General features: G+C 34.3%; 1 protein-coding gene across 1 annotated transcript; it reads left to right on the forward strand.

The window, feature by feature from the left end:
- Positions 1-16,876: 16,876 nt before the first annotated feature.
- On the forward strand, positions 16,877-36,411 carry LOC124358860 (homeobox protein zampogna-like). The gene is made up of 4 exons (XM_046811093.1): positions 16,877-17,060; positions 32,314-32,473; positions 33,241-33,441; positions 34,242-36,411. Exons 1-4 carry the CDS (start codon positions 16,877-16,879, stop codon positions 34,429-34,431), a joined length of 735 nt encoding a protein of 244 aa, XP_046667049.1. The 3' UTR covers positions 34,432-36,411.
- The last annotated feature ends 35,678 nt before the right edge of the window (positions 36,412-72,089 follow it).

A 72,089-nucleotide genomic window follows, 5' to 3' on the forward strand; every position in this document is an offset into this window, starting at 1 on the left:
ATCACCTCATACATCAATATTCAGAGTAAACACCATTAACCAATTAAAAATCAAGTACCTTGACTAGCGCTCCTTTAGGTGAAGTAACTAACTAGCGCCCATAGCAGGAACAAATCTTGGCGTGAGGCTTGGTTTAAATCAAAGCGTATGTATATTAATGCTCATATTATGTCAGAATAGCTCCATTGCTACCAACACGAGAGATATATGCTACGAAAGTGAGAAGGGAAATGGGCTTAATCAGCGACCAAAGAAGAACATAGACTGGCAATCGGGGCGCGCGGCTGAAGCCGGTAATCACCAGAGTGGTGGGGATGGCAGTGGATGAGTCACCCACTACCGAGCGTCCGTGTGGCAGGAAGGGCTCGCTTTCGTTGTTTGCTTTTGCTTGCCACCGATTATAGAATTTATATTATTGGAAGTTGGATGTTTTTTTAAGAATGATCAACTAAAATATACTTCGCTGGAATTTGTGTACATTTTATTTCATTGTAAGTAAGGAATATAATACTGTAAAAACTATACTGTAACCTGTATTGAATGTTAGAAATCATTCATTGGATACATACTGTAACACCAAATAAACAGTAACATTGTAAACTGTAACATCACATAAAAAGTAAACTTACTATTTAAGTTAGACATTTAAATTATTCCGTATAGTAAAAGGTTGAATTTGTAGGCTTTAAATCGTACATATAATATTTCATTTTATTATGTACTTGTGGTTTTTGAAACCCGCTACAACGATTAGTTGATTTAATCAAATTTAGATATATTCCCATAATAAGTTATTAATGTTTATAGATTTGAGTATAAAAAAAGGTTGAGCATTTAAACATTTAACCTATTTGCAGCGTATGGAGGCGAGGCGGCGGGTACGTGTTTGCGCCGCATGAAATTTGTATCTGCTTTATACCTCGTTTCTCGACAAACTGTTCACTCCAAAAATTTATAAAAAATACTACGGTAAAATTTGGTTTATTATCTCAAACTTTCTCGCAGACGAAACTCGCCTGACCAATAAATAAAAAAAGTAGCAGCCGACTCATTATTTCATGTTCATCGCCAAAGCTCAATTTGGTTTTTAATTAATAATATTTATTTTATAATACTTGTAATAAACTTTTAAAATGTTTATCTACTACATCATCATTGCCATAGTATTGACTACAAAATTGTGAAATTTCAAGTTTTTATCCCAACTCTAACTGTATAATCCAACGGTGTTAATGAAACGCGGCGAATTAAAATGTATACTCGCCGCGAGCTGGTGCCCGGCCGGTTTGTCACCAGAGTGGGTGTGGGTTGGCTTCAACTGCCGTAATGTATTAGGTATAGGGATTTCCAGTCTATGTTCTTCTTTGGTCGCTGGGCTTAATACACTTCTCTACGTGACTAAATATAACATTTAAAGCCACGTCACTAGATGTAGTGAATTTCGAGTAGAACGAAAATGAAGAACATTCACTTTTCACTTCTAGAATCCACCTCTGAAAACGATATAATGCATGATATGAAATTGGTTCCTCTCTGTCGCTACAAGATAATTTTATATTTGGTCATAAAAGGTTACATGGTGTAATAAATAGCCTAGTATTGTTATCGATCTGCCAGTTGCTGTTTCCTTCAGTTCCCGCAAGGAGCGTTGGTGTAGCCAAATTGCTTAGTAGCGCTGTGGTGAAAATCGTCTCGTACACTGTAGCCAGGTAGCAGCACATATCAGTACATTGGATTATGTAACTTGGGAAATTTTACAATTTAATGATCGTTTCACAGTTTTGCACTATCTGAACAGTTATAGAGCAACTATTAATTTGCGATTGCAACAAACTGTCAGCTGATTGCAAGTTAAGTTTTTTTGTAAAACCTGAAAACTTTGCGACAAGAACATGTACAACTCGGTGCAATGTGAGTGTTGAACACAACTAGGTAGTGTTGAAAATATATTCATAAGATACCTGTGCCAATTGATACAATACAGTATAAATGCTATAAAATTTAATAACTAATTTGAATTTCTGGAAGTCACTAGTCAAGGTCAGATGAACTGGCCAGTCTAGTGACTGACAAACTTGGATAAATAAGATGATTTACACGAGCTCCACGTGGGCCACCTGCATGGACTGATCATACACCTCAGAGAGAAAGAGTGGGGGCAAAGCCGAGCAGTTCCGACAAACCCCGAACATTTGGCTGATCAGTGATCTCAGTTCGGAACGGTTATGATATCTATTATTTATTACGAATTAATAAGTCGTTTTATATCTGAAAAACATAGAAATGATATAGAACGTATACTTACAATAATGTTTATTCAATTAATTATATTAATATTTAACTTTCTTTATACCTCCAAAGACACAAAACGTGAGATGGTGCACAACTAATAATTTTCTTAATTTGCATATAAGCTTAACACGACGGTACATACATTTTTTAAGGAAATGTATTAAAATTAATAGGGCAAAGCAACACATTCATAAGCATAACTGCAACATATTTTAATATAGAGTCCTTAATTGCTGGACATAAATTAATAATTACGCTACAAAAGCTGTAATAAAAAGTTATCACAGTAGATGTGTTAAGGAACTAGAAACTAAGAGGATTAAAAAAGAAACTTGTGAGCAAATGTTCAACAAAAACATAAATATAGAAATATGACAAAATCAATTACAACTACCTAACTTAAATACCTAACATAGCACGTGACATCGTAAAATTCAAGCTCAGATCACGTGAGAAAGGCTAAACCGAAATGCCCCTGGCCATCGATGCCGGCTTTGGTGGCGCCCTCACACATCTGCAAAAAAAAAAAAAAAAAAAAAAAAAAAAAAAACATCTTCGAGATAGTGTATGTATCTAAATTTGAGCTTATCAGGGTCTCCTATACAATCTGAACCATGACAGGGATATTCTCCTCACACTACTACCTTCCAGCTTGTTGCAGAGAATATTATGATCCATCCTGTCAAATGCATTTGATAAGTCACGAGAAACTCCTAGAGCATGTTCACGATTTTCCAACAGTTTCAGTAACTCCTAAACAAAATTACTCATTGCCTGCGTTGTAGATCGATTCGGTCTAAACTCATATTGATGGGAAATTAAGATGTTATACCTATTCAAATGGTCAAGCAGTGATAAACTGTTTTTCCAAATACTTTTGACAAAGTAGTTACATAAGAGAGAAACAGGTCGGTAGTTTTGAACATTACTTCTATCACCTTTTTTGAAAAGAGGAACAATGTTTGCAGTTTTGAAGGTATCCGAAAATATACCTGCAGACGTGGATCATTATTATTTTCAACCGCCAAATATCATTAAACTTTTAGCTGTTGAAAAATTTGCAAGTGTTTAAAAAGGTATAATTTATTTGTGTTTATTTATGCTTATGTTTATAATTTGTTAATCATTTAAACATTTAAACACAAAATAGTAAATGTAGAGACATACTTTCATGAAAGTTACTAACTAAATGTTTAGGATGAAAGAAGAAACGATTTTGTTTGATCAAATTCTAATTACTGTACAACTTTTTTCACCCACCCTATGTTCTGACAAACTAAGCTGTAGTTTTTAATAATTCAGAACATTATAAAAAATGTTACAACATTTTTCGTTATACAGTTACTAGCGTTTAATTGGTATTTTGTCTTTTATATCGCTGTTTGATATTCCTTTCCGGGAAAAAAATAAAGAATAATAGTTTAATTATAATTTTAATTGAGTTATTGGCTGTCGACTAGTTAAAGTGGTGAAATCGAATTTGGAAATGAAGACTTGTGTTAAATTCGTAGCTCTTTAAGATAACTTCCCTGAATGCAGAAAAAGTAGAAATTCTTGTTCTATCATTCTACGTGAAATTTACATACCTTTAAAGTAGGCATTTTAGGAAATTTTGTAACCAGATCCAAATCAAAAAGGCTAAAGATAAAACATGTGAAATCTTTTCAGTATGTAGGGTCTACATGATTTATAGCTTTATAGAATGACATGCTTTTTATTTATAAAAATGTTTAGTTTTTATAAGAAAAATCATTAATAAACATGCAATGTTTTAAAATTACACATGAAAATATGTAAATTTCATCAGTTATGAATGTAAACGTTTTCCAGTTTTATCTTCACCCTTTTTTATTTTGACCTGATTACAAACATGCCGCTTTAAATTCCTGTAACTACACGAGGAGTGGTAGTAAAAGTTTTCTTTCTACATTTTCTTTATTAAGGAAATTTATATTAAACATCAAATTTTACGTGAAGACATGAGGTTCCAAACCTAAAATCTTTTGCACCACCTTAAACCTCTATGAAACAAGTGATTAGCCACTTTAAAATGTTTCAAGCGAAACCAGACCAAGATGTTGAGGACAGAAGCCCAGTACTTCTCCTATGTTCGACTAAAAGGAACCCTCTCCTCCTGAGGGCAGAAGAAGTAAAGATAAGAGACTCTTGAAATGTTTATCAACAAGGTGCATTATTCTAATAACAGCCAACCTGCCCCTGGGGTAGACACCACTTAACTCTTCGCTCTGCTGATAACCTGAGAGTCCTAAGTAGCTCTTGTGAGTCGTCTGCCCCAGTGACGGAGCTAGGGTTTGTGACATCCTGAGTCACGCGGTCCCCCAGAAAAACTGATGATATTATTGCAGTGTACGCTACTGCTCCCCATTCATAATGAAGCTACGGTGCGCAGGATCGATTCAATGTGAATGTTGAATCGATCTAGTTCACCTTCCTCTTACGTGCTTCACATTGAATCAACTTTTCCCACCATTTCAACTTAGCCACGTTTTGGGTAGACAATTTGGTTGTTCCATCGTGCTTAGAGATCGTTTCTAAAACACAGTAGTACTTGATGAGATAATGAGAATACCTCTTCACCTAGATTACACTACATTGTGTAGTGAGGTGTGTCTGATGACGAAACTATGTCCATTTTGAGCTTCTTCATCGTCGACATTTTTATCTCTCCAGGCGAACATGACTCCAGATTCCAGGGGTCAAGTCTGTGACAGCGTCAGATTCCAGACGCTGCACAAATAGGAAGTTGCACTGGAGTCAAACTCAACATTCTTACTACTCTCTGATGAAATAATTTGCACTCAAAGTCTGAATATATTTCGGACGTGTGTGGCTTATTATAAATAAAGGGAGTTAATTTAGTAAAATAGATTCCTCAAAGCCAATAGTATTAGTATTGAAGATTGTTACTAAAGCACGATAATTAAATTTAGGAAAGGTTTTAACACAAGTTATTCATTATTATCAAAGTTTAAATTTAGGCCTATCCTTACTTTTTTTAATTAGCCTAATCGATGCTATGATTATCGTGATTGGACCGCTATCGTGGTCTGAGCTTGAGTTTACAATTGATCTTATCGCTTACACCCAACTATTGTTTATGTGGAAGGTTAATTTACAAAACGTAAAGCCCAACCGCTTACATATTTCTAATCACATCTCACAAACCAGATTGGATTTAATTTTTGTATTTTCGGAGACATTCCGGGAAAGAACCTCCATACAGACGCTCCAGAAAAATATGGCAAACTTTATTGGGCAATTCAAGGCAGAAATGCTATTTTTCAAATTTCTGTTCGTTTACACACATTCATAGCTACTCAAGCGAATGTTATGGCGGAGAATTTACTGTCACAACTTTGTCCAAAAACCAATTTGGAATTTACCTTTTCCATTACTTGAGTCTAATCTACTGCTAAAATGTGGCATTACTTGTTTATGACTTGTGTGTGTATTTATGGGTTTTGGTGTAAGGTTTCCGAAAACAGACAAGTCCTTGGCAACAAACGATGCAATAAAACATACATAGAATGTCAAAAACTTAAAAAAATATACTATGATTGTTGAGTGTAGGTTTATGTATGATTAAAACTCATTTTTGTTGGCAAAATACATATATAGATTCAAATAAAATCGAAATGCTTTTATTTTATAGCGCTTCTCTGATATATCAGTTTTCCAGAACAAGTTGTTGCCATATATTCTGAACTCTATTTTACTACATTCTTGAAGCTCTCTCCTTATTGGAAATTAGTTAATAATATAAAACAAACACTCCAATAATGTAGGTTTTTATTTCTGTGAGGCCTTTCGTACTCAATGAGCACATCATCAGACCCACATAACTGAATAAAAGTGGTTAAAATAATAACATAAATAATTTTCTACTAAATAAAAACGTATGTCATTACGAAAGTCCTCACAGTAATAAACACCTGCATTATTGGAGTATTTGTTTTACGGTAATACCTAAATTACTAATTTACTTTGACGCAATTGGGTATTTAATGCAGTAACGTTTTTTTAACCTTAACTTTAAATGTATTGTATGGCAATGTTTTGAGGTCATCGGAAAGCTCATTTTAAAGTATGATAACCCCTTCTTCCCCGATTCTAAGCTTACTTTTAGGAAAGTGAAGCCTCTCACCCCGCGCTGAGGCACCTCACAAATTCTATAGGTACAACATCTTCATGTGGTTGGAATTAACAAATTGAAGTCAAAATGAACTTATCTATTATTTTTTTTACTGAAACGTAGACAAGTAAGAAAATGCAGAGACGAAGAAGGTGCGAAATGGCCAGGGAACGATACTGAAGTAACTCTTGTGAGTGAAGATGTACAATATTGATTCTTGTAAATCCACCTGTCTCCATAGCGTGGTGAAGGTGTCAGAAATATTAGTGTAGCATCCACACCACTGTTAACCATCTTGTTTACTAAACTGTATCATTCACTGGGTTGAAAAAAAGAAAAAGAAAATGTTGCAATCTAAATACAGGGTGTTTCAGACCACCTGTCTCAAATGTTTAGTAGTGAAACGGCTTACTGTTTAGTTTAAACGGATTCCTCCCCACTTAATCAACCCCAAAGAATGTTTTTTTAAATAATGTAAACTTTTAAAAATTCCAATTTTTAATCTCAAAGATTTTAAGTGCAAACACACGTCATGCTGTACATAATTTTAAACGTCTTTGCATCCCTAACATTTTGTCGAATAAAAAATCTCTGTTTGTTTTAAAAAAACTGTTTTTATTGCCACTTCTGTGACACGAACCCACACCAAAATAACTGTTTCGACGCTCCATGTCACGAGCTTTCAAATGATACCATGCATGTCCATATTTTTACAAATATTCCTACAACTGTAAAATTAATATTTTTGGAAAATATAAAAATTCCCATAACCCGAATAGTAAAGGGGGTCTTCCGCTACATCAAATTGAAGGTTGTACAAAACTGAAGCATCTCTGCTAATGTTCCCGCGACGGCGCTGAACTGTAATTATGTCTACTGAGTGGCATTGACTCTTTAGAGGTTGCTAGATAATTAAGAGGGGAAAAAAATTAATATTAAATTTTTTTTTAACTTTTAACCTCTAGACATTGGGACGAGTGGTCTGAAACACCCTGTATACATCAGTAGGTATGATTAAATAATAAAGAATAAAGTTATGGGCCACATAATTCAGCCAAAAGAATACATTAGTAGTGTGAATTTAAGGGAGAGTGACGTCACCAAGTAGGTTATGGGGACTGAATCTCTACTGAAACTAGTAATTTTCTTAAAAACATAATTAATAATTGTGATATATAATTGAAATAATGTTTACCACCGTTCAAATAAAAAAAGTTTCCGTACTTTTTGGACCTTTTTGAGTTTTATTTTTTAAACATGTTATTTTAAATTTCCATGTGTTTAACTACTGAATATATTTTAGTGCTCGATATCTCGTTTTGAAGTGAATAAAAAGAACTAACGTTTACAAGTTATGGGTTTGCAAAAAAGTTGTAAAAATCCTTTGAAATTACTTTTTAATTTAAAAAAAGTATATTTGTATTTAACTTTGTGCACTTACACGTTCAAAAAGTTACATTATATTATAAATAATGTGTGGTAAAAGTTTCATTGCTGTAGCTGTAATAGTCAAAAAGTTATTTAAGAACTTTTGAGTGAAAAACGTCAAAATTTAAAAATTGCGGGAATCAGCGTTTGAAGTTTACACGTAATTTAGTAGCTATAAAGGAAAATAACACCCTACAGGTACCTATAATCAAAGAATGGTATATTTATATATTGAAGACATATCTAGGCCTAGTAAATAACTAACAATAAACGGAAAAGGCCGTAATTGTTATGTAACCACTTTAGAACATAGGTATATGATAAAGTAATACAGGCCTACCATTTTACTCCACCTTCTGATACCTGTCTCTTTGTTTCTTTGAGATTGTAGGGTTTAAATTTCTTTGCATGCACCATTTTACTCTCTACAATACTGAGTAACTTCTATAACCTCGACGTTCAAAATGAAATCTTTACACAGTTTCTACATCAGAGACACATAGACTACAAGATAGAGTGTTGTCTAAATGAAGAGTATTGCCATTGTCTTATCAGGTACTCAATTGAGCGCACTATGCTGTTTTAGAAGGATCTCTAAGCGCAGTGGAACAATTGAGTTCTCTGCTCATAACGTAATTATCGTGAGAAGAAACAATTCAATGAGTGTGTTGAATTCAGCTTTCTATATACTTATGACACATCTAATATTGTCACCCACGACCCATTTATGGTAGCCTGGTTTATTTTATCGATGTAAAATGAGGCACAATCGTAATATTGTATTGAATAGGTTGGCAATAATGCCTTCGACCTCTCTAACAATATAATTAAGTTTAAAACGAGACTAAGCTACTTTTGTTAATATAGTTATGGTAAATACAATCAGCAGAAAGCGTCTCTTAAGTAAGAAGGTAGTGTAGTATTTTGTTTTTAAATCGTGTATTTACGATTTAGTTAGTTAAAAATAAAACAATAAGTGGAAAAGGACAGCATTACTTTTGTTTAAACTATCAACCTTTTACTGTTTAAAACAACCGGGTGTCTTAAAAGTCCTCCCCCCCCCCTCTATTAACTTTCTTATGAACAGAGATATGACCACTTGCTAGGAGATCGTATTTTAAAATTTTGACTTACCCCAAAAATACCCCATTGGGGGGGGGGATGGTAAAACATTTTCTCCTCAGTTGGTCATATAAACATCTTCCAAAGTAAATCACTCCATCTTTATTCATAAGAAAGTTAATAGGGGAGGGGTAATTTTTAAGACATCCTTGTAACTTATTTTTAATTAGTAGATAATTGTAATGATTAGTGTATTTTCTTTTATTTATTAGTAAGTAAGCGTTAGCATCTTTATTTTTGGACGGATTTTAATGCTGATTACTCTAACAAGATTGCAATAGAATATAAATTTCTCTAAAGAAATCAGTCTTAGAAATTCCAAGCTTAAATACAAGCGGTCGTATACATCAAACCATTTAAAGAGTGCGATTTTAGGGGTCAAAGTATTTAATTCGACTACGTACGAATTATCAGTACAGTCTGTGAAGGATCAATGTAACAAGGAGGGTATCGCGGGAAAGGGCGGCAACAATGGGCAAGTCACGTGACTAACAATGGCTCAGCTGACGAGGTCACGTGGCCTTGTAGTGCCTCCGGCCGCAACGACAACAATGACAACCTACCCGAGTGTAAATATGTGGTCCAACCCTCTTTAGTTAATAGTCACATTGTACCACCAAGAAGGGCGTTGGGCCGAATCAAGAGGTGAAGAGGATTTGTCATGGGATGATGTCTAGATAAAATTGGATCTTAAAACAATTATTTTTCATTCACAACTCAATCAGTTACATACCTTCCAAGGACATACATGCTTTGAAACTGTGTAAATACGACAGTAGCATGCCTTTGTGTTATTAGGTTCTTACGCAAGGATAGGATCGGTGGGATTTCTGGATTGTAAAATTACGTTGAGTTTTTGCCCATACAGGCAATGTTAAACCTTGTGCAATTTTACGCCCTTATTTTCGATCGTAGCGCTATAGGTGTCTCATTTTAAAGATAAAGTTAATTCGCAACCAAACATGTTATTGTTTTCCTTTTTTTTAATATTTAAACGATAATATACAACAAAGTTAGGGATGTTTTATGAGTAGCCCATCAAATATAAAGAAAAACTAAAAATAGTTTGGATGCGTAATAATTTCATCATTAAAGTAAGATCGTGCATAACTCTACGACTAAAGGCTAAGGGTATAGAACTGCATGAGTTATAACAAACTTCTATTCCTAAAACGTCAAGAAACTTCTAGAACATTCAGGATAGGAATATCCTTTATACAACCTCGCCAGCATTCTGTGTAGTTCTGTTTTTTTTTTCAGATAACAATTTCAATATATTAGCGAAGCATCGGATCAATCAGACAAGAATCTTTAATGTTAAAAACCTATCGATCAACCGTCTCACTTCCTTCCAGATTTTGAGGTTAAGGCTGCCCTGGTGTCCAGAGTAAATACGTATAATTGGGGAAAGAACATCAGGACCAACATATCATCCACGATATGCTCTCTCGTGATTACGCATTCGTTAATCCATTACAATGAAACATGTTTACAGTATCGGAATATAAAAATCATGTTTCAGTTTATCTATGGTGTGTGTTTGGGTCGTGTTTGTATTTGCTGTGGTTGCTTTGCACACAGTGTTGCTGAAGTCTAGAGGTACGATTGACTTTGGTACACCTCTATCTATGGTTTCTGAATCTGATTTAGGGATCTTAATAACGTCAGGATGAAACCGGACGCTGTTCGCATAAATGGTACAGCTTTAATGAACTGCAAGAAAAAGAAAGCTCCCAAACTTGAGCCTTGAAACACACCTGAGGAAATAAATAACTATGGGGAAAATTCCTGCAGTAAATGTTTTAATCGGTTCATAACATTAATGAAAATCCGATGAGAAATAGGCTACGGTCTTTGTCTTTCCGTAGGACAGATTTCAATCCTCGAAACGTTGTGTTATACGGTCGTACGAGGAAGTTTAATAAAACATGTAATTACCAATCTTTGGTGTGGTTTGTATGGTGATATTCGTGGAAGCAACCAAATGAATATTCAGTTAAATTGAATGGACTTTAATACATTTGAATGTTTTTTTTTTTCTATTTGTCGTGTATACAAGTAACTAATAAAAATATTTAATAATATGCATGAGCATATATAAAGGGGGCTTAGGGGGATTAATCCCCTGACATTTTTAAAGACAAAATTAAAATTGGATCTATTGTTTCTTTTAAGATAGATCACATGTATGAGGTCTTAAAGCTCAAAAGTTCCTCTGAGAAAGATCCCTGAGTCCCTATTTTAGGAGAATATTTTATACCTGCCGGCCAGTACCGAGATAATGTTTTCTATACCGCCACAGGTAATATGTAGAAAATATAAATAGGATAAGATTGAACGCACGTGGTCAATATCAAAACCTAAATACATTTAACACAAACTTGAATGTATATAGGCCTACAACCGATGCTTGTAAAGCAATAGTATGAACTCTGTGACAATAAAAAAACGAGTAACCTGGGGATTCGTTTCGATGCAGTATCTAATTACTGCTCATAGCCGAAGAAGAAAGAAATCGTTTGGTACAGGCACTATCTAATGGCGCAGTGTAGCGGGTACGGCGGTTATCGCGCGATAACCGGATCAAGCAACGTCGAGCGTCGCTGCTACTTGGATGGGTGACCACTGAGCGATCCTGTCCATGCAAGCAGCCCGCCTGCCCGGCTATTGGGGTAAACGGACTGTAGGTCCACGTCATAAAACTGCCGGAAGCATTTCTTACCTACTTCTTAAGGGGTGGACAGTAGGTCCACGGTCCCGGCCTGGGACCCACTGTCCGACTCACGGGTTTCTTTTGACGAGGGGTTGATAAGGGATCGTCGTACTCACACTGCAGCACTTGAATGGATGTTTCGAGATTTAAACTCTATATCTGCTAAATAGTTTTCAGTACACTACATAAGACAGCTGCAAAAAGAATGAAACAAAATTATATACATTAAATAAATTCAGGTTGGTTACGCCATTTCTAACTCAAGAATGTCTGTAACGATTATAGTGGTCTTTGCTTTATTGGATACGTTTTAGCTCCGACTAGGAGAACAACGATTAAAATATCGTAAGAATGCACAGAAAAATCAGGAAAAGAGAACAAGACATTTATATAATAGTATAAGAGCCTGTTAACTATAGTCATTTTTTTCTGTGTAAACATTGTTTATAGTAGCACAATCATAAATTACCTTACATTTAGTTGTGAAAGCATAGAGTAAGCTTGATAATAACAACACTTCTTATTTCAAACTTTTTTGCGACCACTGTTGAGCACAAGTAAGACGAATATTTAGATAAAAAAAGTTTTATTAATAGTCTACTTTAACTGTACACTTTAGTAAATATTGAGTATGCATGATGAGTACTGTATGCAGACATCAATGGAATGTATTGTATAACTTTTATATGGTTATAAAACGCATAGTTTATTTGACTTTTGACAGAAGTAGGATTCTCAGAAGTTTGTATGTAGGCTACCTTGTTCGAGAAAACAAAGCAATATTAACTAGGGCTTTTTTATTAATTAAACACCAAATTTTAAAACTTTTAACGGTTAACGGTTTATTTTAAAGGGGAATAAAACTAATAGGGTTTAAGAATAAATTTAAGAATTTGGAGCGTTTGAATTCCTTATAACTGCTAGTAATTAAACATGTTATCTCCTGTCGTTCCGGGATCACTATTTTGAAATAACGTTAAATTTTTTCGCAGCGGGATATAGCGATGAATAGCAATCGGAAGTTTGAATGAAACTAGACAAATTTTTTAGCTGTTCATCGAATTTATGTTTGAGTGATATTTACAACGTATCGCTAGCTGCATAAGGTCACTATTGTGTAAGTTAGTATGTCTGTGTAGGTAGATGTTTTGTTTACTGTTTGGATTGTATGCCAAGAGCTACTATTTGAGGTAATAAACTATTTTTTCTTCGTATCTATTTAACTTAATTTCGTACAACTTTAAAAATGATATACTAGATATGAACTAAATGGTTATTTTAACTTAACTAATTTTAACAATGTTAATAAAACAATAAACCATCCATTTCAATTAACGTGTACTACGAGTAACGTGTCTACTGGTATATACAGTATTATACAAACAATGGTCCAATATAAGGAATAACAAATACAAACTTACTGTAGATGTTTATGATTCATTAGGACAATGCCAAATTAATCAGATAGTAATATAATGCATTATGGAATTCGTTAAGATATAATCCCTATTAGTAATCCACTTCATATGTCACAGCTTGAGTAAACTGTTGTTAATATTTAGTGCTTTACCAGTACACTGTGCGAATGTAGTGGAAGCATCACTGACCAGAATAAAGAATAAGTGCAGGTAGAAAAACGAATGCACGGCCAGGTCAGTTTTGAAAAGTAGGACAGTTAGTCCACAGGTGTCGGCGTGGACTAACTGTCCTACCCTGCAGAAAAGTGACGTCAGCCACCCTCGTCAAACTAGGCGTGGACCTACAGTCCTACAATCGGCTATTGGTGATGGTTCGAAAGTCACCTTTAGGCCGTTGGTCCCCTAGGTTAAGTGTTACGTAGTGCTTCTTAGCCCTAACTTCAACTGGTAATATTAGACACTTTGGGTCTTTTTCGTTTAAGGGCCAGCACCTTACAAACATACTATACCTGACTGACAGTGCATTTAATCGTTTTTTTTGTGTTATTAGTTCGTAGGGCAGTAGTCCAGGTACTACTTCTAGTATAAACTCGTCTTATCTTATCAGTGATAAACGCGCGCCGCTTATCTTTTGCCTGTAATGAACCTGCGTTAGTTCTGTCTGACGTTGATTTGTGTGATGCCATTTGGAGGGATATCAATTTGTACTGGCCTCCAGAACAATAAGTTTTGCTCTTAATTACTTCCATTTTCTCATGAGTGAGTTATACTTAGTTTTTCTTGTTCAATAAAGCGTGGTGAGTTGATCTGGGCTTGGACTTTGCAAGCCGAGATCTGAGTTTTGAATAGGCAAGCTAGGGTCTTTTGTGCTGGCCCTTAAACGAAAAAGACCCGACACTTTTTACTTTACTAAATGTAGTTGGTCCAATCTTTATTGTAGAGTAGGCCGTGGTTGGCGAAAGTACAAAAACAACTAGGAATTCCGTCATAATGTTGATGATTGAAAAAAAAACGTAGCCTATTTAAAGCGAGTTAACTTGACTGGTAGAAAATGAACCCCCTTGACTACACACATTGTTACCATCTACAGTACATGAGTGTGGTATCGACGAGTCTGAAGTTTGTTTATGTATTGCTACTTAAAAAAGGATGCATTGTTTTGATACAAGGCTATAATTGCATTATAATCATGGTTTAGTAGTCTAGTGCTGGTTTCCTATATACTTCAGGGCTAATCATTCCATTAATCGTTGCTTATTTAGAAACACAAAACAGTTGAGTGTCTTCAGATCTCTAAACATTATATTTTTACAATTAATATTACATTGAAAACCAAATAGGTGTCACAGTTGTAAATCCGTTGAAGCCCAGCAATGTCATTAAGAATAAACTATTTTCTTAATATGAAATATACAGAGAAATAAATTTCCACTTTACCATTTTGGAAGACACTGGTTAGTGGAAGACAATATAGAATACAGAAGAAAGAAAGAGGTTCTTTATTCAGATAGCTACATAATAGCGTCACATGCCTTCTAAATTACACAATTATATTACTTTGGACATATAAGTCTACTTAAACGTAGTGATAAGAAATGAAAACCTTCTTTCAAGAACGTAGCCAGGAAATAATTGGGGGGGGGGGGTTCAGACAACTTATATTTTCCCATAGTGGACAGAGAGTAAGGCCCCATTTTGTTCCTTAAAAAGTTCTTGACCCGTTTCTGTGTTGAGAACGATATTTCAGTAGTACACGTCAGTAATAATGAATTTTTTAAAAAAGTAATCTACTAAAAAGTAATTGAAAAAATGAAAAGTTGGGGTCCCCTTAGACTCCCTGGCTAGCTACTTCCTTGCCTTCTTTTACAAATAGCCATAAACTTAACATTGTTGGGACAAAAAAATCCTAAACGCTGTAGTGGCAACCTTGCAACAACTCTTTTAGCTGCGCCCAAACATACGTCTTACTACCTGGAATCTTTAGCGGATCCGGCAGAAAGTTTAGGGGCCTCTACACATTAAATACACTAACACTAAATACCTCTCATAGAAATATTTAGATCCAAGAAAGAGAACTGATCTCTGTGTATAGATTGAAGGGAATGTCATTAAGTCGTTTTCTTGGAAATATGACTTACAAGAGCGCCTACGCGCAAGAATGTAGCAAGAAAATAATTTTTGGGGCTCAAGACAACAGATATCTTTTCGGAGTGGGCAGGAAGTAAGACAAGTGCAGTAAGCCGCTCATTACACATTTTGTTCCTTAACCTTTTCTTGGCACGTTTCAATGTTGAAAACGTTTTTTCGACAGTACATGTCAGTAATACTGAATTATTTAAATAGTAATAATAGTTTGCTAAAAGAGTAATTGGAAAAAAATTACATTTGGAGGGGTCTGGACCCCTTTTAACCCCCTCGCTGGCTCTGTCCTTGAATTAAGTTTAAGGCAAGGTCTGTTCTCACATTTCGTATCCCCAGATTTCTACACCGTAGCTAAGATATGGGTAAATCAGTATATAATAATACGCTGGCATCAAACACTTGGTTTCCAGAGTTGAAGAAAAGAAAATGTAAGACAAAAATTCCGGACTTTGCTTTTTACAGTCTGATTCAATGTGATCTGTAACTCTTAAATTAAAAACGATGTAAATTCCAAGAAAATTTGTGAAAGAAAACGGATTGATCAATGAATCACCAACGAAACAAGAAAAGAGTCGAGCACGATCTGTATTATTTATATGAAACTCAATTAAATTCGTTTTGCTGTTGTTTACAGCAACTGTTGTGTTGTTTACAGAAAACAGTTCTGAAAAAAAAAACAACTTTTAAATGAGCAACCATCAATAAGTTATTATTTTACATAGACTATTATTATTGTGTTTGAAAGAGGACTAAATTGTGTGTTATGAAAATAGTGTGTGTGAAATTTGAATATGACCTCATTATCCAATACAGTGGCTAAAATACACGAAGAATGCAGAAACTATAATTGTTAATAGTTAATTCAACCAACAACTCTTTCTCCCACGATTTCAGTAAATTGTTAACATATGAAGGTTTTAGAAATCGTCGGTTTTTTAATGCTTTGTGTTAAAAAAGTCCTGAAGGATGGTCGTCACCAATAAATGTGCACAATTTAAAACGTTTCAACCCGTCAACATCCGTTTGTCGTAAAACAATTCGGAGAAATATATCAGAAACAGATGCCGCGGACCGATAATAAACATCGAGTATCAATAAAGTTAGCTTTCCTTCAAAGACATTTTCACGTGATTAAAGTAACGGCTCCCTGATTGGCCGATGGGACTGCGCGCGGGCCAATAGGCGTGGAGAGGAATGAAGCTCTCTGATTGGCCACCTCTCTAACAGAGTGGTCGTAGCTGTCACTTCAACAGCTGATCCATTTAGTGCTTGTTAGCCGGTCATCTGGTGCACCTAACCTAAAACTCGCGTGCGTTGCTAGACGCTGATTTACGCGATACCGTGTTATCGTTATTTTGGTGATCCAGTGATTAGGAATATTCACCAACTGACATTAAGTGATTTTTAGACAACGATTTCGATTTTTACTAGTACGTTTGTTTTTGGTGCCAAATAATTAAATAGCCTACATAAAGAAGTGCTCTTCCAGACAATTTGATGGACAAATTTGTGCTTTAGTGTAATTAAGAAACAGTCGCACTTGAAAAGTGAACGTTATGCAATTGCTGCAAGGATGATGTGACATTTCTCTATTTTCCATCGGCGATCATGTATAAAACTGAAGACTCTATGGACCACCGAGATCATGGAAGCCCTCAAAAGAGGCCAAATTTGTCTCTAACCCCATTCTCGATCTCGGACATCCTGAAGGGTAGGACAACAGCAACCATCAGAGCCCAGGAGGATCAAGCCCTGGACATGACAAGGAAGTCAGAAGGAATGCCTTACCAAGGTGGCTATTTATGATTAAAGTGTTTTATTATTTAAAGATAACCGCAGTTATATTAACAGTCCGGTCAATATAAGTTGTTATTAAAGATACTTTTCATAAAAATGCAGTTAGAATAATGTGTATTCCATAAGATTAGTGTTTAATATTAAATAATAAAAGTTCACCCGTCTCTGCACGCAATTTCATGGTGGGATATTAAGGTTTTTTAAATATCCTTTTTAAATGACATCTCAAACCTTTCTATGATAATTGATAGTCTAAGTTACTGGAAGAAATTCCAATCTCCTGATCCATTTTCGAATTGGTATTCATGTTTTAAGAGCAGTATTTTGAGGCACTAAATACGAAGAGTGAAACAGCTTTTATAGGTACTATGAAGTAAAAATAGAATTTCTCTGCAACATTCTATGATATAAAATGGCTCCAATGATTTTATCAACATTAGAAATACTTTAGGTCAATGTGCTATAATAATAAAATTGAAGTTCGTAGACTTTTTAGTGAAATTTGTAGATGTCAGATAACGGTGTATGGCACACTACAACTCATGGTATTTTGTTCACGCAACTACAGATTTCAGGAATAAGTGTTTTATAATGATCATTATTCTGGGATAAAATTATGTCTACATATTATTCTGATATACTAGCAATAATAAATCCAAATGTCGTCTAAATCAGTTTGTATTTTTCTGTTTGAGTATTAGTCTAAACATCTAAACACACAAACATACAAATATTCAAACATCCATACGCTGTTATTTACAAAACTCCCTCCGCATTTATAATATTAATATGATTTTACTCCAATAAATAGATTAAGATGTGCGCTGTATAGGTTTTTTGCATGTGTGATACAAAACCTACATCCTTTTGTAACGCATTTTTATTGTTATACTATATTCGCATTTATAGATCAAGGAGAAACGTATCATGAAAATAACTACGGTACATTTAATTTATCTATGACTCTGTTTGGCAAAATATTCGCATACTGTAATTGGTAATAGATTTATGGAAAATTGCAATTCAACAACTGCTCAAAACATATATTTTCAATGTTTGAATTTCGAAAACAAAATTTGTTGTAGTATCTGATCTGGATCTTGAAGAAATTGTTTTAGAGCAGGCAGTACATTGACGAAAGTAACAAATACACGAAGATCTTGCAGCTAAAATTTGTTCCTCTCATTTCAAATGTCCACGTTTATACATTATTAGTCAGACGAATTAGTCATGCTATTGAACAAAATTGGCTACGTTGACAAAAGATGCGATATGTTGAAAAAATCATTTGACGAGAAAAAACGTATTCAGATTTGTGTTAAAAAAGAATATTCACCGTGTATATTCACTTTAAGTTACCTAACGTCACTATTTAACTATAGGAAATTATATCATCACTCCAGTAACAATAATCTTAATTCCATGCTTTTGGTGAAAGCAATTTAGTTATACAATTTTACATCTTTTCAAGTATATCGGGTTTGATTAGTTTAAAGTTTATAGGTTATACTTATTTAAAAAATGAAAAAATTGGTTGGTCAAAGAACTTAAAACTGTAAATTTGCCAATTATTTGGCCAATGGTCAATTTCTTTAGAAAACATAATTTTATAAATAACATTCCAACTTAACGACTATCGGATAAAATGAGCAAAAAAACTAATAACTTTAAAAATTGCAAATTTTAATTTCTTATAGTTTTTCATTGTACGAGTACTAGAATGTGAACTGGAAGACAATTTTAGAATTTGGTTAGTTAAAATTAATCGCTTTGTATAATTAGTCTATTTATTAATGTAGGAGAAATGACTACTATACGCTAATTAGCCTATATGAATGTTTTGGATCCAAATAATTCATTGTATTGTCATCCGTTTTATAGAATTTGTTAGAACATGTTTTTTTTTACACTTTATAAAAAGTATGAAAAAGAAAATTATATGTTCAGTATAAACTTAAATTAAATAATTAATTTTGCCCCTTTTATCCAAAAATATGAACAGTTGGCGTCTAAATTCTTATTAGTTATCTCCACTTCTTTATCAATTTCGTATTAGTTTTATCCTATTTGTAATTAATAATTTTGTGCATATTTTTAGTTTAAAATTAATATAAAAGGGGTGCATGAAAGAAATTAGGCTTGCTTTCAAAAAAGATTTACCTTAGCATCAATGCTGTTTCTTTCAGAATAAAGAAGGTCGATATTAAACTTTTAGCACCATGCCTATCCTTGACGGACCAAAAAAGTAAAAAAGGAAATACAAACTAAGTTACCACATCATGTTTGCGCTAAACTTCAAATAAAAAATATCCCTTCCACCGCAGTTCAAAGAAATATAGATTTCATACTTGGCTCCAGTCTCAAAATACCGAATGGAAACGTATTTTTAGTTCTAAAGATTAATAATGTTAAGAACAAACATGAAGGGTACGGCATTCTATGTTGTACCTTATAAGTTTGCATGTGTATATAATAATTAATGATACTAAGCTACTACTAGCATAAAACCTATAAACAGTGGTTTAAAATGTCTTGGCTTGGTTAGTTTGTAACCAATGTTAGACAATAATTTTATAAATATATTTATTTGCCTAGCTTTAATGACATCATATATTTCAAAAACTTGAACAGTAATCATTTGGAATCCTTACGCGTTAGCAAAAAACTTGTATACACATTTTAGTTGTAAACTAACTGATAAGTCTAAAATATCAAAATGAAAATTCTCTGCAGTGAAAAATAACGGTAATGTAAGTTATTATTCCTTTTCAATTCCTATTCCTATCTTGAAAATACAATGAAAGAATTTTGTATGTGTATTATATTTGTAACGCTGCTGACAGGTCTAGGCTATATTTCGTGGAAAAGCTTCAGTAAAGTTTTAACGTGAATGCGAAAAGCCGCCTATATAATTTGACTGGCATCTCTTTTTAATGTTATGCATGACATAATTAGAAATTAAAGAAGTTACGGTGTTTTCAAGCCCATATTACGTTGCATTAACCCATACATACATACACATACGCATGTAATATACATATGTCCAGTAAAGGTGAAAAGGACAACACATGCGTAACAAAACTATAAGTTACGTTTTGTTTGAAACGATTTTTTTAAGAGAAAGAAGGAAAAAACGTGTAAATATTCACATAAAATATAAAAACACTGACACAATCTCACGTTAATTAACATTGATAATAACTTACATAGAATGTTTAAATAGTTTCATATTTTATATGGAAACCTATATTTAATGTAATATTTCAGTAGAGCAAAAAATAATTATTCTATTTCAAAATACAAAATATTAATTGTAATTAAATATGATTACCCATACCTTGTACCCCTAAGATATATAGTTTGTAGAACACTCTAATGTGCCACTTATAAATAATTAATTTTAAGCTCATTTGAATTTTTAGTTTGGTTAATACATTTTTAGGAAAAACAGTTATATGATTTCTTCCTTGAGCCGAAATAAGGTTAGATTTAACTATAAGACCTGTATCGCTGTTTTAATGTAATCTTGAGGACAAATTTCACACGGCAGTTTGTGAATAAAATTGCTGGATTTACATACACTGTTCTAAATTTCTGTTTCTGAGGACCCTAATTGGGGAAAATGTTAAATAATATTGGATAAAAATTAATAGTTTCGAGGGCGTAATAAACTTTGAGTAAAATGCATTCGCTAGATTTCTATGAAAGTCACTTAACCAAAATTAAATGTTTTATATTTGATCTGTAGAGGTGGTTATTCTGCATAATTGAAGAAAACAGAACTTACGGATAATACTCATAGAAATAATACTCATAGTTTGACAGTTATTTTTTGGGTAAGTATATATAATTGATATTAAAATATGATTATTTTTTCATCCATCTTAATTCGTTTCTATTCAATTCTTCTATGTATTTTTACAATTACATTTCAATTATAAATCTTAACCGAGTTAAGTTATAAGTGCTGAGGATATTTCCTTATTACCGTCTAATCATAAAATACAGGTATCACTTGATTACAACACTTACCCATTAAATGTTTAGTGGAATCCGGCAGCATAACAGAATTTCAAGAGAAAATATCCCACTTAGCTATTGTAAAACGATCGTAGTGCTTACTAACTTTTTAATGTTCCCTGAAGAAAAATAAGAAAGAAATTGTGTTTATAAGTGTTGCATAACATTGAAAAGTTGGAGATAGATTAGAAACAATACTTGTAAAATATTTTTGTAAAATGCATTACAGATTTTGTAAAACTTCATTTAGGCTAATTGAGTATTTTTAATTACAATCCTGAACAATAATGTAATTATAAAGCAGTCAAAATAAAATTTTAGCCGAATTGTAAGGACTAAAAACTAACAATTTATAAAAGTAAATACGTAGAAAAATATGGTTAACAATTTTTTATGACGGTTTTAAAATCCCACTAATATTATAAATGCGAAAGTTTGAATGTTTGGATATTTGGATGTTTTGAGGTTTGTCCTCGTATCACGCTGAAACTGCTATACGGATTGTGCTGAAATTTGGAACAGGTATACCTTTGGTCTGAATTAACATTTAGAGTGCTTTTTACCACACATAACACAATAATTTCACCAAATAAAGTCGAATTCAAATTGATTAGTTTGTTTACATTCGAATGTTATGATAAGAAAGAAACGTAGCCTAATAATAACGTTTCACAATTCAAATTAAACTGGCACTAAACAGCTGTTGACAGCTATAATTCGACAAACTTTCTGAAACATCTGTTTATATTGCTAATGTAAAATAAAAAGATAATGGCGGGCGACTAATTATGCCAAAACATCTGGGGTGAATTTAAACGACCAGAACAGACTCATATGACCGCAGCAACTTTTTAGTTGTACGATACACTTTCGTCATTGTGATAAAAAGGCTAACTCTTATTGTTACTGAAGCCATCGAATAACTTCAATAAATTATCATGGAATGTGGGAGGGGAAATGCTAATCTTATAAAAACTGTTTCACTTCACGACTTAAGGATCCCAAACCTCTGTTCTTTAAACTTAAATCTAAATTGGGTCAGGAGATTGGAATAGCTTTGAGTGACTATCGATTATCTCTAGACTGTTTATTATGTCATAGAAAAATATTACATAGATATATAGTCCAGTTTTTTCAACAGAAAATTGCGTGCGAAGCCGCGGGTAACTGCTAGTTTGTATATATTTCTCAACCTTCCGTAAAGTTCAGGGACATTTTCCTACTTTTGAGAATAGAAGAAATCCAGTCAAAAATTATAAATTGTAAACCATATTTTCCCACGCAAATACTTTTATAACTTAATAATTTTCGTCCTTACAATTAGTTTTAAATTGCATTTTCACTGCTCTATCATATTTTTCTCTTTACACTCATTTTTTCTGTTTATATTTTTCGACGATAGCTTAACCAATGAAATTGCTTTTGAATTTAAATTTTGTGGAAGTAATACAAATCTTTTTTTGTTAAAACTATCTCACTGACCATTCATACAACGCAAAAAATAAAAAAAAACTCTCTACAGTGATATCAAAATATGTAATATACCTCAGGCAGAGGTAGCTGTTCATACTTATGGGATAAGGTCCTTGATATATACAGATACAGCTAGGCAGAAGAGCAGTTAGCAATCTAACCTGGTATCAGGTCAATTTTTACGATCAGGCTCCCTCGTTTAAAGGTTTATACCAAATACCTTTCGGATATTAGGTATTATATATGTGACTGAAGATACTGTTTACTGGATATTCCTATTAATTTAATGTAGCTACACGATGACTATTATATTTATGTTGAAAGATAAACCTTATACAGGGCGTTAAAAATTCCCAAGGAATAAAATATAATTACAAGCAATCGTTAATTTCAGTAAGCACTGTCATTTCTTTAAAACAAATTCCATTCTTACAGTGACGAACAACCACAGGTTTGAAATTAGATGTTAATATAGTTTTGTTGACGAAAAAAGTATTGTGAGAAAAATTGAACATGTTCTTAAAACAAGAAGACGCACAATTCGATGTGGTTGTAATCTCTGCGTAAAGCTCCGAGAACCTAAGAATACAAGAGATATTAGAAATCCTGAGTCATACAGTTCTTTAATAGTATCACACAAATTAGTAACAAGGTCAGTTAAAAGACTGGTTTGGTCAGAAACAGAGGGCCCAAGAAGGTCGTAGAAGGGTTCAAAAGCAAAAGATGCTCTTGAAATAGACATGGTCCCCTGAGTTCACTGGTTTCAATAACATGTTATCAGAAATCTATAGATAGTGCAGAGATTGATTCTAAGATTGTGGGTAGCCAAACTTTGTAAATCCTAAATCTTTTTGCCGCCTTAGCCTTCATCAATGTCCGACTTTGACATTCAAAACCATCGAGGCGTAACGGGTGGCTATTAAAATATTCAGCTCAAAAGAAGAAAATAGGAATAGGCTCATGCAAAGCTGCATCCAAGCAAAGGTGATGTTGTTTCCACTGATACGCTCATATAAGATATTTACAAAGTATATCATTATGATATAAATCGAGTATTTTTATTTTGTTTAGAAATTTTAAATAACTTCATATAGTTATTAGTCGATCCGTGAACGGAATTGATCAACTGCTGACATATTTTATTCGCATATTAATATTCTATAACCTCCAATTCCAAAGCTGCTCTCTCTGGGTATGACAATATGATAATCGGCTGATCATAGCGTTACGAAAATCTTAGCTTACGGACTGGTTATCACACTAGTGCTGTAATACCAGTGAGATATAATATAGCTATATGCATATATATTTTAATATTTAATGACAATAACAGTATGATATCGATTTGTACTGGTCTTGCCTGTGTGAAATAATAAAATGATTGAAATATAGTGTATTTCAGAAATACATTTATATAAGTTAAATTAAAAATACAACTAAATTTGTTTTCTTTTTAAGGATTTAATTTAACTGTATACGTAGCCATAAAAGGTTCTAGTATTTTTTTCATCTTTATACAATGCCATTTGATAAAATTGCAGTATCCTCTGGTAATGGCTGATTTAGTAATGCATGTATATTTAGAAATCCTGAACTAACAATTAACCCTACCGGGATGTTATTGTAAAAGATTCTGACAAATTTTCAATTTTTTCAATGTTTTTTTAGCTAACGATTATTATTAATTAAATAACTCGGTATTAATGACATGCTATGCTAAAATATCGTTCTCAACATTGAAAATAATCAAGAACGTTTTAAGGAACAAAATGGGGAATGAGTGGTTGACTACACTTGCCTTACTTTCAGTCCACTACGGACAAATATCAGTCGTTAGTATAATTGGTATTTCGCATGTTCTGTTCAATAATTTTCGCAAAGAGAGAAAATTGGACGAAAATTTACTTAAAACAAATATGAGGTATTTATTATTTTCAAATTTTCAGAATCCCAAAAAGATATCAAATTTACCCAATTCCGATAGCATCATAAGTACTTTTACTGACATTAAAAACCACAGTATTAGACATTTGATCTAACAAAGCAAAATTGCTTTTTCTCAAATAGAAGTTTTCGTACAAATTTAGGTTTTATTAGGGATTTTAATACGTAACATAGCATTTTTATCGTTAATTAAATAACATTGCGTGATTTTAATATGTCCAAATAAATCTTAATTTTTTTATTGTTAGAACAAGTTTTACAATCCAAGAAGGTAACAATACCAAAATGCGCCTTTTTCAACACTATATTTTTAAAATCATGTGTTCAATTTTTGTGGTTTTAAATAAGGTACCTACACATCCGACTTCCTTTAATGATAAAATATGTTGCGTTCTTGAACAAATATAAAAAGCAATTTTTTATTAAATCCTCAAAATTTAATTTTCACTTTGTACAAGTCTAATTGTGTCCGGTAAACCAGACTAAATACACACCAGATCTCGAGTCATCGTGGGAGCATTTGCGTTCGCCCCACGGGGACAACCTCTTCGCTTGGAGAGCGATCTCAGACCGAGGTTTATTTACAGGTTGGCTGCCGTGAGTACCAATCTGATGTCATTTAACAATCATATGTCATTTTGGCTTGTAAATGTTTTAGCCAGGGAAATTTTAGTAGAAGCGGTAAAGGTGAGTAATATGGTTACAAAAGTGACAATTTGTTGACATTAATTGGTAGAGTACGATAAGCGGGCCCGGTTTTTTATTGATATTATCAAACGATATTCATTGACTATACTCATTGATATAATCAATAGTAGTTAATTCGAACAATAACTAAGTCATCTAAACCAACTATACACAGATTTTCATATTCTAAACACAATTTGTTCTATAAGTAACTTCTTTTATATAAAAAAGATGGTTAAATTAAAACAATTATACAAAATAACACTAAAAGATTATTTACCGTATCATTATTGGTTTCAAGATGTTTGTAAATTATTTATTATTTACATGGAATTTTTCCTATCACCTGTCTTAAAATTTCGTTTGATTAATGGTTATGGTTTTTATTATTTATGACATAATTGTTTAATTATATTAGTTTGAAACATGAGACTATGATTTAGTATTTTATATACGTTTTAGTTCTGTTACTCAATTCATAAAACATCGATGATTGTAATAAGTGATATAAAAACCGGGTCCGCTTATCGTACTCTGCCCTAATGATTATTTCGTAATAACTGATTTCCGCTGATCCGGATTTTGTTGTGAGTGAACATGGACAGTTTATTGATAGCGAGGAATATTGAATTTAATCAACAAGGTCCATGTACTTCCACAAAGCATAAGATATTTTCAAGTACACCCAAGAAATATATTATTGCACAAGAAACGAATGCTATATTTTCATAAATAACAAAGCACTTGCTGTACTTTGGATTTTCAAAACACATCAGCCAATCATGAAAGCCTATAGACTGAAATTTTTATCTTTATCCCTATAATCCAAATATTACTGATGATATGCATTGTTATATAAAATGAAACAATGCCCGAAACCTATGTATCAGAGCGTAACAATACGGTACTTATACATAGTTAATTATTTCGAATTATATATGAACTATAATTGACTTTATAGCAATTCTATTTAATTCCACTAAAATTGTAAAAATTAGTAATATAAATGGAAAGAGCCTAGCCTTTGTGCGTGGGCTCCGGTCGTAAGATTATTGAAACTCAATATTTATAATGGAAACAAATGTTATATTTATAAATAAAAAAATGGTTGGTTGTTTTGTATTTTTAGAGATTTAATAAAAAAAGTTATAGAATTTATTTTTAACCGGACTAGATGGCAATAACAACGGTGCCACTAAAGCTAACAATAAGTCACATTGATAATTATATAGGCTACAAGAGGATATAAATCTAGTTTTGTTAGCCGTAGTTCCTTGCAAGTACTGACCTTGGCGATCAGAGTGAAGGACAGACCAAACAACAATAAAATGTGAGGAGCGCTTAGTAGTTCAGCAATATCAATGAACAATAATTTCATAAACTTCTTCGCCATCTAACGATAGTAACCATCCTTCACGTGTTGTTAAACCAGTTAAGACTAGATCATTGAAACGCATCAGCGAAGTTCTGTTTTTAATTTTTTTTAATTTTATTTAGGACTGTAGTACCAACTTGTAGCGAGTATCGTATGTAATGCGTATGAAATGTCATTAATGTATGTGTTCGCCTATTGATTCTTTAGCTATTTTTGGATGAAAAGTGTTGTCTTTACTAGTAACAGAAACAATTCAATATGCCCAACAATGTTTAAAAATAGGCTTTAGTATTTATTCCCGATTGCTTTATAGGCATGTTAATCATTAAAGGTGTGCAACAGTATCCTATTTTCTTTCGCCAGGATGACATGTATGCCTGCCGCATTCCTGAAATAATGTCAAGAAATATTTTTTTAGCTTTTTGCGAGGAGTTTTCACTCGGACAATGAAACAGTGCAGTAAAGCTTAGTGAAATATCTCATTTGATCACAATTTTGATTGAGAAATTTAAAATGTGTCTTTCATTGAAAGATGAGATTTGTATTGATGAATCTGTAGTCGCTTTTTAAGGCGGGTAATATTCCGTTAATATTTGAAAATCAAACGCCACAGAAGATATGGTGTGAAAATGTTCAGACTTAGCTAAAGCAGTTATATAACTAATGAGGCCTTACCTAAAGTTTGACAAAGGTTTACAGAATTGTTTGGAAAAGGAACATTGGAACACCAATCAGGCACCGATCTGACCATCTCACCTCACTTTGAATGTCAAATTGTTGACAACAGAAGTTTTTGCCTTTGTTTGATCTTTTTAGAATCTATCTCTACATGAGGCTTTTACACGTTTTTAATTTTAGAATGTCTAGACATAAGTGTGGGCTAAGGCGGGCAAACGGTTCTGCGGTCTTAAAACTTAAGGGCCGCAAAGCATGGGCTCATCAGAACTCTGAGCGTTTCTTTTCTGCATCGCCTGAGCTCCTGTAGATTTGTAGTGGCTCCTAAATTTGATAAAACTAATAACTGTCCTCTAACCAAGAGTATCATTTTGTTTTATTTTGTTTTGTTTTGTTTTTTTAATACATTTTAAACTTTAAATTATACCCGATTAAAAGTTGATCTAAGTACGATCTAAAAACTCCATAAATTACTTTAGAACTTTTCAGAAAGGTAAAGTAGCTATACTTACTGAAAGATGCTTCTGGAACACCCTGACGTTACGTAAATGTGAGTAAGCCTATCAGTGTCACGAATCACTGGAGGCGGATTGGTAGGGGGAGAAGGTTATACAGTCTTTATAACCTTTCGGATCACGATCCAAGCAATACCCTAACTGTAGTTATCTGCAAGTGAAATGTTGATGGGCATGTTAAGTCAGCATTTGGAAGCTGATGAACGAATTACCTGGTAACTTTATACCTCCTGCTGAAGGTCACTTGGATATCTTGTGTTACCCTTTTCGTGATATTCTCAATAAGCCAAGACGCAGAGTTATCAAGAACTTCGTCCTCTGAAAGGGCCAAATCCCGTGCCAAGTGATTCCGCTCGCCGATTCTTTATCGATTGCGATCGGTACTTTTGTAGTTTTGCAATATGTAACTCCCCAAAATCAAGAATTTCACTCAACAATCTGTGGGCTTCTTCAATGTTGAAAACTATTTCTTCATCACAGTCCAAACAGGTCCATATACAGCCGTATTAAATAAGTCACATATAGCATCATGATGTTAAACCGCCACCACCATCATCAGTGGCAATTCTGTATCGTTAAAGAAGCATATGTGGACATGAAAACCCTTTCGTCATCTTTTGGCTTGGTCTTATCAACATTTTGTCTTTCCTTTTTTCGAACATAGACTTTTGTTTTAGCCCGCAAACACTGGAAGTTCGCTGGTGTAACAACAACTTGAAAGGTGACAACAAGGTGAAAGAGAAACGAATTCCTTTCAAATCAGTACGCTTTGCGATGCTCTGGAACACCCAACACCTTTGTTTTTAACTATCACCCAGAGATACTTTCGTTTAAATAAAGAAGCCAGAATGTGCCCTTTTTCTAATTGAATAGATTCTGTTAAGTGATCAGTTAAGATTGAAAGTAATTCAAAGATTTCTACGACGCGTATGAAACTGGAAGACGTTCGTCTCCAGATAGGAATGGGTATTTTGAAGGTAATGAGGCATTCTTTAGAGTAAACCAGGAAGAGAGAGGAGGTAGAGTTTTTTCCCGTAACCATATCATAGAACCTCAAGTACTACCTTGTATTCCATCCATGTCAAAAGATTCTCATAAAATCCCCTTTGAGTCTATCGTAAAATTAGGCCTAAAGGGTGGATTCAGTTTACGCAAAAAGACAAAATCTATATTTTATTTAATTTCCTAATCACTCCTATTCAAAAGTGACTGCAAATAATAATTATGTAGGGATGTTGAAGAATGAACCCAATCTTAATAATGTAATCCAATTTTGTGTTTCTATTCTTGCTCAAGGTGTTTTTTCTCATGGGTATCGATATATACATGAATTCAAATAGTACACATCCATGGATGGTCTACACTATAAAAAAGTTGTAAAATAAATGTAAGAAATAAGAATTACCAAATAGCTTTTCATGGCGATTATGTAAATGATTAGTAATTACTGCAATTTCAAAGTGTTTACTTCTTTAACAACCGTTACACTTAAACATGTATAAGCCTTTAAGAACTACTATTTTAATACTGCATTATGAAATAAAAAAACCTTCAAATAACAAATTTATTTAATTTTGTTGTTTCGAACATTCTGTTAGTTACTGCAATCACATATCGGTCAACAGATGAGCTGTTTGATTTCAATCGATAGATATTTCAATTCCAAAACCTGGAGAACAGTATGTTATAAACCAGTATGCCGCTCCACCACCCGTACCAGGCTTCTCTTACCGGCATTACTTAGCCGTATGGATGGATGGATCATCATCCCCAACCATTAGCGGAAACGGTACAAGGCGCCAACTAATGGATTGAACGCAACTTCCGGTGTATTACCCAAACTGTCCCTCAAGTTGACAACAATCAATACAAGTGTTTGATCGTTCGCTTGGGTGATACGGTATGGTGTACAGAACTGTAACGCGTAAAATCTTTTGCTATTTTGAAAATTAAAATATTAGTATCTTTGTTTACTGTGAAGATACAACATTTATCTGAAAGTACATCATGATCTTGATTTAAATTTTGTTTTATAAAAGATACTATTGTTTAAACCTAGCAGAATTCTGTACGAGTTTTGACGACACATAAATCCAAAAAAGAAGAATAATCAAAATTCGTGAAATTACTTTTCATGGCTTTTATTATGGAGGGAACCCAAAAATAAAATTTACGTATGTTGGGTTAAGCTTATATTTACATTCCTCTTAGAGCAGCGTCTGGATATAACGCTGTTCTGTCTTTGACTCCTGAAATCTGGAATCAAGTTCGTCTGAAGAGATCCTAATACCCATCGGCGACGAAGAAGGTCAAAATGAACTCGTTACGTCTTTTGTCATCAGAGACACCTGGACGACATGATGTAGTGTAACATAGACATTCTCATTGTCTCCTCAGGTACACAATTGAGTGCACTACGATGTGATAGACACGATCTCTAAGCAGGGTAGAACAACTGAGTTCTATCCACACAAAGTAGTTATGGCGGGAAGAGTTAATTCCATATGAATGTTGAATTTAACTCCAGTGTACCTTCATTTTGTTGCAGCGTCTGGTATCTGACACTCTCTGATCATAATGACTCCGGATTGCAGGAGTCAAGTCTGAGACAGTGTCAGATACTAGACGCTGCAATAAAAGGAAGGTGAACTGGAGCTAAATTCAACATTCATATGGATTCAGCTCTTCCTGCCATAACTAAGTTATTTATACGATTAATAATCCTCACTTAATTAAAAAAAAACTCAAAGTTAGTCATTAACTTTGACACGCAGTATGTGTTATATATAAAGCATATAGTTCAAGCTGTAATTCACAGATTCTTAAAAGTGATTCCTGAAAGTGATTCCCTTATTCCTGGGTGATAATATTAATTTCTGATTTCTTTGGATGGTTACAATTATTCAGTAAACGGAAGTGGAACGAGTTGAGAAATAATTACCTAAAAATGTCCATAATAAAATCTTCAAAGTGTAATTTTTTAAATGAAAGAAACAATGTGTCTAAAAATGTGTTGACATTTCCAACCATATCCAAAAGAAAGTTATGATTCTTGTTTTATATAGATTTTACCAATGTTGTTTTGATATGAAATATACATGGCTCACATTTTAGGTGTGGTTTGTGCAAACGGAGTTTCCCGTGGATTTCATGTTGAATCATTAGAGTGATGGTAGAACTTTATTGAGGCTGTGCCCTCAATATACGAATAGAAGAAAATATAGAGTAATGTTGAGGATATTTATAAACTGTACTCAGGATCAACAACCTGGACAAGAGAGCACACCAATTAATGGTCCAGTTTATCCGACTAATGGCTCGAACCAGCGACTTCCGGCTCGATGTTCCTCTGATTGTCACATGTCAGCTGACAATAGTTTGTTCAGATGGCCGAGACGTCTGTCTGTCTGTCTGTCTGCTGTGTTGATAGCCACGGTTCGTTCCCGTTTGTTTTCGCGTCCGGCTAAGTGAAACGGGAAAACAAACACACGTCCAGATGTTGATGTCTAGAAAGGCTTAATTGGCTTAAGAGCTTGCGGACTTTAATTGCTTTGTTGTGAACTCTGAAATTGCCCCATAAAATTAAAGTTATTTCAGGTGTGGACGTTCCACGCCAAAGTTGAGTTTGTGTAAAAATCAGTTAGATTTAAGTTCTCACTTTAAAAATACCGATACTACGAAGGAACCTACATCAATGATAACTCTGCAATCTTATTGTTTTTTCTTATCTTGGTTGTAATAAAATAATATAATTGTCATTTTAATCTATATTTTCAAACATTTTTAAACCGTGCACAGAACTTAATAAATTCACACAAAATCGAAACTATTAATATTTACATCAAACTTATATTCGTTGATGCATAATTTTTATTATTTTCACAATCTTATGCACCAATTGTGGCTTTAAAACTTAACGAGAACAATATGTTTACAATAGGCCTGTCATCTGAGATAGTTTGCTATCTTAAAATTTAAGAATGTATCTCGTAGAATAACTAGTGACGAAAGTGAAAAATCAATGTTGTCTGAAAATGCTGACTTATCCATTCGAGCTTTTCCGAATAATTTAAGTAGTTTCAAACTAAAACGCAAGAAGCACTATACCTTCTTCATAAATATTTATCCGTTATGTATCAGAAATTGACTGTATATCTTTGCAAATTTTTATAGTTACGGCTTGTCGCTTAAAGGAGTCCTCCTCCTTCATCAAAGAAACCCCTTTAGTTACCGAATATCGCTAGCGGATGACAGGGGTGGGAGAGTCCAGACGCATCGTCAATTTTATATAAATTCCCGTTAACTTTAAGTTGTCAATAAATTGTCTGTTAAAATAAATAATAGTTTTCCTTTAATTATCTCTATATTGTCATTCTAAATGACGATTATAGACTATTAATTTTATTCCAACTTTGCATATGTAGTTGTATTTTCCAGCTAATTTCAAAGAGATATTAATGTGGTTGAATGGCGTGCGAGGATCTGTTCACAGTCTCATTATTCTATTTCAGTCTGTAAGTTATGTAGGAATAATAACAATGTTTGTATTCATGTTGAAGGAGAGGATGTTCTCCATCGTGCAGTACTACGGGAGACGTCCCCGGGGTTGATCTACTTGAGGCCGTCCTTCGCGGCCAAACCACTGTCTGGGGAGTCCTGCCGCAAGAAGCGCTCCAGAGCTGCATTCTCCCACTCCCAGGTGTACGAGCTGGAGCGTAGGTTAGTCATTCCACACTCTCTGGATACAACCCTGTTCATATAACACATTACAAGATTTGCCTGACTGGGTCGTCTATAGCGTTATAACTTTATATCCTTCTAGAATGTTACAAAATCTGCCTAACTCAGAAGTTTATGTCGTTATTATATTGCATCCCTCAAGACAATAAATTACATAAAAGGTCAAGTGACTGAGAAGTCCATTGAGTCATACCCTTGCTTCAATCAAGATTTATTACTTAATCTGCATGACTGAGCAGTATATGATGTTACTATACTGCATCTCTTAAAGTCGATCACATAAAAGGTCAAGTGACTGAAAAGTCCATTCTGTCATGATTCCACCTTTGCATCAGTCAAGGTTCATTACTTTATCTCCCTGACTGAGAAGTATGTGACGTATAACACTGCATCCCTCAAGTACTATACAGAATCTGCCTGACTGAGCAGTCTATGGCGTTATAACCTTGTGTCCTGAAGGATCACAACAAAATATGCATGTATGAGGGGTTTATGGCGTTACAACATTACATCCTTGAAGGATCGTATATTTAAGTGTAAGGATTAAGTGCTCTTGTCGATTTGCATAATTTATTCAGTCCTTTGCTATAGTGAACAAAGAAGTTATCGCTAGACTACCGAGTTTAGAAACAGTGGTTGAGCATGCTTAACCCAGATCATTCATGATAAATTTTACTTCAAAGCAGTCCATTATTTTAATATTTTGCTCTGTTTCTAAAACCATAGGATTACCACTTTTATTGCAGGTTCAACCAGCAGCGGTATTTGTCTGGACCGGAACGCGCTGATCTAGCCCACGCTCTCAGACTCACGGAAACCCAGGTCAAGATCTGGTTCCAGAACCGTCGCTACAAGACCAAGCGAAGGCAGCTGCTGGCTGACAGCCCTGGCAAGAGGGTGGCAGTCAAGGTTCTGGTACGCGATGATCGCCCAGTGTCAGCCCTCAGGTAATTCAGAGAAATATACACTCGTTAATAAGCCACATAATAGAGGAGTTAGGGATCGATGATCATTCAGTTTTTCCATCGATTTTAGGGGATTGTATGAGATTTTACATTCCTTTATTCTTACAATACCATTCGATTTGTTGATTGAATTGAGTAATGGAATTTCATGTGATTTCATTTGACCCTCGAAGGGGTAAAATATTTATTGAGTTAGTTTTGACTTTGACTAAATGTCTTGGAATTTCACTGGACGGGGTTGTGTTGGAATTCGATTTGCCATTCAGTGAATTTCACAGGATTTAAATTGATTTAACATTTCAGGGGATTAAATAATTTAGAATGTGTTTGGGGATTTGGGGGAGTACAGATTTGATTAAGTTTTAGTTTGATTTGCAAGTCTAAGGATTTCAGGGGTACTTGAATTTAACGTAGAAGTTGTTAAATATCAGTGCCGACAAAAGATAATAATATGATGATTAGTTCTGTACTTCAGTTATCAATGATTGCTTTAGTGACTTGAATAATGTTGCAATAAGTGACATGATCGATTTTGAGTTTGGAAATGTATGTTTATGTTGAATTCAGGAAAGACATCTTTAGGAGCTGTAATGGATTTAGCATACAAAATATTTTCCAAACTGAAAATCAATCGTACCAACTTAAAAGACCAGAATGAGTTTAAGAATTTAAGTAGTTAATGATAAATGTTGTACTCAATTAGCGTAGTTTTTAAAGGGTTAGTTACATGAATTAAACTTTCCATATCCCATCATAACTTAATATTGTCTTCTGTTCCCCAGAACTGGAACCATGTTCCCTGGAGCGCAAACTCTTCAGATCCCGTTCCCGGCGTACTACTACTATCCCTTTCTGGGAGCAGCTCCTGCTCCAGGAGATGGCGACGCCGACGATGAAGACAGCGACTGCCCCCTCAACGTCGTCGACGACATCCCTTCCACCTCCAGTCACAGCCACAGTCACCTGGACTAGAGAAGTCCTGAACTTAGAATCCACTGATTCACTTTTTTGTCTGTTAAACTTACGCACATGTGCTGGCACTTCTACGCAACAGTACTGGAGATCAATGTATTTGGTGCGATTCAGAGCACAAAATAACTCAACTGCAATAATAACAAACCTTTAAAAGTTGAAGATAGTTTAATTTTAGTCTTTATAAATTTTTTATAGATATTTTTTCTGTTTTAGGGACTTATTGAAATCGTTATTTTGTCCAATCGTAAGTGCAACCATTCTTCACATAAAAGTCCTAGAGACTTAAAACTTGATTCATAGATTCCACTCGGTCCAAAGAAGAACCCAATTGACTTTCGTATCAAAATGTCAAAGGCATGTCCGCCAGTGAAATACTTTTTTTATACTGTGACGACTCTCCCCTTGTTCACTTTGTAAAGATCCTCGCACAGCCAATGACCCACGAGAACGGGTAGAATAAGGCTTAAAGCTTCTCCTTCAAAAATAAAATTATAATAAATGGTTGTAGAGGCTTGAGACTTGGTTTGTATGTCCTCTTAGTCCAAAAAGGAACTCTATTGATTTCGAGTTTAAAGATCACATGAAAGGCCATCTGTATGTCTGTCCGTCTGTGCGATACTCTTGATAGAAAGGTTCCAGAGACTTGAAACTTGGTATGTAGGTTCCTCTAGATCCAAAAAGGAACCCTATTTATTTTGAGTCTAAAGGTTACATGAAAGTCCATCTGTTTGTCTGAAAGTCTTTGCGATACTCTTGATAGAAAGGTTCCAGAGACTTAAAACTTGGTATGTAGGTTCCTCTAGATCCAAAAAGGAACCCTATTTATTTTGAGTCTAAAGGTTACATGAAAGTCCATCTGTTTATCTGAACGTCTTTGCGATACTCTTGATAGAAAGGTTCTAGAGACTTAAAACTTGGTATGTAGGTTCCTCTAGATCCAAAAAGGAACCCTATTTATTTTGAGTCTAAAGTTTACATGAAAGTCCATCTGTTTATCTGAACGTCTTTGCGATACTCTTGATAGAAAGGTTCTAGAGACTTAAAACTTGGTATGTAGGTTCCTCTAGATCCAAAAAGGAACCCTATTTATTTTGAGTCTAAAGTTTACATGAAAGTCCATCTGTTTATCTGAACGTCTTTGCGATACTCTTGATAGAAAGGTTCTAGAGACTTAAAACTTGGTATGTAGGTTCCTCTAGATCCAAAAAGGAACCCTATTTATTTTGAGTCTAAAGGTTACATGAAAGTCCATCTGTTTATCTGAACGTCTTTGCGATACTCTTGATAGAAAGGTTCTAGGGACTTGAAAGTTGGTATATAGGTTCCTTTTGGTCCAGAAAGGAACCATATTGATTTTAAATTTAAAAATTAAAGAAAATTCCATCTGTCTGTCTGTATGTCTGAGCGATACTCCTGATAGAAAGGTTGTACAGACTTGGAACTTGGTATATAGGTTCCTTTTGGTCCAGAAAGGAACCTTATTTTATTTGAGTATAATGGTCAATTGATCAATTGGTATACAGGTTTCCCTTGGTTAATGGAAAAACTCTATTAATTTTAGGGTAAAAACGAAGAAGGGGAGTCCACACTGTCCGTATGTGCTCTAACTTTGTTACGTTATGTTGGGTCCTTCGATACTCTGTTGCAGTGGTATATTTAACAACTGAAAATGTTTAAAATTTTAGAGATAACAGTGTTGTCCTGTGCCACATTTTAACAGTTTTTGCCTTTTCAAATTACCAACGGTATAACTCAGTAAAAGAAACGAGTTAATAGTTGATAGCAAACTTAATTAAGCATCCTTAAATTATAATTACTGTATATTTTAGTAGCAGTATGTTTGGTGTATCACAGACACATGTACAAAATAGACTGTAAACTTTCAACCATTGTCATAAGGGAAACTGCCTATTATCTAGTCATAATTAATGTTAATACAAATCAATAATACAGCAAGCACTAAATGTTTTAAGTGGAATTACAACTCGTGTAAGAAATGAAAATAAATTGTTGTTTTATAGATTTTGTGTTTATTTTCAATGCCTTGAATGTGTTATTTGAGCCAATTTAAGAATTCTAATTAATCTAATGTTCTTTGTTTTTCTCATTTGTAGTTGTCTGACAGTGAAAATAGCAGAATAAAGATCATATGTGTTGATCCGTCGTATAAAAATAGCTTCATTATAAAAGAACTAACAATCTTTAAGTGTTAGTAATTTGTTTATGGGCTTTTCTACAGAATATCAGTGTATTTAAGGTGTTTCAAAAACATCTGATTATAAGAGAGTCTGATTATAAATTGAATCTGAAGTAAAATATGATCAATGTTATTGGATTCACCAGACTGTTTTTCTTTGTATCATTAAAAATTCCAAAAGACAATTCGGTTTCACTTGCACTGTTACAAATTCACCATAAATTATTATTCATTATAAGTTAAGTTAAAGTTAAGAATCTGTTTAAAATTTAGAATAGTTCAAAACCAACATAGAATACTCCACCAATTTTAAGAACCGTACAAAATAGTCGAAATACAAAAATTAAAAAATTAGTTTTTATAGTTCTGATGGAATCTTTCTGAGAAAAGAGACTTTGTTGCTCCTGAATAGTCTGAACCAGGGCCGTATACAGCTTTGGCGGGCCGGAAAAGTTATTCGTGGATCGTAGGATTCAATATATGTTGCTGAAATCAAGTGTGAACAATCTTACTGGTCAGACTATTTTAAGATTTGTTTTGTTAATTAATTTAGATAACTCTAAAAATGTATAATATTGAATGTTAGATATTCATGATTATGAGAAACATCTTTAAATGGCGTGCTTTTTAAATTTATTTTTATTCTCAGTTGAGGATAATTCGCCTTTGTAGCGACATTCCAGTTATGATTCATCGGGTCAGACCAATTGCCAGTGTTAAGTTATTTGTTGTTTGATCGCAGGAACTATTATTGACTGTTCCGCTTTAATGCATGATGTAAATAAACACGACCGAGATTTCTAAATCAAAAGTAAGATTATTATTTTAAAAGTAATAGTGACAGTTTTTTCGAAATTGTAATGAACGATATTACAAATTTAGCCTATAATGGCGTTAACGTAATTAGATTGAGTTACATCGTCTGTCGACACTGTCCGTTTAAAAGGACATATGGAAGGGCCCGGTTCGGGCTCCCTAAGGCACGGGCCCCGGTACAATTGTCCGAAACCCAGTCTGACTACGGGCCTGGCCAGAACCAACAATGTATAATTAGAAATACCAAAAGTAATTTGTCATTGAATATAGACAAGCAAGATAAGACAAATTCGAAATTTATTTTGTTTATCGTTGTTTATTGTGTATGTTTTATTGATATTGTTTAGCTGTTTCACTAGTCCTGCAGTAAGCTGCAAGGTTTTAAACTAAAGATTATAAAATTTATAAAGCTAAAATTACTTTAATTAGCATTTTGGAAATATATCCAAAACACGATTAAAACTTATTTGGTAATAATACACATACAACAATTAATAAAAGCGTGAACTAATAATGCATTGGTACGTACGCCCCAAACATTCAATACATTTTCAAATGAGCAATCTATTTTAAAGCCCTTTGAATAATACCGCATTAATAATTAACATTTCCACAGTTTGACAACTATTACTGCTAGAATCAGTATTTTCAGTTTTTTTTTTTACTTTTTTCAGATTAATAGCTTGTACATGGGCCGTGGTCTAATTTTAAATATCATCGAATTACACTCATTTAAAGTTATTAATTAAATTTGAATTATTATTAAGGAAACGCAAAATCGTCAGGGTACATATAAGTAGACGCACCATCTTTATTAATAACGTAGATGAATCATTTACAAAAATAATAAATGTTATAGACTCCAAAATGAACTCTTGTGGAATATCTGTTTCTACAAAATATTTGTATAGTATTCAATTTTAAAGTCTGCGATTCTTATAACCGAGTTCAAAGTTAACAAGCTAATTAACAGGTCTGTATTAACGGGAGCTAAATTAAAATTGTCCTTATTTTATTTGTGAGTTTATAAGAATTATTATTATTAAAAATAATACTTCCAGTGGTCATGTCGGTAAAACCGAAAAAGTACCGGTTTTGGAACTTATCTACCAAACTGCAACTTTCGCAATTCATAAGTCAGAAACTTATAATCCTACTGAGGTTAAATATTTATGCAAGGTAAGAAGCAGTGCATAGTACTGTTTTAGTAAAGTTTTAGAATTAGGTGAACAAAATTTGTATATTACCGTCTTTTCTATTCTTAACTATGTATTTCAAACACTCGGCATTGGTCTCGTTATGGAGTTCCTAAAGTCACTATCTTGGGCGTTTAATTTTGTTATCCTCCGCAGTCACTGTAGTGGCAGACTTTCACCCCCAGTCACGACCTCTTACGGTTTGTTTATTCACGAGTGATGTGCCCTGCTAGGGACCAAATTAAGCCGACGGATCGCCCAAACATTATCCGAAGGCGGGCGTTTAATTTGTTTGGTTTCCTGTCAAGCGAGGAGGGGGAGAGAATTCCACGGAAATCAGTCGAATGCGGGGCTGATCTCTGGGTCATAAAGAGCTTATGATTCATAACACAAATAATCCTTCTGAAGTAGTTGACATAGAGTAAACAATGCCGGCATCTGGCGACTCACGTGCACAGTACTTACTGGACCACCCGCCTCGCCATTCACAGAACGTTGTGGTGTAAACAGTCTTCACTTTACGCTCTCGCCTCCACCTATCTTACTTACCCTCAGACCATAGCCTACTGACTGAAGCTCACTTTGCACCCTAGTTAGAGAGAAACATTCTTTACTTTACGCTCTCGCCTCCACCTATCTTACTTACCCTCAGACCATAGCCTACTGACTGAAGCTCACTTTGCACCCTAGTTAGAGAGAAACAGTCTTCACTTTACGCTCTCGCCTCCACCTATCTTACTTACCCTCAGACCATAGCCTACTGACTGAAGCTCACTTTGCACCCTAGTTAGAGAGAAACATTCTTTACTTTACGCTCTCGCCTCCACCTATCTTACTTACCCTCAGACCATAGCCTACTGACTGAAGCTCACTTTGCACCCTAGTTAGAGAGAAACAGTCTTCACTTTACGCTCTCGCCTCCACCTATCTTACTTACCCTCAGACCATAGCCTACTGACTGAAGCTCACTTTGCACCCTAGTTAGAGAGAAACAGTCTTTACTTTACGCTCTCGCCTCCACCTATCTTACTTACTCGGTCCACCTATAGTCCTAGTGACTTAAGCTCACTTTGCATCCAACAAGTTCAATAATATATTGACAAAAAATATTATTTAGTAAAGAAAATACTCAACCAAAACTGATCAGGATTTCCTTAAAGACGGAGCAGTATTCTGTAAGGAAGGTCTCGATTTAGGTACATATGTTTGTAAAGTTCAATTCCCACATACAAATTATTGTTTTTTCCACGTCCATTACAGCACTAGTGGTCATAAGAAATTCTACATTGAATATAAACTGTTAACAAAAAATATTAGCAGATCATTTTGTTTTTAATAATTCATTAGAATTTAGACAATAATATATTATTTTATGAAGTAAAAATATTATGTATTTTATAACACAGTTTTATAATGCATTCTTATGTTAAAAGCCGGTCTTCAGACTCACGGCCGGTATTTCACTAACGTTCCGCCTTAGGAAGGGTCGTTACTAAATTCCTTCAAGTTATACAAGTCGCCCTCGTGGTGTTGGATACCGAATGGACGAAAGACATGGGGCTGGATATATCTGAGGTCGTAGTAATGAATAATCCATATAGCAAGTTTATTTTTAAGGTTAATTATGGCAAATAAAACCTACAAACACCACTTTTAGATGTTAAAATAAAATTATGTGTTCCCACGTTGCTGCCAAAATACAGTAATAGTTAACTAAAATAATATCTTGGGGTGGTTGACAAAATGTTTCAAACGATAATATCGGTGGTTCCAATATTTTTTTGGAATTCTGCCTACGAACTTCATAAAACCTTACAAAGACTTCCTCTCACGTTTATGTTGACTCACACACCGCGGCGTCAGCATCAAGGTTTGGCAGCTGTAGTCACAAAGAGAGAGATTAGAAGACTCTTTAAAAAAAAGCGCGACGGTATAAGCCATTTATCGAGACAACTTATAATCACGACAACATGGTCTCGTCAGAAGAACATCACAACTACATCTGTATTAATCTGGCAAATAAAACATCATAATAGGTAATTTACTTTACTATTTACAAATTTACATTATATTACATTAGTAGTCACGCATGAAAGAGCTCATTCATAATACGAAAAATTGGAGACAAAATACTAGTGACAGTTTATAAGGTTGCAAATATATATATATATATATATATATATACAATATATAAATATATACACAATATATAATGCAACTAAATAACGGGGTAATGTAACGAAGACCAGTACGAAAGTTTTAGGGAATTATCTACTATCAATACTAGCCCAAGTATGACTGATTATTTCTTTTCCTTCCTCGTTTAAATTGCATGTAGACTTTAACCACAGAACCAGTGCGGTTACAAATCACTTAACTCTTTACCAGTCGTATAGCAAGGATATATTCTCAGTCCCATTATCTTTCTGGTTCATGTCAATGATATAAATCATCACTGACGCATGGTGCAATCGTACATTAAGCAGATGATACGACTCTTTGCTTTAACGATATTTCAAATTCAGTTTTGGAACGAAACGCCTTTATTGGCTTCAACAACTGCGTTCAACATTTCCACATCCTTAACCTGACGACAAAGTCTTCGAAATCCAATTATTCTTTGCACTCGGTATACCTCCAATGTGGTCCAGCCATAATGGTAGACTCGACTATAGAAGATGATTGTTTGTTTTTGACGTCGAAAAGATTGTGAAGGAAACAGAGTTTTCGGAAATTTGACATCGTTCGGTCGTACAAAAAAATCAGTAACACTACGTTTCGAGATCTGCAATCTCATTTCTTCTTCAGGTAAATAACGTATGATAATTATATATCCGGAAATCCTGTTTCCTCAACAACACCAAATAAAGTTTACTCTTCAAAATTTTACACTTAGACCGAGCGTTCATGTAAACCACGTCTGCTCAAAATTAGCCTCAGATATTCATGCTCTGAGGTCCTTAGCCGAATACTGGTCTTCACAGGTCCTGAATACAGCTTATTATGGATTGACTTATCCACACCTCACTTACGGACTGGTGTTTTGGGGGCATTTGCGCCAACACACAGGTCGTGAGAGTGTTTAAATTGCAAAAACAATCAATTACAAAGGCTGAAATTCAGAGAGTTGTGCAGGCCAGATTTTAAAGGTTTTCAACTCTTGACTGTGCACTAGAGGCAGAGACAACTACCGAACTGCGAAACACAGAACGGTGATTCATGAACGCTTGCCCTCGCAGGAGTTCAATTGACCAACAAATTGAAAATTATATAAAAATTCTCCGACGCCTGGGAGACCATAATCATTAGAATAATCCCGTATTAAAGTGGGACTCATTGGCGATGAATGAATGGAAATAAAAAAGTATGTCTGTGTTGGAGAATTGTGGTATGGAAGTCTAAATTTTAGTTTACATTATTGTACAATGACGTTTGCTATAAAATATTTTCGTTGCAATAAATATTTAAATATTAATATGAATATAGCATCTACAGCATCTGCGCCTCTGGGAACCTCGATGGAATTTTACCGCTGATCATTTAAATTATTGTATCATGACGTTGCCACATCCAATTGTGTTGTTGTTGCAATAAAGATTTGAATACGAATATGGATATAGCATTTAAAGCTTCTGCGCCTCTGGAAACCTCGGCGGCATTTCCTCTCTGATCGATGGATGACCTATCCCATCGCCAGCGTGACGCACAGAGGGCTGCAGAGAAGTGACCTTGTGCTCAATCAGAGCAGCACTTGAGTCCCAGAATACCGCTGAAGTGCTGGGGCCACTTCAACTTCAACTGATCTGCTACTTCTGCTAACAGCGAGCTGCGAGTGGGCTGGAAATAGTGGAGAGTCATTTGTAACAGTGGTCTGTGGAGAGGAACCATCTGGTGGGCAAAATGTTTAAATGTGAATTAGTAGAGCACCCGTCCCTTCCTGAGCCACAACACGAAACAGGGTGATATATTAGCTCTTATTTGAGGCTGGTGTCGATTATTCAGAGAGAAATCCTAAATTCCTGAAATGTAACGAATTCAGAAACATAATTCTCTCTCTGGATATTCAAGAAGTTCAAGTAGAAACGTATTTTAGGATTTTTTAAAATATAATAACATTTCCTGCCTTGCACGTTTATGAAACTATTGATTTTTTCCATATTCAAAAGCAAAATACATGAAATGGTAATGAAATTCATAAGCACAACACTAGAGTTAGCATTAATTTACGTCAGAATACTCATAGTTCAGCTTTAGCTGGTAATTTACCGCACAATGCTGGAGCGATGTTCTTCTCTTGTTTACACCGTAATATAAAAAAGAACCCAAGGAACCAGATTTAAAAGTCAACTGAAAGAGTTATTGATCAGTTGGGAGTTAAATCATTGTTTTTTTTTTTTTTTTTTTTTTTTTATTAAAAAAATACATTAACAGGTAGAGAAATTCATGAGCACAACACTAGAGCTGGCATTAATGTACGCCAGCCTCCTCATCTTTCAGCTTTAGCTGGCAATTTATCGCACAATGCTGGAGCGAGGTTCTTCTCTTGTTTACCCCGAAATATAAAAAGAACCTTTAGAAACAAGATTTAAAAGTCACCTGATCCGTTCTTGATCAGTGGAGAGTTGTACTCGGTTGGGAAGTTCTTTAACACTAGTTTAAAGACTTAGTGTGTTTTGCTTTTGTCCGAATTCTTTTGTTGACTTAAGATTTGTATTAATCTGTTTATTTTAAAATGTTGTCAATATTTAAGAATTTAAAAATTTGTTATGTTTAGGTTTAGTTTTAGTAGAATATTTTTGTATGTAAAATAGATTAGTTTATAGATATTTGTGCCACTGACTTTTTCAAAGACAATTATTTGTCAGTACTATAGTAAAAGGAAGTAAAGTAAATTTGGATTTGGGACTACCCTCACCGACGGATTATTAAAAGTGGCATTTTTGGGCTAAGTGTGATGGCAATTAGATGTATATATTTTTGTACAAATATTGTGTATTACAAAAATAATATACGCATGCTTAATATAAATATTGCTACCATAAATTAGTAACTGGAAGGTTCATACCGAATAAATTTAGATCTAAGATTATAATATTTAAACTCTATGTCAAAATGCTTTCTCATAACCATCCTTCGCTTTTATGAAAACGCCTATGCTTTCAGAGTGTCCTGTTTGAAATCTGTAAAGATATATTTTATTTTCTCAACTATTGAATTCCTAAAATGAAAACCTCAAAATTTAAATTCCAGGAGCCGAGAGTCGATTCGAACTGTACAACTACAGAAGCAAGGAGGTTCTTTTTAAATCGATAGAGGAATGTTTTATAAGAAAGAAAACTATCTTTAATCGCACTAACTTTGACGAAACGGAAGGGAATCTAAAGGGTTAAAAATATGAAACAATTTTTTTTTAATTGACCACTTATTTTGGTGGGCTATGGATGTATGTCTTGCACGAGGAACATCATGTATGTTTATGTGTTGCTTTCAAAGTAGAATTACGGTTTTACCAAAACGTAAACAAACCATTAAGGAAACACTTGATCTGAACTATCAAAAGTTGACGTTAATGAAAAATCTGTTAGGGAAGATTAAAAGGAAAATATAAACCACAAAAACATACAACATTTTATATGATAAGGAAATTAACGAAACCCTTCTCGCTTAGTAGTGTTTTACAATTATTTCATAAGATTATATAAAAAATATATTCACGTAGCGAGGATCTAAATTATGGGTCTGGGAGAGAATGTGTTAAAAGGTCATTTTTGACGGTAGTAGCAATAATAATAATTTTGATAGCCATGTAGTTATTAGCTCTATGTTCAACTACCCAAAATAATGTTTTCCTAAAAAGTTTAGTTTGGATTCTAGAAAATAAGTAGAAATAGCATATATAGAACAAAAATAGATGATGTGTTTACGAGATAATTAGCCATATTTTATTACAAAATTTTAATTTCGTACTTCAGTTCATCATAATCCACAATTCATTTTTAGAATATAATGAACATGAAAATGAAGTAATTATTTCGGAAATACAAGATTTTAATGGAAGTGATACTCACAAAATAATATAAAAGAAAATAATAAAAAATGTATAAATATTTATTACTTTGATATTTAGAAGTCAGTGATCATTGTAATATATAAAATGTAAAAAATATAATAAAAATACGTATAGAATTAATAAAAAATATAAAACTATTTTTATTACAAAGCATTTAGTATCTAAACCTATTTTATAATATAAGAAATAACAATTTAATAATTAGTAAACGTAAATTTACATGATATATATTCACAGCTCGTTATAAGAAGTAGTCACTACAAAAGGTATAACACAACGTTTCGGGGATTGGAATGTATCCTCTTAGTCAGTGGGAGGAGGGGGGTACTAATACATACAAAAATAAAGAACATAAAGAATAAGGGACAATGACAACACCTGGACTGGACTCCACGCAGCTTTTGGGGTCACGTTTGAACCCTTTTATTTTCCTTCTTTCTGTTCTTTATTTTTTGATGTAATAATACGTTCTCCACCTGACGAAGAGGATAGATTCCAATCCTTGAAACGTTGTGTTACACCTTTTGTAACATATAACGATGGTAAATATCCGAAATCCTGGGATCCTTTCAAACCGTCCATCGTCAATAACAAACTAAACAAAGTAGTAGTCAGTCAGTCCGAGATTGTCTTACTTTAATTTTCAGAAGGAAACAGGATTTTTCCGGGAAATTTCCATCGTTCAGTAAAAGCAAAATTCGGTAACACTACGTTTCGAGATCTTCAATCTGAGCTCTTCTTCAGGTAAATAACGATTTTCAGATTATTTTATAATTATTTTTGGATTGCATTTTTTCTTAGTTTAATACGCGTACAACTGACCGCCAGACACAAATAATATATTATATCATAGTCAGCAGAATAGGTAATGAGTTTGAAAGTCGCCACTATAAGGATCTGTATCAAGTTATCTGACGCTGATTTAACAATTATTTACGCGTTTGACAGTTTCTTTAAAGCCAATAAAAATATGATCTGAAAAATTAGAATTATATAAGTTTAACACTTTAAATATTCTACTCTAAAACCAGCGCGCCTGAAGCTCGATAGCATTATTAGAGTAAAATTATTCAAGTGATAAGGTTGTGCTTATACAACGCAAGTTGGTTCTGAGCTCCTGAATGTAATAAAGCAATGAATATTCTGTTCTACTTTGCGAAGAACTGTAACACTGAAACTGAGTTCATAGATAATTTTATTACCAGACCTCTAATTTATTAAAAATGAAGTAAAAGTAAAAGTATAATTTAAGGAGGAAGATTAAACTACGCTTTTAAAATTTGATGGAGCATAAATATTTGATTTTTAAATTACATTTTGATATAATCTCTTTAGGTCTCTATCAAAGCCCCTGGCCTTTTATTAAATTTTGAATTACAGTACACTTCAAAAACGCAAGTTTTCATGTATAAGCAAGTTTTGTAAGTTAAAGGATATCTTATTTTACTAGGTGAAATCACGACTTACTAACCCTTACTAACTTACAAACCCTTCCTAAAATATAGTGAAACCTTAAAATATATACATAACTAAGTATACACTACCTTAGTTATGTATATATTATTTTATAGGATGATATTGAGAAAAACAATACTTGAATATACTCATAATACCTACATAAATATTATCGAAATTGTGCAATTCAAGAAGAAAACAGGACGATAAATACACACAAAAATAGAAAAAAAACTTAATTTTGGGTATTCTTACAAACAATGCCACGTTTTCTTGTCTAGACACTAGTCTTGTTACACTTGCTGTTTTGCTCACCAGCTCCTGACTTTTTTCGTCTTAGTTGTTGTCCACATATCTAATGCATGTATTATTGTATATTTATATAGTATTAGTAGGCCTATATTGTATTGTGTTATCCAAATATTATTAATTATTATTGTAAAAATGGTGGATACCGTTGATGAATAAATAAGTAAATAAACAAATCGGTAAATACAGAATATATACCCAATAAAGTCAGGAAACAAAACAAAATAAGAATTAATGCATTGATAAACATATGAGGCAATGGCAAAAAACATACAACTCGACAGGAAAAGAAGAAACACAAGTTCATGGGTACAAAAAACAATCCTTTCTTACAATCTTAACAAAAACATACGTTTTATGACCCAGAAAAATGAAGGACAACACAGGTCCGTATGCATGACACAACATGAAAGCTCAGGCAACTATTGATGCTTTTGCTATACATCAATTGTATTGCAACCACGATACAATATTATATAATTATTACATATAATAATTATATTTTTGTAAACATAACGCATTATATATCTATCCTATCTCGATATTAGGTTCATAAAATAACACATTCTCGCATGATCCACTTCGGTTGAAAAAAATGGCATTGCAATTACGCCTAATTCCCTTAGTGGACAATTGTTCCTATGGTAACAGTATTCTGGGCAGGATACCCAAAGGCGTCCAACTACTTTTAAAAAATGGCATATTTTAAATGTTTTCATAGACAATATAGTAAAGTATCAAGGAAGAAATGGTGCATTGTGGCAACTAGTAAAGGATAGGGAATGTTATTGAGACAAGATGTGAACATTGCGATTGTCTAAGCCTTGTGCTAATATTCAGTGTATGGTAAATACAACCATTGGACCAATGGAAGGTTTTGCAATATTTTAAGGATTAATGGTCTGAGTTAACTATCATTGTGCACCCACCTCCATCTCTATGTAAGGCTTCCGAGCCCTAGCTAATCGATTCTCGACCCATTCGGAACAAGGCGCTGATGTTACAGAAAAGAAGGCGATTTAGAGGCAAATACTTTAAAAAGTTCCAACTATCAAACTAGGGATACTGGTAGCTAGAGAGAGAACGTATAACCCTTAGCTCCGCATGGCCTTGTAGGAAGGCCACAGCACAAAGCTTAAGCACATGCTGAGTAATAAAGCGGTCTCAACTATTCCAACGTTATTACAAGGATAGGAAAATATAAGAAATTCATAGGAAAAAGCGTTGCAAAGGCCTCAAAATAATCTAATGTTGAAAGACGGCAAACATTTTCTCTAAGATAGACGATTAGTCCACTTATCCTAACATCCTAGCATACATTCAAGGGACCTCTACTAGATCATTTTGAGGTTATGTTTTTTTAGTTGTATGATTGGTGGAAGTGGTATGGCTTTAGTATTGAAGACGTCTTTATTACTTCTACAACATTCTACTTTAACAGCGCTTTCGCCGGCTAGGACATCAACAGTTTATATAAACAGAAACATCTGCATAATATAGAAAAAAATCATAAAGCAGTTAAAATGAAATTGAAAACTAATGATAAATACCAAAAGTCAATAAAGTATTTTGTGAGAAAAATGTATATTTTACAAATGTATAATTTTTGACTGGATTTCTTTATTTACCAAAGGTAGGAAAATTACATTGAAATTTACGGAAAGTCGAGAAATACATTAATACCAAATTCATATGTTTTTTCAGTCCACAACTTATAATTAAAGTCTGGGACTACTTCTTACTCAATTACTATGATTAAAGCCTAAAACATTATTGTATTTTTGGGTTTTCGAATAACTTGACAACCGCAATGTCTTTTGTTTGTTTGATGTGTGCTTTTGACAATGCAAGGATCGTCTAGGAAAGAGGGTTTTAAGAAAATCTGCCATTGTTCTGTGATAAACAATTGTAGTTATGTGATAGGTTGGTTAATCATTTGAGACAGAGATCAGATTGCAGCTCGCGAAACGTAGTGTTACTGATTTTTTGAACAATGGCAAATATCCGGAAAATCCATTTTCCTTCAAGTTCTTATGGATAACGCAGACCCTATAAAGGTTTCCAGGTCACTGTTATGAGATGAAGGAATGGAATTTGGAAGTGCCAATAGCCGAGCGGTCTAAGACGTCGGACTTGGATCTGTGCTAGAGATGGTGTAGGTATAAATACTGTATTTAATCGTTGAACTTTTTATCAGTATCATCGACCTTTTACTGTATCGAGTCTCCCCCTTATTCCGATGAGTAGATCCTTGCACTGGCCAGTGGTCATGAGGAAGATCAGAATAAGGCTTAAAAAGGGATTGGCTTATCATTTAAAAATTATAAATTACTAATATTTCTGTTGTCAAAAAGTCTTATACGAGAACGAGCCGAATAAGGCTTTAAAGAAAAAAAGGACTTAGGTATTTTACTATTCAGATAATTATAGCTAAGATCCTGAATTATAGAGATTAGAACCCCAATTAAACTTATATCACTTACTCAGTTGCCGTGTTTAAGAAGGCATGCTAGTTAGTTTTTGGCCACGCATCTGAGACTAGGCTCTCAACATGGGGATGAGGTTTTAAATTGGGTTATAAATAGAATTTAGTCTCAAATCCATGAATGTTACACTTTAGAAACTTAGATTTTAGTGTGTCATTACTAAAAATTTACATTCAAAATAGAGTTTCTTAAGAGAAAATCTATTACAAGAGATGAGTTCCTAAACTTAAGCCCCGTGCTGAAAACAGAGCCTAATATACATACTATCTAATGCTCTCTTTTAATTTAGCTATTGGTTGCAACTTATAATTTCATATTTTATTTATTGATATGAAAATATCTATTCGATGATTTGAAAAATTGGTAAGAATGAAATTGGCCACTAGAACCTAGACATTTGAGCTGTGTACTAGTTTAGCTTTTTCATATGTAAAACTCCTCATAACAGGATAGAAAGCTCTGGGATTCCGATTGTTAACTGATACGTTTTATCAGATAAGTAACAACGGAATTAGCGAATAACAAGGCTTCTACTCCCTTATCTATCACGCTTAGCACTTTTATCCTTCATTCAACTTCAACTTAAAATATTATGTACTTGGGATTGTCGATGTCATGAACTTAGGGAAACTCGGTCAAAGAAAATCGACCTATCAATCCACGTTCTTTTCTGAACAACTTGTCATTTTTATTTAAAGTTTAATATGAAAGTTTCACGAAACTCATAAATCACTTTACAGGAGCTAGACTTAATTGCCGGGTCATACATTTGGTTAAGTGAATTTAGACTGAAAATTTCTTTAAATCAGTTTTGGAAGCAGTTAGACCAACCTTTGCAGATCGTCGTGGCACACCTATGTTCAAAAGATGTGATGATGACAAAACTCATTTAAAAAATACATTTTCAACCATATGACGGGACAAGAATTCTAGAAAATACTTTTTAATTGTACACCATATGGAATATGGTGATTTAGCTGTCATTTAAACATTGAAAAAGTTGGAACAATTGTTGATAAGGATGATGCAAAATGCTTTGAGGGACTCACACTTCAAAGTCACTGAAGAGTTCACGAAGTTGAAGAGTTGAAACATCGTAAAAATGAGTACACAAGCAAGATAAAATATAAACATGACTAATGAGAAATAATGAACATTTTGATGTCTCAGAATATGGGTATCGTCTTCATTTATTCACTGTAAAAACGTAACTATAAGTTTTTGTTATTTCTGTTTCCACAGGAGGTTTCGGAAATTTAGTATTAATGACTCCACGTAAAAATGTTTTACTAAATTTTTATTCTAAGTAATAAGAAACTTTACTACCGTAATTTCTAAACATCTTGAGTATTTATACGATGAAGTAAGCAAAAAGTTTGAAAACGTTTCTGAATAAATAATCAAAGTATCAAAACATTTCAGTAGCATGTGAAGTATATCTTCAAAATTTGGCATAGGCCTATCCCGTAACTCAGATAAAGTATAAGAGAGTACAAGTGTTCAAATTGTAACATTGTCCATATGGGAATAAAAACAAGAGAGCCATAATTAAGGGCTTTCAAATTCAGGGTATCATAAACTCCGAGCATTACTGCAATCTTAGGAAGGTGGTTACTGAATAAGACTCGATTCTCCGACCTTTAAAGTTATTCCAAATTACACAAGTGATTCCTAAGTTAAGAATGTATTCCACTATACATTCATGAGTGTTCACTAATGCTCAGCTAAATCCCATGGTATGACATGTTGCCTATTAAGAAAATATATAGGTCAGTTCTTTCTCGATATATCGTGCGGACAGACATAATTGACATTTTTCATCTACACGAGTTATGTACTTCAACAATCAATTCATGATTGAATTAAAATTGAGTTACGAACTTCTTGAGTGTTTTCAAGTACACCTCTTGTGAAAGGAACTCTAGTATACCAAGAGCCAGAAGACTTGTTTGAGCTGAGGAACAGTAGGAGTTTGTCGTCCTCACCTCATCAATCTATCAGCTGATTAAGTGGCAGTGGCGGTGGCATATGACACCACAGCACAGCCACAGCCTGCGATATATCTGCGACACTCCACTGCCTCCTCGATCGACTGTTGACACACGCGTCACGAGTGCTCTGGCGCCTTATGGTCCCCCTCCTCCCCTCCCACGCACCCTAGTCTTTCCGTAGACACCTTCTAAATAGTCAATTGGTCATGCAATATTTACTTTGTAATATAAACCACCAAAGTGATCTGCTTAAGATTAATCATGAGGGGTCAGTGCAGTGGCGTATCTAGGAATTGAATTAAGGAGGGGCAACAACGTAGCCAGGAAAATGTTTGGAGGGTCCAAACAACAGATATTTTTCTATAGTGGACAGAGAGTAGTGCCCCATTTAATTTCTTAAAAGGTTCTTGACCCGTTTCTTTGATGAGAACTATTTTTCAGCAGTACATGTCAGTAATACTGAATAAATAAATAAATAGTAATCGATTACTCAAAACGTAATTGAAAAAATTGAAAATTTGTGGGGGGATCCGGACCCCCTTGGGCTCCCTCGCTGGATACGTCCTTGGGAGGCGGTAAATTCAGCAAATCACTTTCAGTATTACGTATTAAAGATACAAGACATTTTAATATGTAGACTAAAACATCGAAAATGGACAAACTAAACTGATTACTAGAAACTATAATAACCAGACCATCTTCTTCTGCCATAGTAAATGTCATCTTCACTTACTGAATATAGCGCTTTAGTTATTTCCAAATCTGCGCTAGTGCAATAGTCACCGTGCGAATACCTCCGTGCAGTATTCTACGATGGACTCAAAACATATTTTTAAGAGAGGCGAACCCCTTTTAAGCCTGTTTCTGCCTGTCCTCGTGGCCCACTAATATGTACCAAAAAATAAATAAAACAAATGTCAAATTAAATAGAGGGTGTTTGGAAAATATGTACCTTTACTTCTACAAAATTATACTGTATTTCCTCTTAATTATATGTTTAATAGTGCAGAGAAATCTATATATGTATCTAATGGCCGAACGGTGTACGACTTCGGACTTTGGATCTATGTTGAAGATAACGCTAGTTCAGATCCTGTTTGAGACCATAGCATTTTTTATCAGTACCATTGACCTTGTACTGTATGAAGTCTCCTCCACATTCTGTTTGATAAGATCTTTGATCCCTTCTATGAGGACGGGCCACATATACATATATGTACGTATTTGCATTCATTAAATTTGTATAAATGACAATAGCCTAGTTTAATTTTAATATACATTGAAACTAAAACATTTACGGGACTAGAACCCGGATCCCCCACTTGCCGGAATTCAACTTTTTACGACTCAATTATTTTGTATTTGCCCGTTTCTTTCGCATATGTGTTTAAATAACCAAACTAACATATGATCGGAAGACGAAATACCCGTCAAACTATTTTTTTTTTTTTTTTTTTTTTTTTTTTTCAAAAGCTTTATTTCTGGTTCAATTACTACAAGTAAATAATTATACACAGAAGTTTGAATCATAGAGAACAGAAGAACATAGAAATATTAACATTAGTGGGTTTGCTCCAATGGAGACACCCTATAAACATAATACAGTTAACAGAAAATAAACAATAAAATTAGTACTTGACAAACAATGTAAGTTTCAAATTATAATAAAATGTCTTGAACAAGACGTGCTTTCAGTCTTCTGTTGACAGTTCTTTGGCCAATGTTAAAATGGACAGCACCTGTTGATTGGGTCCAGAGTTTCTAGAAATGTAGCACTTAGTTTTCGGATGTAGTCACAGATGGTCGGAATTTCTAATTCATTATGAATCTGTCGGTTTTCTAACAAACCATGGAGAATTTGTTGCTATTCTCAATAACTTGTTTTGGAATACTTGAAGTTTGTTCATTTTTGATTTATGGAGGCAAGGACCCCAAACTGGACAAGCATAAGTTAAGAGGGGTCTGAATATTCCTTGGTAGATTAAAAAGAGCGCATTTAAGTTTAAGAGATGATCTTCTATTGATAATTGGGGTACATTTGTGCCAATCTTGTGTTGCTTGATTTAATTTGAATTTATGTGCTGTTTATAAGTAAGTTTAGAGTCTAATAAGACACCCAAATATTTAACAGTTCTGTCATTTTCATTCCATGGTATGATGTTATCTTGAATTTCTATATTCCTTAAGGGATTGAATTTTCTTAGCGAAAATATTTTCGCTTCACATTTTAGAGGGTTAAGTGCGATTTTTTCCAATTAACGAACCAATCCAACAGTAGGTCTGTATCAGTCTGAAGCATGTCAACTGCTGTGTCAATGTCTTGATGTTGGGAAATCAAGGCAGTGTCATCAGCGAAAAAGAGCAAGCGTAGAATGAGCTGGAATGGGTAGGTCATGCATGAACATATTAAACAGGATGGTCCTAAAATTGAGCCTTGTGGCACACCAGCCCGGATCTGTCGAACAGTGGAATGAAGTAGAATTTATTTTATACTGAAAAAGTCCGGTTTTCTAAAAATGATTCGATGATGTTTTGCAAGTAATTTGGAAGTCCAGTTTGAAATAGCTTATACAGAAGGCCTTTGTGCCATACTTTGTCAAAAGGCCTGAGCAACATCCAGAAACAAAGCAGCAGAGTGTCTTTTATTTTCAAACCCTTGCACTATTGTTTGTGTTAACCTCGCAAGTTGCTGCGTAGTAGAATGTTTTGCCCTAAAACCGAATTTGGAGGGAGGAATACATTGAGCATCTTCAATGAATCTGCATAGTCTCTTCTGTATTAGCTTTTCAAATACTTTTGCCAGAGTGGGTAGTAGGCTGATGGGTCTGTAACTAGAGGGATTTCTAACAGGCTTACCGGGCTTGTGGATAACAATAACTTCAGCATGTTTCCAGGATTTAGGAAAGTAACCAACGTGTAGGCATGCATTAAATAAAGTTTTTAATAGCTGATGGGCTGTTGGCGGGAGTTTCCTTTAATATTAAGTTTGTTATCAAGTCATACCCCAGGAGCTTTCCTCAACGGTAGGTATTGGATAACATTTCTAATTTCAGATGTTGAGATATACTGAGTGGGAAGCTCAGCAGATAAGAGTGTGCTATTTAAAAACCTGTTGACTTCATCTTCAGTTTGCAAATTAACAGTAGGGTTAGGGGAAAAAGCATTTTCAAAATAATTCGCAAAAACCTCACATTTTTCAGAGTCACTCTGGTACGTCTCCTGGCCTTGTTGAAGGGGAGGGATCGTAGAAGGCGTTCTGAGAATTCTTTTGGTTGCCAGCCACATTGAACTATCGCCTGGGTTTATTTCACTCAAATAATTTCTGATAGTCATTAATTTTGAAAATATCTAATTCTGATTTTATTTTTCCTGATGAGCCTGTTAAGCTGCATGCGATCTTCTGGATGCCTGGTGTCTCTGCCACCGTCTCCTAAAAGCATGTTTTTCTTTAATTAAATTAAGAATTCTTTGCGGAGGGCGATTAGGACAAAACATGGTTTGTGATTGTTTTTGCGACTGCTTTTTTAACCGAATTTTTTTAATCAGCTCAGTGAATTGTAGTACACAGTTGTCAATATCTTCGAAAGACTGTAAACAATTCGGCAAGATAATATTAGTTTCTAATTCGTTATGAAATACAGCCCAGTCAACTTTACCATTTATTTAGTTTCAATGGAGGATTGGTAAAAAATCGGGTTTAATTGAAAAAGTTACAATTACTGGTAAGTGGTCAGACGTTAACTCGCATAAGGTTTGCTGTACTATCGGTTCATTGAAATTATTAAACAAAACAATATCTAATATGTCAGGTTGCTGGTTTCTCTGCCACGGATAAAATGTTGGTTCTACAGGAGCAGATTATATTAATAGTTGTACGCATCAAGTAGTCATTCAATTTATTACCCTTTGGGTTATTAGTGCGACATCCCCATAAAGTGTTTTTACTGTTTAGATCTCCCATTAAAATAGTAGGACTAATAATTATAGAGAATCCTATTAAAATCTTCATCAACAAAACGTTTGTTAGGAGGTAAGTATGCTGATACTAATGAAAAAAGTTGAGTCCATTTTGTAAAAATATTTTTATGGAAACAGCTTCTAAACTTTGTAACTGGGGAGCAAGAAATTCGTGGTGTTTTATGTTTCTTTTGATCAAAATTGCGACACCCCCAGAGGCATGAGGAGCCACTCGGTCCTGTCTGTAAATAGAATAGCCACTTATTTTAAATTTATCATTGGGCAGGAAGTGAGTTTCAGTGACACATGCAACATCTATATTATGTCTTACTAGGAAATCTGTAAAGAGATGTTTTTTGTCTTTCAGCCATTGGCATTCCAATTGAGAACAATTAAGTTTTTTAAAGAGAGTTGGGGCCCTGATTGTTAGTCACGGGCATTTTTAAAGAAAGAAGCAATAACCTGCTGAATAACCTTTTTCAACTGGGGTATGAGTATTTTTAACTACATTGCTTATTATTTCGTCAAAGACCTGAGATGTTACCTGCTTCCAGAGATTGTGGATCCTCTACGGAGTTTGCAGTTGAAGGAATGTACGACGGATGAGCCACCTCAGCATAGCTGGGGGAGTTCATATTCAACGGAGATCGAGGTGGAGATTGATTTTGGTTGAGTTTTCCCTAGGTTCGTTGAGTTTTCGGGTCGTGTCGTTGTAACTTGTGGACGAGATTCTTGGTCGTTCCCTATGGAGGATTTCTTGCGACCGGTCAATTTCTGCTTGATTGCCCTGGTAGTATTTACACCTCCTGTAATTTGAAGTATGTTCCTCGCCGCAGTTAACACACACTGGTTTGGTTTCTTTACTGACCGGGCAGTCTGAATAGAGATGGGATCCCGAGCACCGCACACCAGCGAGGGTCCAGTTTGCAGAAGTTTTTTGTGTGACCAAAGTCTTTGGCATCTCAGACACTGTGGGATGTTTTTTGACTTCCTTTTAATTTCCACTTTAACTATGGCGTGAAACAATTGTTCAAGGTTCATAATATCACGACCACTTTCCGAATTCTCCAGCTCTACAAAACAGAGTGGCATTGGACTTTTGTTTTTGTTGAACAATCTTGATACTTTAATGGTCGGGTAACCCATGTCACATAACTCTTGATTGATTTCTTCGTCAGTTAGAGAGTAGGGAACATTACGAATGAATCACTTCAAGGTTTTTGTCCTGGGAAGGTTTAAACGTGAAAAACTTTACTTGATTTGTTTCATAAAAGTTAGTTAGTTTCCTGTAGTCATTTATTTCTGTTAGGTTTATCTTGATCGATTTAGCTTTGATTTCAGTTGTGAAACTTGATATTACATTACACTTAATATCTTTTATTATATTTCTTGGTGGTTATTTACGTCACGCAAAAATATTGGTGGGATCTTAGATCGTGATTTATTTTTCTTTATATCATCAGGAGATCCTTGTTCCATTTCATGTCCTTGTTTGTGAGGAAGGAAGACAGTAGCTATGATCTGCAACATTGGTATGGGTTGGTTCAAGTATCTTGAATCGGTTTTTTGAATGAATCTCACTCACATCGAGGTAGTACTTTCTTAGGAGGTGGAGAAGCATTTGCAGTTTTAGTAATATGTCGCTTTTTTTGGATTCACGAAGTCGTTGTTGTTATCGGAAGAGGAACAGTTAGCATTTCATTCATGTCTAACGTCGAATTTTGTCCGAGCGGGAACAATTCATTAGCCTGGCTGGCTGTCATAGCGGTAGGAGTAGGTTTAAAACATTTTAGGTTAAGCCTTTGTTTACAATATTTGAATTGGACATCAAATATTTCTTGTGTGAAACGAATCTTGTGAATTAATCAAACATAATACAATCTACAATCTAAACACGGTAAAAAGTTAAAAACAATAATTAAAAACACTTAAATAAAACTTTTGAACAAACAATTCGAAGAAAATAGCGGACTAGAAAACACTAGGTAAAACTGTTTTGTCAGTCAGCTGAAGATCTCAAAACTATTTTATTTACTTTATTAGTCTTCTGGTCATATGATAGTTTGGTCATTTAAACACATAAGTGAAAGAAACGGCCAGATACAAAATAATTGAATCATAAAAGGTAAGGGTTCTGTGGTGTAGTGGTAGTGCACTCACCCGGCAAGTGAGAGATCCAGGTTCGAGTCCCAGTAGAGTAAGTACTTTTGTGATATTGAAATTATACATATACTACGACAAATTTTGATATCAATTAATTATGTGCTTGTTTGTAAGTAATACGTAGCTCCTAGTCATTCATAAGTTCATGCATGTTAGCCACCACTTGTAAATTTTTCATTGTATATTTTTTTGATGTGTTGGGTTTCTCCCGTTGAAATAAATAAATAAACAAAGATCGTGGACTAATATATACTTTCCCTAATCCTAAATGAGTGATAATCATCCCATGGATAGATATCCCAAAATACTTGGGTCCCAGTTATAATTTTAATGCGTTCTAGATTCATTAGCCAAACGAGTAATTGATAAAATCTGGTCAACCGAATAACTTAATGTTGACTGATTCATCAACTGAAATGCGGTTAGTGTGATGTGGTAGGCCTACCAAATATTTGAATGCAACGTCAGAGTCCACCGCGCTGCGTTCTACCCTAGTGTTGATCCGAAGGATGCTGAGTTCTGGGTGGAAATAATTAATAAAATATATTGCTCTACAACCAATAATTTTGTTTTCATCGTCAATACATCAAAGAAATTACGCTGCTTTTAGAAAATCTTTCTGCTTGCATTGTTTGGAAAAATAAAATTTATTGTTGTTCTAATTGCTGGACAATTAAGAAAGACTGGAATAAATGTTGAAGTATACCACTGGAATACTTGCCACAGAAAATAATAGTATATCCAACACCTCATCATTACATAATTTATAAAGTTTGTAGCATGTTTTATACTTTATACTAGACATTTTCAAGAACACTTTCTATAAATTATTTTACCTTGAGATTGAAATGTGATGAATTAATACTATTAGTTGTGGTATAACCTCTAAACTTGTATAAAACAATAAATCATTTTTAAATATTGGTCTGGCTCAAAATTGATTCAAAGATAAACCATCTTTTTATGTACTATATTTTTCTTATTTGGATATAAAAATTTTTGATTCAATGTGGCTAACATAAATTTGTCAATACTTACAGTTGTGTTGGTATATTAACAGCTATGTGGTTGTCTGAGTGATAAGCGTACTGCAGCCCCTGATTTTGATGTACCCAGAATTTTCTAGACCTGAACTTAAAACATTAAAGCAGCCAAAGACCAATTCTAAGATTTATTTTATAATTATCTCTTAAAAATTATTGCTTTTTGGGTTTTATCGCATTTTGAAATCGGTTTTAGAAAAATATTTTTTTGTATGTTGCATTTAATTTTGAGTCTCTGGATTTCTTACATAGAAGTTTTTGTTGTATTTTTAAATAAATTGAATTGATAGATTAATCTTATATGATCCACGACGTGGATGTGGTGAAGAAATTAGGAAGGCAGCGCGGTGTGGTGGGCAAGAGGGCAAAACGCGAGGTAAGGGCCATCAGGGCGAGTATTGGAATCAACGTGCCCTGCCGCAAGATTGGGCCCAATTTGTGGGGAGGCGACACAAAATGGCTCCCAATCACCCCCTTTTTCTTCTTCTTCTTTACTTTAACCGCTATTACGTCATTATGTCGACCACCGCTACCTAACAACTCTTCCAGCCAATCTTACTTCGCGTTAGCTAACTTTTCACTTTGACTTTGTGAACGGCGTTTTGGTCGGAATAATATTTCACAAAGTGTTGTCGAATTTTGGTAAACTATTTTTAGATCATTGAAAGGTTTAAAACACAAATGCAGTAATCGCATGTGGTTGAGTAGTTAAACGGGATATTTTAAATAATTATGCTGTAGCCTATTACGAATTTTATTCTGTTTAAGTGGCAAGTAAAAACGTATTTTCCCATTAATTGTATTTAAACAGGTCTTTCTGTGTAATAATTGAATATTACCATCACACCGTAGATTTCAAGGAAGTTTTGTTTTTCTCCAAAAATCAAAAAATGAGATATTGATACTTATATACTTATATAAGTTTAGTTCTATGCTGAACTTATTTGTAAAAATTATTTCATAATAAATTCAATAATTATTCAATCAAAATTGTGTTTTCTTCAAAGGGTCCTTTCAGGCTAACTGTGATCTATCCAGCAAGCCAATAAAAGCCGTCCTTTTTGGTCATGTGATCCTAAACTTTTTTTTTTTTATTTAAGGACATTTCTATTAAGTTGAGTATTGTGGTGTTACTATGTAATATTATAATAGACAGAAACATCTATCATAATGAGCTCCTGCACTTATTGTTTACTCTGCTTGTCCGCTTAATAGTTCATGTACTCACGAATATTAACAATTTTGTTTATTTCCTCATATCCCATTCAAAAAATGCTTTGTCCATTTATAATGTAACCAAAACACTCTTTCTCCTCTGAATTAATTCAAAACGCGTTTTTTTCAAAATTTAAATTATATTTTTCTGATAAAATCTAGGTTTAATATCTTATGTAAGGTTTAAATTTATCAAAGACTGATTACCGTTAACAGAAATAAAAAAAATTAAGTTTACCTTAGTACAGTATTAGTTTTAGTTTATTCGGTTTTCGTTCTTCATGGACATTTGTACCTGAAGGAGAAGGCACGGTTAGAATATTTTATCTATTTGTATGGTGCCCAAATTATCCAGTTTTGATGTTGCAGAGATATACTTCACAATTCCAAAGCATTTCAGGATCTTGAGGCTACAAAACGCTCACTGGTCTTTTTAAACTTGCATTGGTGTATTCTTTATACCGGAAGTGGATGAGTGAATCATATTCAGTTGATCTTGGAGCATTGGTGAAGAATATATCTAAAAAGTAAGTTAGTGAAAAAGTGTTTATTTCCTAATTTGTCCAAGTTTTTACTTTGCTCTCTACAGACAAGATGAGAAATTGCACTCAGTCCTATAAGAACCTTTGCGCTGCTTTCGGAATGATAGGATATTGTAAATAGGTAAGGATGGAGGCTGGGACCGCATCCTCACGATCCATAAGGAAGGGTTTTGGGAATTAATCTCAGTCATGTCTCCTTGCAAGAAGGGAAGCCAGTTTTGTACCAGCCTCTACAGTCAAAGCAGGCAGGGGGTGGCACACCCTTAAGTCTAGTCTTGCAACTGCGTTTGACATTCTGGGACTCAGTAACTGTCAACAGTCAACCTCCGCAGTAGACTGGACCTATACAACCTAGCATCTACGTATCTCGAAATTTGTGGATAGTACGTTACCCGGATTCAAGCATTGTTGTACCCGGTGTAGGATCAACTGGCAGGGATAATTGAGTAGGAAGTGAACCCTCCTGGGGTCTCATTTCAGTTAAATAAAATGCATGATATTTGGTGAAGTCATTTCAAACCATAGTTTTAATATAATTACTCAAGGCAAAGTTCTAATTTGTTGCATAAATGACAACAAACTATATCATTCTCAATGCCAAGAAAAGGCGTCGAGAAAACTGCCATATTCGTTGCACTCCTCGCCATCACATAACAAGAGGTTTCAGTCGCTTTAGCTCGGCTCCACAATAAAATTATACTTAAAAAAGAATTTAGATGGGAATTTCGAAAAAAAACATTGCAAGATTTCTCGTTGGTTTCAGAAGGTATTTGAAACATTTTATAACAGCCCAGTAATGTGCATTAAATGTTTGAAACTGAGATCAAAGTTTAGAGTCGCAAAGACTAATTTGATTTTTTTTGGGAGAGGCAGGAAAATGCTTTTGCGCACACAGGTGTCCAGCCTGTAGTGTGGGACTCCTACTTAGGTAGAATACCCACTAAAAACCTCCTCTACTCTTAGGATTCTAGCCTGGAAACCGCTTATCGCTTTAAACTTCGGGCTAGGCCTAATTTTGGCTTACGCCCAGAGGGCTCGCACCTATCTAGCCGTTCGGATCTTGGATCTGTCCCGCGTTCTGGTCCAGATCACTCACTCTTTTTGGCGCGGAGTATACCCTATGCAAAGCTGGACCAGCAGCACCAGTAGTCCTCGCCCTCCAACATCCGGTCACAGACCGTGGCTAGTTTGAAGGTTACAAACAACTAAAGTAAACTATTACTTCTGGTGCTTTTTTGTGGGAGACTTTGATGTTACAATGAATTTTGTGGCAGTTAAGTTGGATTCCCGTAATTAGTGTATACAAGGTAGAAGTATGCCATAATGCAACATTTCAAGTCTATAGTTCATTTCATCCTTGAGATTATGTCGGCATCTGAATAGGCAATAACGCTCATGGTAAGAAGATAAGCACCATCATAGAACTCACTCTTATCTATATAGAAATCTAAAATTTAAAATCTACAGATGGGATTTTCTAGACATATCTTGTGGCTAGACAGACTGCCAAACTTAAATTATTTCAGCCTCTCGAGTCTTCACTAACGCTCAGCCAACATAATATTGGTTTAAATCCTAAAATGTGTATTAAATCCCAATTCATTTATTGAAACGCGATGTGTCCTTAACTCTATGAAAAATAATTTTGGGATTTCTTACTCAAGATGGTTATGGGTATTAAAATATCATTTTTTTGTAATGTCGGATTCATTCAGAAGACTCAAGAAGAGTAATAATGAATAAAGTGTTCGGAAACAAGAAGAGAAGAGTCTAATTGTTTGAGAGGGAGAGAGATAGAGGGTTCAGCACTGAGGTCAGGGTGTGTGGCTGGGGGTTGGATGTGGGAGGAGCTTCTTTGGGGATTCTTTGTCACTTCTTTGAATAGGCCAATCTGTTCACCTGCTTTAGCGTGGCTCATCTTTGCGGAATTGTCGATATAATGTTAGAGGAATCGCGGTCTGCCATAGTTCGTAGTTTTGTGTTACATGACACAATTTGGAACATCTGATCTGACTGATTTTTTATATAAATTTACAATGTGATGAATAAAAATCAAATTACCTTCTTATTTAGGCCACATGGTAATTTACAAAAGCTAGACGCACGCTCGTAAATGTAAATTGAAATCGAGAATTTGTATGTGCTCAGTGTATAATATAATGATTATGTACGATATTAAGGAATGAACAACAATGCAGATTAAACCATTAACAAGAAGACAGTACGAATGAAGTGATACAATTGTCGACCAATAATTATTTTATAAGTAATGTTGTAATCTATTTAAACAAGTACATTTAGTTATACTTAAAAGTGTTACAATCGGCTTTTGTTTTGTTTTTTTTTCTTCAATTTAGTCGCAGTAGGACTTCAAAATTCATTGTTACTTATATAAATACCGGAAAACATTATCAGGTTTATATCTACAAATTGTTACGACTTTTGGAGTACCGAGTTCTGAAGTGAAGATATATTAGATAATTTAAACGGTTTAACAAATTGACCGCGACGGACGCTCAATTTGTTCTATCCCCGTCTTATATTCGGGACATGCCTCTTGTCGCAGAGAAGGTGTTAAATAAATTCTGTACATGACTATTGTCTCAGTGAAAGAGTCAAGTAAATTCGATATATAATGTTGGGTTAAAAGCGGATATAGGAAAACTAAGAGGTTATTATTTGTTCTAAAATGGAAGATTTATTACATTAAGGATCTCGTATCGAAAATAATGAAGATTTTTTAGTTACAAATTTGGTTTATTATAATTTTTCACTTGGTATCAATTTCTTAAAGTAAACACGCCACGTTTATAATTGTTGGAATTGGAACGCTAAGGTGCTTATTTAAGGGGATGATAAGGCTACGTTCCCGACTCGTCTTCTTCAGTCAATCTCTAGCTAACGCTCTGCCATGTTCAATATTCTCGTCCGGTTCATTGACGATTTTGAAACTTTAGGAAAAGGCTTTCAGAACTTTCTGGTGAATAGTCTCTGACGTCAGATTCCGGAATATGTTTAGATGAAATTATAGAATTCTGCGAGTTAGAAAGTGGAGATTTCGTGATTTATATCAATAAAAATATAACAATATTATTTACTCCGTAAAATATGTAAAGTGGATAATATTTTGGAAAATCTTTTCGTCACGTTCGATAAAATCAATTATAAATACTGATTAGTTAAAAAAAAAAAAACATGTGTATGATAGCATTTTCAAAAGGGAAACATGACTTAAGGAAACTTGTAATTTCAATGTGGGATGTAACTTACATGTAAAATGTAATAAAAGTAACAAATATGTTATAGAAAGTAATAGGCTACATAATGTTTTATTAAAAATTTATGCCCATAAAATAAATTTAATAAATGGTAATTTTGTTGAGCTAGCTGTATGTAAATGTTCCTCATAAAATATTTTTAGAAAAGCCATCTAGGTTTATTTTCTCTAAATAAAAATTTATTTTTTATATTAACGGATCAATTTCTTATGCTTCCAACCAATTCACGTTAACCATATATATTTTTTTAAATTCATATGGCCAGTTCTACAACCACCCGATAAAATAACATTAGATAATAATAATATTACTACTCTATAACAATAATATAGCTACGCAGTATATTCAAACTCATTTTACTGTACACGCTATTCAGTTCTTAATAGAACACGTTTGGGGTGTTGAACTATTCACCTGCCAAAAATACATTTATAAATTTAAAAAAGAATGAATTGAAAAAACTGAAGAGAAGTTTTATTTTAAGCAACTAAATTAAGTTTAAAAGTAAGAACAAATGATGAAATATATCTAATTGCCAAATTAGTTAGATTCTACCAAGTAAGGAATATAAAATAATTAGGTTATTTTTCGTAAGTAATGCTCTTAAAATGTTAATTTAAATGAGTTTATCATATCAAATGATAAGTGTTATTCATATATTTAAAATATTTAGCTATACATATATTGCTGTTTCTTCCATTTTTCACTTAACTATTGTACTATACGCTAATACTAATACTGTACTGTACTGTACTGTACTATACTACCATAATCAAAACCTTTGTTTCTGAATTTTCTGAATTATTTAACATACATATCGGACCAAAAATATTTTACTATGCCACGGAACTAGAAAAGAAGAAATGGGTTTGAAATTCCAATAGACGTAGAGGAGGTAAGGGTAGACACAGCGTTCCACCCCTCCCACAGCCGACTTCACCCCCTCCTTACACCCAAGTGTTAAAACTCCCACCAGGATAATTTCAATTGAATTCGTCCGCAAATTGTGCCGCGATTTGCCTAACTTCTCCTAATGTCACATATTTACCGGCTTCTTTGAGCGTTCAGTTCGCGAGTTGTGAATGCCCTTAAACGAACTGCGGCGCAGACTTATAGCAGTAGGCACTTTTACCTCACTTCCTCTGAATGCAAATTCTCACTTCTGTCGACTTCACAAGTTCCACAAGTTCATATGAGGACACATTAAAGATAAACTTTCGCCTCTCTTTAGCCGCTTACCGTTAATTTATACTACTGTGACTTGCTTTGGCTTTTGTCGCTGTTTGAACAACACACTCTGCGCGCATCTCCAATTATCCCATCCAGTATTTAGCACCAAGCTGGAGGCCGAGTTTCTGTAACTGCTCGGTAAAGCAGGCTACACGGTCGGTATACGAAAAATGGAACGTTGATCCTATACATTTTTAAATTAACTGATACACAATATTTTTGTTCTCTTAGGACAAGAAGCTTATAAATTGCACTTAGCCCTATAAGGACCTTAGCGCTGCTTCCGGAGTGACAGGATATTCTGTATGGGTAAGATTAGGGAGTAGGGACCGCCTCCTATCGAGATCCACGATGAAGAATTAGGGCACTAATCTTAAAATCATGTCTCCCCCGGAAGAAGTGGAGACCAGCTCTGAACCAGCCTGCAAAGCAGGCAGGGGGTGGCACACCCTTGTTGAGGCTAGCAAGATAGTTAGGGAACGAACCCCACTAACTCTATCAGTCATCTCCCGCAATAGACTAGACCTATTGAATTACCCTTGCATCCCAGAATCTCGACATTTGCAGTTAGAGATGTACCGCTCCTGGACATCCATAAGGTTGCCCAGATTTAAGTGATACATCGGTTTTTGCTGTGCCCAGTGGTAGGTTCAACTGGATGGTATAAACCAGCCAGAAGTGATTCCTGATACAAAATAGTAAATACTCTAATATTAATACATTGACTGCTGTGGACGCACATTACTACTAATCTGGCACATGAATAGTGAACCGGAAGGTGTTAAAATCAATAACACTACTCTCACTGGTTTTTTATTCAATTAAACTGTACTCATGGCGTAGCTATGGTGGGATTCAATGTGAATGTTCAGCTTAGCTCCAGTTCACCTCCCTCTTAGTGCAGAGTCGGAATCTGACGATGTCACAGACTCGACTCCTGGAATCTGCAGTCATGTTCGTCTGAAGATATCCAGAAAACTGTCGGAGACGATGGAACTCAAGTGGACACTTTACATCATTTCGACATTAGAGACACCTAGACGAGAAAGTGTGAAAACTATGTTGAAAGGTATTTTAATTTTCTGGTCAGGTGCACTATAGCCGAAAAGATGTAGAGAATTTGAGCTACTTCGTCGCCGACTTTGTTTGGACCGCTTCTTACGGTCAGACTCCAGGAGTCAAGTTGTGACAGCGTCATATACCAGACGCTGCAGTAAGAACAAAGGTGAACAAGGCTAAACTCATCATTCGCATTAAACTTTAGTATTGTTGCTGTTGAAGAATTTTATTGTTAAGTGAACATATGTGAACATTCATATAAGTCGTACGTTATATAAATATAGTTTAAATGTATTTATAGTTATTATTTTATATGTATGTTGAATGTAATGAAAGAAATATTTACCTTTGGAATTATTAAAAGCATATTTTTGGAATAGTCATATGTACAACATACTACAGTCATATGTACTACATACTACAGTCATATGTACAACATACTACAGTCATATGTACAACATACTACAGTCATATGTACAACATACTACAGTCATATGTACAACATACTACAGTCATATGTACTACAGGCACTTAACAAGTAATAATTATTTTGCTTTGTCCAATTTCTGTTCAATTATTTAAGTAATAATATTCTGTTGATGACTTCACATTCAAAATTTGTGGTAGAATCAACAATATTCTTTTTTTTGGGATGGAAATCAAATTATCAATCAACACTGGTGTAAAATGTTATAATAACCACCTATAATTATAACTGAGAATTCCCAAAAGTAAATAGACAGTTCAGCAAAAGTACGTTTTTCAAGAAGTTCCATTGTTGGCTCAGAAAGTATTTCATTATTCATTTTGTAGTGTATTTTTATTTTTCGCGTTAAAACAGAAGTAAGCCCATTGGAGGGTGGTTATGGGACATTAATTCCCTCCCCAGATATTTTTGGGGAGAGGAATATCCCTTAACATTAATGATATTTTCAGTCTGGTATCAGCAAAAACCATTAAAATGCCATACGTTAATGTATTTCAATTCTTATCGTTTCCATTATGTAAAAACTATTATACAGGATAATTACTCTAGTGGACCATTCACCCCCCCCCCCTAGTGTTTTAGCCCTATCATCGCCTGGTGAAGAAAGACATTCGCCGAAACAAACTTGTGGGTAGTAACAAACATACGTAGTAATTAAGGCTACTAAGGGAGCAAGCAGCCTGGCCATGAAGGGACTAAGGGAGTCTGGCATGAATAGTCGCTGGTACAGAAACACGTGGCCCTATGTTTGTTTCTTGGTCCTATCGGTAAGCGGTGATGACAGACTTGTGTTGCCATGCCTTTCCTCCTTCCTCGCACTTCAGTGCTAAAGGGCATGAGTTATGTCTGAACCCAGAATCTATTAACATGCCTGACTAAACTTGTAAACATGATTACTTAATGGCATTAACTGCATTCCTCTTCATGCCTGAGACCCCTTTAAGTGACTCCACTTTCACGTCTGGGGTAGACTTGGCGGTTTTACTGCGAAGACTTTTTGGTTCTAAATATTTTTGACCATATTACTTTAATATAAAGCTGAAAAGTCTGTTTTACTTGGTCAGTAATGGACCCAAATTATCGGCCTCTTCCCATGTAAATTCGGAAACATTTAGCGTTCGGGCTTTGAGCATTGTATAAATTCTTACTTTGCCCACATTTTCTTGAAGGGAATTTTTGTAGAAGATTTATGAATTCACTATGGAAAAAAGGTGAAGAATATTTTTTAAGAAAACATTGAAAAGTAATAGTAACAATATTTTGGACGTAATAAATGGACATTGTGCAAATTGTGGATTACTAAATATACTTATATTTGTGGATCTAAAATCAGAATATTTAAAAATTAAGAGAATCGCTATTTGTCCATTTACTCCAGAACATATATTTTGGCCTCTTATCTGTGAATATCTCATTGCATGTGTTCTTACTTTGTCCACATTTTCTTTAAGGGTGTTTTGGAGCAAAAGGTTTTATGAATTTACTATGGAAAAAAGGATCAAGTATATTTTTGAAGGAAACATTGGACAGTGAAAGTAACAACATTGTGGACGTAATGACCATTCAATCCAAAAATTGTATGCTCTGTCCATATAAAGCATAACATTTTTGGATTACTAACTAAATAAATATACTTATATGAGCGGATCTAAAATCAGAATATTTTAAAAATAACAAAATAATTTTGAGTATCTGTCCATTATTGACTCCAGAACGTATATTTTGGACTCTGATCAGAAAAATATCCCGGTTTTAAGTAGATCATGATAAAAAATAGCCTTGTTAAAGTCGTCTTTACAAATAAAATCTATGCACGAAAATGAACTTTAAAAATGTAACCATACAAAAACTAAAATAGTTTCAGTGAATATCATGCAAATGAAAATAAGTGTGGGTGTAAATAAGTGATTACATCGCTACAAGTTAATGTATACCTACTAAATATTTCTTGCATTAGTACATTGAAAAAGTTACCCAAAAATTGTGACATATTTACTGGATTCATAAATTTAAAACTTTTAAAAATAACTTTTTAGGCTAATATACTCGTACCACAAAAAGTTGTAACAAGGTGATTTACACTGTCAATTCCACTAAATCGGGACCTGAAAAATATGTTCGGAGTTGGAAAGAGTTCGGATAAAAGAAGTTCCTAATCAGCCGCAAAGTCAGTTCTTGCAGCCCGCAAGGGAAGGAAATAAAAAGCCAATTTTTATTCCGGAACGGAGAACCGAGAGCGATCAAAGTTGAAATGAAAAGGTTATCCGGAAGGCATCGTTTTAAATTCGATTCGCGGACGCGAGGGGCGCTTTTCTTGTGTAAATGTGAAAGTAAGGTTTAAGAAGAGCTGATTACAATTGAGGATAATTGCAGGTCGGGAGGGGAAATCGTTCACTGATGGTGAAGGGGGGGGAGGAGGGTGATTGTCGTTAATTGGGAAGAAATCAAGTGAACACTGACGGCACCCAATCATCCCCCTTATCGGAACAACCCTCAACCCCGTCGGATCTGCGCGCTCCCGGTCCACTTGTACCCTACTTCAATGTTCTAATATATACAGGGTGTGAATTAAGTCCAGATATGCCTGAATATATTACAAAAGGATTGAGATATCAATATACAAACTTAACCAAGTATTGTGTGGAATTTTCTAGACGATACAGAATTTTCCCTCCTCTTTTCAAAGGAAGGTAGAAGTAGTAGTTTAAACTTTCAAATTGCAACCCCTATCCTGTGACATTTCATTTTAAAGGCCTATTCAACAGAAACACAATAATACTAAGAAAACATCTCTACGACGTTCCTATCAAAAGTTATTGGCAAAACTCATAACATTGTAATGCCACCTAGAAAAGTCACCTCATACCAAAACTGTGCACACCACAAAAATTAGATACTACGTAAAGGGATAAGCTTGGCACCTCAAAGTCTTACTGAAAGGTATCAGGCATGCATTTTGTTGATATAGGTAAGACATTGGCACTGTCCCTACAGATTCTTTTACGTTATCTGCCAATAACTTTTGCTCAAATCATCGTAGAGATGTTTTACACATGTTATTGTGTTTTTATTGAATATACCTTTAAAAGGACATGTCACCGATAGAGGTTGCAATTTGAAGATTTAAAGATACCCTTTCTACTCCCTTTTGAAAAGAGGATGGAAATTTTTCTATTCTTAAAAAATCCAAAAAGTAATTTAATAGGTATGTTGAAGATTGCACATTGATATCTCAATCCGTTTGGAATATATCCAGGCGTATCAGGACTCAATTTACTCCCTGTACATGTAAATGAAAGAAGAAAAAGAATTAAAGGAAGGAAAATTAGCTTTATTTATACCAAAACAACGATAAATCTAAACAGTGACACATGTGACCCAATAACAATATTTAGACATTTCGTAAGTAGACATTAGATCTGAGCATAAAAAGACAGTGGTTAGAAATTGACTGGAGGGTCCCTGATATTGTATAATATAATGTAATACATTTAAAGTACATATATACATATATACAACAAAAACATATATACAGTTATACATTTACCTATAAAATATACATTTGCATACACAGATTATATTATCAAACCCTACGTACGATAAATCAGTTTTTACACATTGTTCGTAAAGCAAAGAAATCCGATATTTAGTCGTCCGCTAATAATAAACTGCAATTCTAATTGTTTATAGCATACACACCATAATACATTCACACATTACCTTAATAAAATAATAGATTTATAGTACGATAAAATCACATAAAAAATAATTCTTTAATTCAGTTGTCTGTCAGTTAAAACAGAACAAGTTAAATACAAAAATTGAGTAAGCAGAACTTTAAGAATTCAAATTAATTAACAGAGAAAACCGATATTTAGTCGTTTGCTAATAATAAATTACAATCCTAATTTTGATACACAATAGGCTACATACCAAACTACATTCACACAAATCTTAATAATAATAAAAAATATCTTTATAGTACGGTAAAAAAACATACTTCTTTAATACATATTCATTAAATCAGTTGGCACTAAATGCACAAACTAAATACATAAATTGAGTAAACAGAATAAAAATGGTTCAAATTTTTCAAACAAGCATAAAATTAATAGCTAAACTGATAGCTTTATAAAAACTAAAATTCCACCTGTACCGTTGTGAGTGGCTCAAAACAAATAAATGTAAATGAACAGATGCTATAAAACAAGCTATCGTGGTGTAAAGCTCTATGCCAATCGATACAATGTATCGATCCAATCAAATAAGTATTCGAATAATATTCTCGAGAGCTAATGTAAAAATGCAAGAATACAAGCGCTAACTCTGTTTGCAAACAAATTACAAATACTTATTTTCACAAAACATTTTGAAGTAAAGTACTTTTGGGCTATTACGTTTTTTAACATTAAATCTAGACTGATCTATGTTTAAACAATCGTTCCTAATTTTTGTAAGAACCCTGAAGGTGTATTTCGATTTATTCGTAGCAGCACAACCGTTTTAGACACAATAAAGAATTGTCTTTTTACACATGATAAATAACCGTTGATGGCCAATTAGAACAGCATTAATTTTTTTGGGTACCTCATATTGCTATCAATATTGAACTCATGAATCACAGTCAGGCTAATTAATGCTGTATGTAGGCTACCATTAAATGTTGTAAATAAACTATCATTAATTTTAATGCTGGTAAAAATAATAAGCACTAATTAAACATTTCTACTACAGAATTAGTAAAAGGAAGCAAAATCGGGTAATAGCGAGTTTAATATGATCTTCGCTCAGTTTGAGGCAACATTCGAATCGTTCATGACGGTTTTGCGTAATTTTGGCGAAGAGTTGTTCATGTCCTTGTACACATGGTTATTTTTTTTCTTCAGTTGAGCGATGATAGCTAGTGAATTCTCGCGAAAAACCATTTACCATCAACATTTCTCAAAGGGGTCCAAAGGGTCCGGACTCCCCCAAAATTTCAAAATTTCAAATTTTCAATTATTTTTTTAGTAGACGATTATTATAATTTAAATAATTTAGTACTACTGATATGTACTGACTAAAGATCGTTCTCAACATAGAAACGGCTCGTGACCTTTTTAAGGAACAAACTGGGGCCTTACTTTCTGTCCACAACGGAAATATATAAGTTGTCTTGACTCCACCCCCCTTTTTATCTGGCTATGTTCTTGCAGTGGTGTAAGATGAGGCGAGTGGGCTGGGTCAGGAAAAGTTGTTCTAAGGAAGATGAGGCGGTTACAAAAAGATTTTGAAGGACAGCAATGTTGTCTAATCTTATTGAAACAATTATAAATGAAATAGAAGGTTCCTGGCACGACTAAATTTTCTGAGGTCTCCGTAAAATGATCAAGACTGAATGCTTCGGCTCTTAGTTACAGTAAGAGGATTTTCATCTCTGTCTTCAACAAAGTATGGAGAAATAATGCCTCTCTCTGACACAGCGTACCAAATGGTTTCACACTTCCTATGGTGTGATCTCTTACAAGCACTATCAAGATATTCAAACCCAAGAACAAGTGTTGTCTGCTTGTTTATAAAATCATTGAGGTGCACTTGACCATAAATAATTATCGGAAACTATAAATTACTCAGAAATCCAGGAACACCACAGAAATACCACATTGATAACATTAAAGGGCAGTATTAAACGCTGACTGTTTTGTTTATGCAGTTCAAAGATTGTCTAGATATAGAAAACTACCAATGTTTTTGAAAAGTCTTATAACAAATTTTGTTTCAAGATGTTATGGCTCTTTTCGGTGACGTAACGCTAACTGCAACATTTTTCCGTACGAATCTTTAGTTTAGCTCCGGTTCACCTTCCTCTTTATTGCAGCTTCTGGAATCTGACGCTGTCGCAGACTTGAAATCTGGGGTATGTACGTCTGAAGAGATTAATAAAATCGGTGACGGAGAGGCAAAAATGAACACCTTACATCGTTTCGACACTAGACACCTAGACTATAAAATATAGTGTAATCTAGGAGAAGAGCTATTCTCATTATCTCATCAGGCATACAACTGAGTTGAGACACGGTCTGTGAACATGGTGGAACACCGAGTTTTATAAACATAACGTAACTATGGTGGAAAGGGTTGATCCAACGTGAATGTTGAGTTTAGCTCCAGTTCACCTTCCT

Source organism: Homalodisca vitripennis, chromosome 4 (genome assembly GCF_021130785.1).
Source record: "Homalodisca vitripennis isolate AUS2020 chromosome 4, UT_GWSS_2.1, whole genome shotgun sequence".
Taxonomy (NCBI): Eukaryota; Metazoa; Arthropoda; class Insecta; order Hemiptera; family Cicadellidae; genus Homalodisca; species Homalodisca vitripennis.

Bases quoted from the DNA above. Each gene is read 5' to 3' on its own strand.
- LOC124358860 (XM_046811093.1), top strand. From the start codon at position 16,877: ATGTATAAAACTGAAGACTCTATGGACCACCGAGATCATGGAAGCCCT. The intron at 17,061-32,313 runs GTGGCTATTTAT...TTCATGTTGAAG, and splicing joins AGAAGGAATGCCTTACCAAG to GAGAGGATGTTCTCCATCGT. The intron at 32,474-33,240 runs GTTAGTCATTCC...CTTTTATTGCAG, and splicing joins GTGTACGAGCTGGAGCGTAG to GTTCAACCAGCAGCGGTATT.